The sequence below is a fragment of the Hydra vulgaris genome, chromosome 03 (genome assembly GCF_038396675.1).
Source record: "Hydra vulgaris chromosome 03, alternate assembly HydraT2T_AEP".
In the NCBI taxonomy this organism is placed as follows: domain Eukaryota; kingdom Metazoa; phylum Cnidaria; class Hydrozoa; order Anthoathecata; family Hydridae; genus Hydra; species Hydra vulgaris.
Window position 1 is genome coordinate 43,207,261 of NC_088922.1, and position 72,089 is coordinate 43,279,349.

A 72,089-nucleotide genomic window follows, 5' to 3' on the forward strand; every position below is an offset into this window, starting at 1 on the left:
TCTAAAGCCTTTGATAAAGTTTGGCATGCTGGTCTTTTTCATATCAGGTAATATCTTTAAAAATATTGAATCCTCCTAACCAATTGCGGTATAAAAGCTGTCCTCAATGGATTGCATTCTTCTTCATTTCCTGTAACTTCAGGGGTTTCTCAAGGTCCTACCCTTGGCTCTATACTTTTTACGATCTCCGAGAAATTCTTACATTTAAAGTGGCATTGTTCGCTGATGATACTACCACTTTTTCTTGTCTTGATAAGAAACCAACACTCTCTGATAGCTTGGAGGGGGCATTTGAGCTTGAAAAGGATGAGGCTCTCAGTGACTGGTGAACTTTAACTCAGATAAAACTCATTTTTTTTCAGCAAATCGTTTTTAAAAGCTTTAATTGTGGTAATAGTTTTTATGTCATTATTCAGGACAGATGTGAACTACGACAAGTAATTGAGTAGCAGATTTTTTAAGTGTTGCTGATGGAACGTAAAAATTATTAATAGAATGTCTTCTTAAGTATCTGTAATTATCTAAAGCTGAAAGTATGACGGAAGCATGTTATTGTGAAGTTTAAAAATAAACAAATGATTTTGATAAATATTTAGTTCGTATACATTTAAAGCATTAATTTCTTTTAGTAAAGGTTTGGTGTATGCATATCTGTTTGGATTAAAAATTAACCGAGTCGTTTGTTTTTGTTTGCTGTAAATTTTTTTAATGAAGACGACTGATTACTTGCCCAAGCTATATTACAGTAACTAATATAGCTATAAATAAATGAAAAATAAACTTTTTAGGCACATATTCTAAAAGTGTTTCGTTTTGAACTTGATCCCAAAAGTTGAAGAGATTTCATTTTCTAATAATTTAATATGATTTTTCCAAGTTAAATGTTCGTCAAAAAATATGCCTAATATTTTAATATTGTTAATAAATAAATCTGGAAGTTTATCGGGTAAGATTTAGAGGGTTTTGTGAACAAAATAGATTTCGTTTTATCATTATTTAAAGAAAGTTTATTAGCTTTAAACCAGCCATTGAGATTTACTAGTTCAGCGTTAACAGTAGAAAAAATGCACTTTATATCGTTACCAGAAAAGAAAAAAATTGGCATCATTCGCAAAGCAAATAAAATTTAGGAATTTGGAGGATAAATGGATATCATTTACATATATGAGAAATAGCAGAGGACCAAGTATTGAGCCTTGGGGGATACCATAATTAATAATTTCTAACTGTGTATTGGTCAAGTCATACGTTACACATTGTTTACGACTCAGAAGATAAGTCTGAATCCATTTTAAGTGATAATTCAAAATTACGAAGTTTTGCAATTTATAGAGAAAGATTTTATCATTGACAGTGTTGAATGCCTTCGATAGATCTACAAAAACTCCCACTGTATAGTTGTTGCCATTAAATCCTTTTAAATACTGTTAGTCAAATCAACTATTGCATGCTCAACACAATGATTTTTTCTAAAACAGGAAAGCATTTAGATAGGCCTATGGTTAGTTACTATATATTATAATGAACGGTAATGTACTCGATGAGTCATCTACCCTTCGTCTACTGGGATTAACTTTAACTTCCGGGTTTTCGTATCTTCTAACGATATCTTTTCTCTTGTAGACAAGATACAAAAAATTAAAGCTTTAAATTACTATATTTTACTTAAATTACTTATTTCTTAAATAAACACTTAACATTATCAACACCAAATACAATTTAATAAGATTAAGTTTCAAATTGGAAGAAAAATTAAGTGATTGATTTCTTTGAACCGGGATTTTTGAGTTTTTTGCCCGTATACCCACGATATAATAGTATGTATATTGCTTTAAGTTCCAGCTTCTAATTGTAAAAACAAAAAATAAAACCACGCACAGAACAGCCCAGTTATAAAAAAAAGTCACAGTTTTTGAGGACCATACTAAACATTAAAATATCAATACACGCCAAACGACGCATTTACTTATTTTCAGGAAATCGTATTATGTACAAATCGTTTAATTAGGCATAATATTAACAATTTGATTCCGTTTGAAGAGTGTAATTTAAGTTAAAAAATATAATTATATTTGTTTTGGAGAACAGTGTATATGATCACGGTAATCATAAAGGTCATGGTTTGAACGATTACGGACTGACGTAAATAAGATTTTATATAAATTTGTAAGTTTATATGAGAATCAGAGTGGTGTAAGTCAACGTTTTCTCAATTTGAGATTTTTAAGACTTAGCGTAGAGAAAACCCTACAAACTAAAAAAAACAAAAAAACAGTTGCCAGTTTCTTTACATAAACTTACACCGTACACCAGTCTCAAATGCTTTGTAATCATAATTATTGGCTTTACTCAATTTTTTTTTGACTCATACACCATGCTGATTCTCACTAGCCCATATAAAGAAATTAGACGTACTTTATAGGATAAAATCATAAATTATAGTAAAAAAAAAATTCAGTAAAAACAAACTAACAATTAAAAAAAAGCCAGTTATAAGTTTATCTTTAACAAATTATTTCGAATCTATTACATAAAGCTTAACGTATTGAAGCAATCTTTCTACAATATCAGCGACGATGTTTTCGTCTTTTTCTTCTATAGTATAAGTTAAAACCATTGGTTGAGACTAAAATATATCAAAACAATATTTTCAACACTTGTCAAAATAATATCAGAATAAAATTAACTGATCATATCATTAAAAGCGTTTACGATTTACTCAAGAAACTGCATCAACAAGTTTTCTTGAAGCAGTTAACAATCAAACGAATTTAAGCAAAAATAAAATCAAAAAAAATGCTCAACTTTAGATGAAAAGAATAACTATAATTATGCAAAAATGTATTAAAAAGACCCACATATAACTATGACGCACATATAAGACCTAATATTACTAAGAGATTATTAGACGAAATTTAAAGTCTGTTAATGTGTATGTAAATAGTTAAATTATTTATTATTTTTATAAAAATATTTTTGTTGCCAGGCTCCAATAGCTTGTTTGTGATAAAGTTACCTATGTGAACAAAAAAGTTTAAATATTCTAACAATATAAATTTTTTGTTTACTTTCATTATAGCACTGGAACATACACATATACTGTACTAGTGTTACATGCACATATACTATACTGTTATTGACATCAGATTTATCGTTTTTAACAATTATTTTCTTTTTATTATTATATTTTATTACATTTTTGTTGTTTTCATTATATTATTTAACAAATTATATTATCGTTTCGTCACTGCTCAATCCAACTTAGGAATGACACCATTCTTTTCAATCACTTTTTTAAAATTATAGTAAAGATTGCACACATTTTTAGTAACTTTTGAAAAAATGTCATTATTGTTCTTGTTTGTATTATCATAAAGCATTTAAAATATTAATAAAAGATATTACGAAATCACGAACAATTTTTCTCACCTTGCATTTCCAATGTACAAAATATATCAATTTCAGATTATTTAAATCAGATAATATTTTTCCATTACACGAGATTTGAATCTATAATTTATTTTAACAAATTTATAAGAATTTTATGTGAGCCACAACACCAAAAAAACAACGCAAAATAACTAGATTACCTTGTAGTCTTTGAGAGAAACGTCGTATAGTTTACTCAATAAATGGCGAATATGATGTATGTACGATCGGACTGAACAGCGCACGTATTTATGTTGGATTTCCTTCAGGAAAGGTAACAATTTAAAAATTGATAAAGGAATAGTTTAGAACATTCTAGTCTTTCATCTTCTTTAAATAATAATGTTGAAAATTCTCGACTAACTATGGTCAAATTCACCTCCAATTTCATCTCAGCAAAAAAATCCGAACAACTAAAATAAAAAAACAAAGCTAATAAACTAGACACTAAAATTTCGATTAAAAATAACGAAAATAACACACCTTTTCAAACACAAACACAAATTGATCTGTTCGTCGCTTAAATAACTATTCTTTGGTTCTACCAACTCAAGCTTTTGAAAATCATTTTTAGGTAAATCTAAGTGTAAAAAGAATCATCAAAACAATCGGAAACTTCAATAAAATTTATTAATAAATAAGTATAAAATGATAAACTAAAAACGTTCAAAACACCTGTAACAACTTGTTTGTTTAATTTACATTCAAAGTCTTGTGCACGACGACTTTCATCTAATACACAGAAAAAATAATTTAACACAAAATATTGAAAAAAGTCCGTTTATACATTTTTTTTTACATACATACGAAAAGTAAAAAAAAATCAACGGCTAATCTATTCTAAATAAAAACATTTAACCAATAAAAACCCATGGTATCAACTTTTGAATGATGTCTTGCATGGTTCGGTCGAGCCTACAATAGAGAATTTTTTCTATTACTTTAATTGAACTATTCAATTAAATTTATTATAATTTTTTAATTACTTTAGTTGTTTCATAGGTGTTTTGTTTTTTTATAATTTATTTGAAATTGTAATGAATCTAACTGCATTGCAAAATAACAAAACTCGTAATTTTTTTAGCATATAAACAAGTGTGGAGTTGATTTTTAAAGGACTCAATTACAACTAAAAACATAATTCGTCATTTATTTCATTAAAAAATATAAGCCTCTATTTAAAAAACAATATTGCTAATTTCAGTGCTGACTTATGTTTTGTACTAAAAAACATTGTGGTCTGAGAAATACTTACATAAGTTTAGACATGGGTTCAGTCTCATGAATTTGAATGTTACAAGTAGGACATCGCTTACTGGATTGAAGATGTCGAACTATGCAACTTTTACAAACTAAAAAAAACGAAATAAATTTTTTTTAAAATGCTTTAGAAAAATAAAATTTTTGCTGTACCCCAACAAGTATAAGTTGATTTATCAACTATGATTGACTATTGTCATTTCTAGTTATTTACTAAAGATGTTTTAAAAACGAACGAGCTTAAAGTAAAGATTGGATGAGAAATGATTAATTTAAACAGTAACAAAATATAAAATTAATACTTCTATTATAACTTAATTAAAAAAAAAAAACAGTTTTTAATTTTTAAAATTTTTTAATTTCATAAAAAAACAACAAGAAAATAATTTTAAAAATAGTTAATACTAATATAGTTAAATCAATATAGCTAATTATTTTTTAAACGAATAGCATAACTGAGTAAATAAAACATAAAAACAGATGAATTATTATTGTATTACAGTATTACAACAATATAATATAATAATAGTATTTGTGAGTCAAACTGAACACTTTTTTTTATTTTATTCATTTCTTTTTTATGTAACTTTTTTTTTTAAATTTCATACAGTTTAACTGATGCAAACTAATCACACCATTTTTCTATTACCGATGGTACATTTTTATTACCGATGGTACATTTTTTTTTCTATTACCGATGGTACATTTTTTTTTCTATTACCGATGGTACATTTTTTTTTCTATTACCGATGGTACATTTTTTTTCTATTACCGATGGTACATTTTTTTTTCTATTACCGATAGTACTTTTTTTTTCTAACAGATGGTACATTTTTCTATAACTGATCAAATAATAAAAAAAGGTAGGATAGGTATATAGTGACGAGCATCGCTTCATAAGCGAGAAGTTCCGCCATGTACCTGGTAGTACCACGCTAAACTTGTTTCTTCGCACAGCAGCCTTGTTATGATAATATGTTGAAATATTTTAGAGATATTATTTTAACTATTTATTTTTTCAAATATTTTAGATTTCAAATATTTTAGATTGTTTTTGTTATAGACTACCTGTGTTATTTTACATTATATTCATATTATAATTCTGGCGAGAAGATCAAATATGATCTTCTTCCAGATTCGAAGTTTATGTTTATTTTAAACATGTAAATAATGTAAACTAGACAAACAAACAAAAAAATAAAATTTTCTTTATTTCTTTACTTATAAATATTGTAATGAAATTTTAGACAGAAGCTCTGTTAAGCTTAATGGAGAGATACAGAGAATACAACTGCTGGCGTTTTAACAAAAGCTCTGTTAAGCTTAATGGAAAGATGTGAATACGACTTCTGGTGATTTAACAAACAATAATTTAAAATATGTAAGTTTTAACTTTTATTACTTTTGAAGTAGTAAATTAAAAAAAAAAAAACTTTTTATTAATTTTTGCAATATGATAAATAGACAGTTTCATTATAACAGTGTTCATGGTTTTTAATAAACTGAGAATTTGATGTCCAGAAATAATTTCCAAAGATTGGAGTTCACAGTCACTTAATTTGAGCCTTGCTTATACACACAAATAAAAGATTCCTACAATAATCTATGAAAACTTTTAAAACTTCTTAGGAAAAATGTAAAATCACAAAATGATAAAAAAAAGAAATAAAAAAAAAAAGATTAAAATTGTAAAAAAAAAAAGAAACGAAAAAAAAAAGGAAGTAAAAAAGACAACAGCTTGATTTTGTAATGGAAAGAAAACTGATAATAGTTGCATTACTTACATGTATGCAAGCATTCTATAATAGTTGTGGCATCAACAAAATATCCAGCACAAAGCATACAAACCAAATAAGGATTCAGATCTCGTAACTTGATGGAAACCTTAAGATAATGAGATGGTGAAATTTATGTCAAAAAACAACACTAACACAAATAAAAATAAAAAATAAACCTTAAGTGAGTTCTTTTCTTCCATATTTTGGGTAATAGTTACAAATATATTTATAACTTTACTAAATAAAAGATTTACTACATTAAAAGACATTAAAACTTACTAAATTAAAGACAACAAGATACTAACCTCAGAATACTATTAATTAATAGATAAGTTGTTTAAAACAAGCTTATCCAGTTTTAAACAACTTATCTATAATTTAATCATGTTTTATTTATTCATTAACCATTTATTATTAACTAAAATAATACAAAAAATATGATTAATTCATTAATCACCCAGCAAACATTTTGTAGCAGAATTTCAGTGAACTTATAAAGGCCTTTATAGCATTCCACTGTAGTTTTGTTCATTGGTTATTAAGTGGACCACTAGTGGTAGCCACCAAGTGGCTAGCCAATAACTAGGCACTATATGACATGTAGGAAAGTTATACACACACGGCTGGCCACCTATAGTGGATACCACTAATGGTCTACTAAGTAACCCATGAGCAAAACTATAATAAACCGCTCAGAATGCTTTTATAGGATCACTGCATATCCATTACAAAAACGTTTTCTGAGCATAATTTATATACTATTACTAACTCTTATCTACTCATTAAAAATGATTTATGACTACTGTAATATCTAAAATACTTTGCAAAACAATAAATTAAAACAATAAATAGTAATGTAATACCAATTAAATTATACAGCCTAATTTTTACTTTTACTTTGAAAACAATTTAAAAAAACTTCAGAAATAAAAATATTGTTACAGAATAATCCAAAAATAGGTAAAAAATACTCCCTAAAACTCCCCAAGAAATAGTACTTTTTTTTGAAATTTCACACTAGCTATCCATTTATTTATTAACATTACTTATTTAATAAAAAATTCGACAAAGAGCTCAAAAAGTTTTTACTGCTTATAAAAAATATTATATATTTTTTATTGTAATAGAATGCAGACATTTAAAGAATCGAAAACTATAATACCAAGTAATTAATATATAAAATATATAGTTTATTACATAAAATAAAAATTATTATGCAATAATTTAGAGTAATAATTTCATGTTTATCAGTTAAATAATTTTATATTTTATCAATTGGGTGTAATAATTAATATTTATCAGTTAGTCTAATCTAATTAAAAACATTTGCATCAGTACTCTTTTTTAACTATTATTATTAATTTTTTTTACAACCATACTTTTTAAAAAGTGTTGCAGTTTATTATCCAATTAACTTGTTGTTGTTTTTTATGAAAATAATATTGTATTTTTCATATATATACACACATTTATATACATACATAAATATATATAAATTCATACACACACACATATATGTATATATATATGTGTGTGTGTGTATATGTATAAAGAGAGAGAGAGAGAGAGAGAGAGAGAGATAAACTCAAGGCCTTAAATTTATTAATGTAACTGTGAAAAATGCTGAAATGCATTTTTTAGTTTTTAAAACAAATAAAATATTAATGGGGAGGAAAAAACTTTAGTTAATCCATTGGAAAACCATATATATTAAAAAGGCTGAACATTTTGCTATTCTATATTTATTTTAAAATTTCTTTTTTATCTTCTAACAACATTCCAGCCATCTTCACTAGAAGTTCCAGATCCTTTTGGACGATCTTCAGAATCATCACGATCTCTATCAGCTCCCACACGAGACATTTTGTAAGATCGACCTAGTAAAAACAGATATATTAAAGACAATCAAGAAAATTTGTTAAAAAATATATCTAAATCAAAAAAATATCTACTGCAAAATCTTTACTACTGCATTTTAAATATAATAAAATGCACTTTGAAAAAACTTATTCAAGTTAAAATACTGAATTAAATACAACCTTTTATAATTTATACTTATATATATATATATATATATATATATATATACGCAATAATATTAATTAATATTATTATTAAAAAAATAAAAATAAAAAAAGAAGCTATTGGAATATTACATATAAAATGTATATAAAGTGTCATAAAAATTATTAAACATAATAAACCAAAGCACACTAACTTTCTGGACGGTTTCCTTTATCACTGGATCTCCAGCTATCACCACCACCTTCCCCACGCCAGGTTTGTCGATTACCACTAAATCCACGATAAGAATCACTTTTTTCATCACTACGTCGCTCAGTATGATCATCACGACCATCTCGTCGATCGAGCGGATCATCTTTCCTATTAAAATTTCTAGAATCATCTCGCTTATCATAACCTCGAGGATCATCTCGTTTGTCAAAACCTCGTGGGTCATCTCGCTTGTCAAAACCTCGAGAATCATCTCGCTTTTCATAACCATGAGAATCGTCACGCCTATCATAACCTCGAGGGTCATCTCTTTTTTCATAACTTCGAAGATCATCTCTCTTATCGAAACCTCTAGCATCATCTCTCTTATCAAAACCTCTAGTGTCATCTCTCTTATCAAAACCTCTAGCATCATCTCTCCTGTCATAACCTCGAGATTCATCACGTTTGCCAAACCTTTGAGAATCATCTCGTGAGTCAGCAGAACGAATGGGTTGCTTTACTTCATCTAAAAAAACAGTATAAACCATTTAGGAAAATAGCTAATTTCCTCTTTACCACATTTTTATTCATGTTGCCACAAGAGTGGTATTAAAAGGATAGGAGTTCAAATATATATATATATATATATATATATATATATATATATATATATATATATATATATATATATATATATAATAAAGTATTAAATAAAATCATCTACTACCGCCAAAAGTAAAGTATTTACTTTTGACTGTAGTAGATAACTCTTAATCTTATAACTCTAACCCCAAACCTCATCAGACAAGGTTGCTGAGCAGAGAAACAAAATGAGGGTTATATTACCAGAGACATAGTAAGGGTTAAACTCAGTACTTCTCACTTACAAAACCAGCATGCTAGTACTATAGATTTGGTCAAGAAGGCGTGTGATTGCACACCATTATATGATAACGCAGTCAAAAAAATTTTCTGAAGATTTGATCATGGCTATTAAAATAACTTTTTTAGACAATCATTGTCTTTTTGATGAACTTTGTATAAGAATCATCTTAATTAATTGCTAGAGTTAACATTTAATGTCGTTTTGCTTTTATTTTTAAAGTAATTTTAATTAGTTAAAAGGCTTTTTTGAATCTGAAAGAACGCGTTCTTAAAATGCACGCGGTCATTGGAGAAAGATCTCTTAAGCAAGTTAAAACTTTTTACCTTTTGGAATTTAATTATTATTTATTAGTTTAGAAGTATTACATAAAGAATCAATTAAGATAAATAATTATCGTTAAGATCATATTATAATTGAAGTAAGTATAGAAAATAGTTATATATAACATTTTTATTAGATATAAAGTAGAAAGGATCACTCCTTTTAATTTTTTAAATTGTTTACATTTTGTTTGTTTTAGTTTTTATTTTAGCTTAATTTTTTTTTTTAGCAGTTTTGTTTTTATTGAGCTTATATTTTATTTTTTAGAAGGAAAATAGGGGTATGGATGAGACCTAATTATTTTTTAAGCAACAAAAAAGTTATTCTAATGCTATTTCCATAAAATTGGTTTTTACTACATTGAAATTTAGAAAAATAAATTAAAATTTTCCTGTAAGGGAAAAGCTGTTGTGATTTACCAGAGTAGTAGTTGTTAAATATTATTATTTCATGTTAGCTTTTAGAAAATAATTTATGCTGGTACATCATGATTCCAAATATTCATAGCAAAATCACGTAATAAACAGTGGTAAAGACAAAAAATCAAATAGAGATAAAACAAATTGTATTTATGACAAAATAATTTGTCTTGGCTTTTTGTCTCCCTTTTATCTATAAGGTACATTGATTTTCATTTTTTGTATGTAATGTTTTTCTTATTTACTTATTCGTTACATTTTTTATTTTAGATTTATCAGATGATGTATTTATGTGGTATAGAAGAACAAAATATTGTAAAGTTTTGTGAATTTAAAAAAAAAAAATTTTTAAGAAATAATATTGAAGTTTGCAAAAAAGGGTTTACAACATTTTTATATATATATATATATATATATATATATATATATATATATATATATATATATATATATATATAATTATATATATATATATATATATATATATATATATATATATATATAATTATATATATATATATATATATATATTTAAAGTCATAAGATTATTGTATAATTTATTTTGAATTACAGATTGTTATATATATAAATTACTTGTGTGTGCTATTTAGAGTAGAAAAAAATATATATAGGAAAGATCATAACCTTCGAAATTCGTTTAAGATTTTTTGTCACTACTTTCAATTAAAAGTGAAGTTTAAATGGATGATATTAGACTAGAAGCAGATACTAGTTTAGGAAATGGAAATGTTAGGCATATATTAGGCAGATATTAGTTTAGGAAATGTAAATGTTAGTTTAGGAAATGGAAATAATAAGCAAGTTAATTGTCGCAGAAATGAAAGAGATAATCAACAAAATGCTAGAAATGCTGCTCGGCAAGCAGTAAATAATTCGAACCTAAATAAACCTTTATTAAATTTGTTTTTAAGCACATTTATTTTTATTTTTTAAATCGAATTAATAGAATGTCCCAAATTGTTGACAATGAAGGTTTGTATTTATTTAGATGTGTATTATGTTATCGATTCGTATCATGTGACGTGGCTAGTTCTTAAATATATGTTTATTTTTAGTTGCTGAATTACTAAGAAGTAAGTTTTAATCCATTTTATTACAATTAAATGTTATAAACTGCAGTTCGTATATGTTTGTTGATTTAAATTAACTTTACAATAATAAAATGGTTTAGACAAAAAATTTTGTAAATTAATTCAATCCAGAAAGATTAAATATTTATTTTATTAGTGAAGTAATTAAAGTAGATTTAAGAAAGAATCAAACTAAATATTTGTTTGCTTTACTAATTAGATGACAACAGTATTATTAGATAAAGTTTGGTAAAAAGCATTTTTACTTTTTAAAAAGGAATAAAAATACTTTTTAATATATCTGTTTTCTTTGAAGTAGATTTAAAATTTTAGGTTTTTAAAATCTTGTATATTATAATCTTAAATATTACTTAAAAAATATATCTATGTTAAATTACACTGAGTTGTAGAAAGTAAATATAGTCAACTCGTTTCTCCGCGCAGCGGCCTTTTTCATCAAAGGTTTGTGTTTCGTAGTTATAGAGTTGAGAGAGGGTTATAACCACATATAAGTAGCCTTCTCGTCTGTAGTGGCCTTCTCGGCCTTGAGGAGGTGAATTAACTAAAAAAAAAAGATTAAAAAAAAAAGTTTATTGATAAGGTTGAAGACTGTTAGAGCAGATTAAATAGATCAAAGATCTATTTAATCTACTTAATAACCAACTACTTAATAACCTACTAAGTGAAAATTTACTATCAATTGTTTGTTTGCTTTTCTGTTTAGTTGACAACAATGAAGAGAAAACTAGTAAGTTTATAAGGACTTTTATTTTTTATAAAGTAACTAAAATGTTTTTTAAAATGTTGTTGTTGACTTAAAAGTAAAACAGTAGGTTTTTATAATTTTATACAATAAGCAACAACAAGAACTTAGGTCCTACTTAAAATTATATTGTCAATAATAATGAGAAAAAATTTAAAATTCTTAGTAAGACAGATTTTTTTATCAAGTAAGTTTAATTAAGATTTATTTTCTTTAATTGATAAAGAAAAAATAAAAAGTTAAATAAAAAAAGTGAAAAGTCATTTCTGAATAACAGACATTTTCCCTTTGAACATTGTGGGGACACCAGACCTTTTATATTGACCTAACTTTATTTCAAATTGTTGTAGGACAACAGTCTTTATACTTCCATAGATACTAAAAAAACTAAAAAGGTCTTATACATAACTCATTTTTACAAAAAACTGGACTATCGACTTTTGCCTTCTGAGGTACAGATATTAGGATTTAAAGTTTATTTTAGTTTATAGTTTTGGTTTAGTTTATCATTATTTTTAGTTTATTTTTAGTTAGTTTTAGCTTCAGTTATCCTTTCCCTTACTTTAGACAACTTTTTCTTACTTTAGACAACTTTTTCCTTATTTTAGACAAAGGAAATGGGGGGAATAGGTAAAAAAATTATAATTATATATTTATATAACCACTGGTGACAAAAATTTGGCACAATCTTTGATAAGCTAAAACTTATTGGATTTTTAGTTATCCAGTGTTAATTTTTTAGTTATTTTGTTTATAAAGTGTTACTTATCTTTTAATGAAAGTTTTGTTTACTTAAATTAATTAATAAAAAAGTTATCCAAAAATGAAGTCGACTATATTAATTGAACAAGTGTACAACTATTGTAATTTGCATCCTAACGCTAAAACAAAGAGCACCGTAGAGTATTTTGTTGCCTCTAATCACCCCGAAAGAACCATTAAACGTTATATGGCAAAGTGGAAGAACAATGAGCTAAAGTCTCGTAAGCCTGGATCAGGCAGAAAACCAAAAATTATGACTGCTGGGAATATCAATCGCCTGAATGGTCTTTTGAACAAACGGTCTGGAATTTCTACAAGAAAAATTGCAAATAAATTCAAGTGTGATCATTCCTACATTGTAAAAACAATAAAAAAAACAAAACAAACATTTGTTATTTTAAGAAAAAACAAATCCCTGATCACACTGAGAAACAGTTAAAGCATTTGCAACTGAAGTGTGGAAGAATTTGTCGCAAATTCAGAAACCGCGACTTTGTCATTGACGATGAGTCTTATTTTACATTTAAACATACAAATAAAAATTCGAATATTGGATTTTACTCAGATGACGCAAAAAATGCACCAAAAAATGTAAAATATAAGCGCAAAAGCAAATTTGAAAAAAAAAATTCTTGTGTGGATTACCATATCCCCTTGTGGAATCTTGAAACCATTTATTGTTCCTGCGAGACTGGCAATTAACCAAACAGTGTACAAAAATGATTGCATCATCAAACAATTGATTCCTTTTATCAACAAACATCACAGTGATGGTAATTATGCATTCTGGCCTGACTTGGCCTCTTCACATTATGCTAGAAGTGTGACTAATTACCTCGAGAAAAATATCCGTTATGTAACAAAATTTGATAATCCAGCATGTGTCTCAGAATTACGATCAATTGAAGATTTCTGGTCAATCCTTAAAGGCTACGTGTATGAAAGCAATTGGGAAGCTGAAAGTGAAGATCAGCTGCAAAAATAAATCCATTCTTGTTTAAAAAAACTTGATAAAAATCTTGTACAAGGCATGTGTGAACATGTATACAAAAAAGGTGATGCCGTACGTCGTAATGGCGAGAAATCATTATTGCAGTCCCGAAAATAAAAAACTAATATATTGTTTAATATTCCGTACAATATTTTTTGATCATTAAACTTTTAGTTGTACTATTACTGTCTTTGTTTATTTTGTGCCAAATTTTTGTCACCAGGGGTTATATGTAAATATTATTTTATTGATTATTCTGAGGTATATTTTTTGGTCTTTAGTGTCTGGTAGAAGCATAACTGGTAGGGCTGTGTTTTATATTTTATATATTTTGTATGGAGAAATATGTGCAATAGGTGAAAGAATTATTTAATAAATGACATTTTTTAACTGTTCGCCTTTTACTCATATTTTTATTAAAATAAAATTTTTCACATACTTAACCCTTTTTAATTTACTCTTTTTTTTTTAATCATTTTTAGCAGTCTTCTGTTACCTGTGAAAATGGTGGGGCTATGCTTTATATTTTGATTAAATAAAATTTCAAATATTTATAACTTTTATTTTATACTTCTATTTGTAATTTTAGAGCCATTAATATTTGAGAACTTTTGTGATTTTAGATTCGTTAACATTTGAGCACTACAAAAATTATTACTCCTAACACCCAGGGCCTCTCTCAGAGAGGTCTTTTAATAAGTGGTGTAGTAATGGCGGTATGGATGAGCCCTCCATTTGAAGGAGGGCTCATCCATACCGGGGTGTTGGGAGACACTGAAGAAAAAACAGCAACCAAAAGGTTGTAAATATCTTCTATCAGTGAAATATTTATAACTTTTTTGTTGCTGCTTTTTCTTTAGTGATTTTTTTTAACTTTAATTTTTTTTTAATTTTGTAATTTTTGTTTTTTTATTTTTATTTTAATAATATATTATGTTGTATATTTTATTTGTTTTGGTCTTTTTTAATTAAAATTTTATTTGTTTTTTCACCAATTAAACTAAAATATAGTTAAAATGATTCATTATCCAATTATCATAATATAATAATGCTACATTCTATTATTAAAAATAACTAATTGGTAGTTTAATTTATTGAACTTACTGCTTTCAAAATTTACTATAAGCGAAAACAATATATTTAGCTATATAAATGCAATTGTGATGTCTTTTAAATTAAACTAAATTTTACTAAAAGCCAACATGAAATAACGTCATTAAACAACACCGACAAGCTGCATCATGACAGCAACTGAAGTATGACAACAGGTTACTGAAAGCAGGTAGATTATCAGCTGTTTTTTTTTTCTTTTCTGTTATGTCTACTAATCTGTTACAATTTTTATTTTATGTTTGTCAAATGACACATTAATTCAATATAAAAAATCAAAGTTTACATACTTTTTTTAATTTCTTATACACGTGTTTGATTGTAAATTAATTTTTTTTTGTTTGAAATGTATTTGTACTCAATTGCTTTGTTATTTATAATAAACTTAATTATTTTTAATAAATTTATTTAATTGTGTGCATTTAACGTTTTTAAGATAACAATTTTCTTTTTTTAAAGAAAAATGAATCAAGGGAATATCAAAAAATTAATAACTTCTGTATAATATAAGTTAACTTCATATTAATCTTAATAATTAATTAAAGTTTATGTTATAAAAAATATTACAAGAATTTAGTTTTTCATCAATTTAAAGCATGATTTTATTATTTTGAGGCAGTAAATAAAAACGAATTGTGTTGAACTTAGGAATGTCGAGAAAAGTGGATCTGCCTTTCATTGAAATGGCCTATTTCAGTTGTAAATTACTCAAATAATGTTAAATAATTGGTAAATTATTTTACATCCTCATACTTTTTACGTTATTTTTACAGGTAGATTGATTTTTTTATTTTGAAGGCATTTTTCTAAAATGGTATTAGTTACGGTTTCGCAACTTTAAATTGTGGAAAACAGTCACTATAAATTAATTATGTAACAGACCGACCATAACCCGTATTATGGGTTGCTTTCTGCTAGTTTAAATTAATACACGTAATAAGATAAAAAAAAAATTGTTATATATATATATATATATATATATATATATATATATATATATATATATATATATATATATATATATATATATATATATATATATATATATATATATATGTATATACCAGGGGCAGATCCAGGATTTTTATAAAATTTTGCTTCTTTTGAGACCCAACATGATATACTTTTGAAAAACTTTTTTTTTTATAATATTAGGAACCTGTTTGATGTATAAGGGCCTTGTGGCACCCGTAAAAATATTTTTTATTCAAAAAATTTTTAAACCCAGTATTATTTTATTATATAAAACATATTTAGGGGTTGTCAGCTGACATTTTTAAAATAAGTTGTTTTCAGCACCACCCTAATATATATATATATATATATATATATATATATATATATATATATATATATATATATATATATATATATATATATATATATATAAGATATTTATTCTCCTTTTTAATCATACAATAATAATAATAAAAAAATTCATAATTCTATTGATTGTAGTAAGTAAAAATAATTGAATAATAAAAAAATATATATATGTGTATATAATAATAATAATATAAAATAAGTAAATTAATTATAAGTATTTAATAATAATAACTAATAAATTGATAAGGATGGTGTCACACAAACAGAATTCTGATCAAAGGAGTGACACCAGTTTTTACATATAATATGATTAATAATAAGCATACACACATAGAACATAAACTCAGTAAAAATTTGAAAATTATACTTTGATGATAATAGTAAAAAATAAACAAACAAGAAGTTAATGATAATAGTTGTAGTAATCATAATTAAAAAATAAAAGTATATTTTAAATATTAGGCGAAAATATATACAGGGTGTCCCCAAAAAATGTATTCAAATTTTAGCAGCTGATAACTAAGTTAAATCTTCTTTTGAACCGAGTGATGGCAGACAGACTTGAATTTTATTCTAAAATGCTCCTAGAAGTATGAAAATGCAGTAGAAGTGCAAAGACAATTTAAGAGGGAGTTTAACAAAGAACCACCTACACAAGTTACCAGCACTCGAATTAGAGATAAGTTAGAAGCTGATGGAACTGTTCAGGACGTCCATAAGAACTGTTCTGGAAGACCACATACATTGACAAGCCTCACGAAAGAAGAAAGATTACTGGAAATGTTTCTGAAATTTAACTAGAAAGTCTTTGCGGCAAGCTAGTCATGAGGTAGGCATTTCAAAATCATCTGTTCAGCGCATCATGAACCGTTGTCAGTGGAGAAGCTACAATCCAAGATTAGTCCATGCTCTTAATGACGATGATCCAGACCGAACAATACAGTATTGTGAGTGGTACTTGGAACAATGTAACAAAGATACACACTTTCCCACAAAGATTGTGTGGACTGATGAGGCCACATTCAAATTAAATGGTTCAATTAACAGACACAATTGCACTAACTGGGGACCTGAGAATCCACATGTTATGGTCGAGCACCATGTTAATTTACCAGGAATTACAGTGTGGTGCGACTTTCCTTCAAGAGGAATCATTGGACCTTTCTTTTTTGACGCTACTGTGACTTGTCCTGTTTACTTGAACTTGCTGCAACAGCCTGTCATACCAAGCATTAGAGAGGACTTTGAACAGGATGAGTTTTATTTCCAACAAGATGAGGCACTTGCACACTACTATCATATTGTTAGATCTTTTCTTGATGAAGTCTTGCCAAACAGGAGGATTGGACGGAGAGGTTTTGTTGAATACCCTCCATGTTCACCAGACCTCACACCACTAGACTTCTTTTAACGAGGATACCTAAAGACCAAAGTCTACGCACAGTAACCTGCAACAGTTGTTCAATTGAGGGCAACCATTGAACATGAATGCATGAATATCCCAAGAGAACTATTCCATCAAGTGTGCTATTCCATCACTTCACATAGTCAGCAGTGCCTGGAGCAGAACGGACATCAATTTGAGAACATGCGATAACAAGACAATAGAATGATTTGTAGAATCTTTTACATGTTGAAAATTATTCGAATTATAATAAACCCCAAATTTACAATTATTTAAAGCAAGGATGCGGAGTCCCAAAAGGACTCCGGCTTTATTTTGTTATGGTCTCTGGTGTCCAGAAGTTTTAAACATTTTGGTTGAATAATAATCTGTTTTAAAAACAAGAAGTTTCAAGTCATTAAAAATTTATATTTAATGACTTGGAACTTATTGTTTTTAAGCTTGGAGTCCTATAGTCCTTGCCGCCATAATATCTAAGGACTCCGGATTCAAAAATTTATTGTTCTTCTGACTTATAAATCATGATTTTTTCCTCATTAGTTGCCCATAAGCTTTTTATAATTTTATATTTTTAAAGCTCCTGGATAAGAAAAACTAGGGAAGAAGTGATCTTTTTGTGACTTTCAAATCCAGAGACCTTTTTGGGACTCCACATCCCTGATTTAAAGTGTGTATACATTTTTTTGGGACACTCTGTATGTATGTATGTATGTGTGTGTGTGTGTATATATTATATATATATATATATATATATATATATATATATATATATATATATATATATATATATATATATATGTATCTCGTGACATTAGAATAATAGAGTTCTATCTTCATTTTTTAACATTAAGAGAATATATATATATATATATATATATATATATATATATATATATAAATAAATACATATATATATATATATATATATATATATATATATATATATATATATATATATATATATATATATATATATGTATATACATATATATGTATATATAAATATATATATGTGTGTATATATATATATATATGTATGTATGTGTGTATGTATGTGTGTATATAAATAAATATATATATATATATATATATATACATATATATATATACATATATATATATATACACACACGCACACACATGTATATACATATATAGAGACTTGGTCAGGAGTGTGAGTGCGATCGCACTCGCACTCCTGACCAAGTCTCTAGCAAGTGTGATCGCACTCTATATCTGACCACGCATATAAAATTTAGTTGCGACACCATGGCCACAGCTTTTTAGATGTTTTAAGAAGACTTCATAAAACGCAAAGAAAAACTTAACTTGACGGGAGACAACTACTAAAAAAATTAACTAAAAAAAGAAAGGAATTCTTAATGAAGAAAAAAACTTAACTAAAACAAAATAATTTGCGTTTTGAAAAAATTATTTCTAAACAACTCATAATTTTTTTATAAAATTAAGAAACACTTTTATAAAAAGTAAGAACTTGCTATTAATGATCATTTAATAAAAAAACAAATGTTCTTCAATTTATCAAAGGGTATAATACAATTTTTTATTTAAGTATTTATGTTGTATTTCAACAAGATTCTAATAATACTAATGGTAGATGAATTATATAATAATTAAAAAAGTAATTAAAAAAATATTTTTATAATTTCATGCTTTGCGTAGTTCATAGAGTTTAAAATATTTTAAACAATTCTTCTTAAAATAAACAAAAGAAATAATTAAATCACTGCGTTACTATAAAAATATTATAATGAACTTTTCTTTTTGCAGTGTCTATTTTAAAATTTTTTCGCAATGAGCAAGACCATGAAACAGCGGTTTATAATTATCAGTTTCCAAATTGCACACTTAAGTCTTTCGGCTTATTATACAATATTATATATTATAAATTAATATATAAAAGACATATTACATTTTAAGTAAATTATGCTTTTATTTTGTCTTTTGCAAACTAGAAGCACATTTTTATTGGATCAAATTATTAGAAATTAAATTTTAATGGTTAAACTAAAAAGGTAAAATATATTTATGAAGAGGAAACTGCGTCACAATACCGCTGATGTATTTAGTGATTAGGCTTTTTAATATATTTGTATGCTTTTGTTCTGTATGGACCGCTGGCGCAGTGCTGGTTCAACATAAGTCACTTCAAATAAATGTTTTTATGTTTTGTTTGACCCTCTGGCACATTCCATGTGAAAACATCCAGGGCATGCAATCCTAAGCTTCAGATTTTGTTGATTTTTACACCACTCAAAGATTTTAATAAGTTATGGACATTTCCAAAATTTTATCATCTAATTCCAAACAGTTTCAAAGATATGACTCTTCAAACTTTGCCTTGAACCAACAAAAATCCGCCACTTTGAAAAATGGTTTTGGTCACTGTTTCTGTTCTGTATGCAATGGAAAGCTGAAAATGTGTACACTTGCATATTGTGGTAAAGAATCCAATAAAACAACTTAAAATGTTTTAAAATAAATATAACACCTGTAATCTTTTGCGTTAAGTTAAGGCCAATTATTAACAAAACTGTAGGTAACAACCAAATGTTGTTTAAATAAACCAAGGTTAGGCGCAGAATTCAACGAAGTCAATAAGAAAATGTACTTGTGATATATATCAAAGCTGAAAAACAAAATTACATAAAAATAAAGAATGAAAACTTTTAATTATTTAGTTTTATATGTTTTATTTTAAAGGCCAAGGCCATAACAATCTAGGCCAGGGGCAAAATTTTCAAGGCTAAGGCCTTTTTAAGCCTTAAGGCAAGGCTTTTTTTGAGGCTGAGCCCAAGGTTAAGGTGTCCATAAATTGTCACACAGTTTTTGACATTTTTTTGACCCCCTCGCAATGCATTGTAACACTTAATTGACCCTCCCCCCCCAATATTATGCAACAATTTTGTACTCCCTTTAATTTAAAATTTATTCAAGAAGGGTTGGGGGGGGGGGCTGGAAATTTTACAAAAGACAAAACGATTTTAAATATGTTTATAATTTAAATATAAAAATTAAATGTCTATAATTTTCCGAGCTTCTTTCAGTTTTTTAGCTTGTTTAATTTTTTTTTTTTCAACCTAATAGTTCCATGTAAAACTGTATAAATTAACATCACTATTCTAAACATGATACTAGTTTTAAAAAGCTATTCTTCCGATATAAAATACATGCAAATGAATATAATAAATTTTCTCACATAACAACATATTATAGATTCAAATAATATTAATTTTTGTATATAATTTTCTCACAACTTGTACTGTTAGGCGTGGTCGAATGGATTCTGCTTCAGGCTTGTATTCCAAGGGTTCCAGGTTCGCCTCTCAGTATCAATATTATTTTAATTTTTTTTAGTGCACAAATGTTGCTGTTTTTGTTGCTCCATACTTTTTTGCACCAACTAAATAAAGTTCTGCACTTGGACCATATAAAGTCAAAGCGCAGAAAGTGCACTGCACATAGATTTTTACAGCCGTAACAGCCTGTTAACAGGCTGTAACTACTCTGTCAACGGAGTGTACACATAGACTAAGTAAGATTTAGGCTTAGTTGATTTTACAATCAACATGTAGATACATCAACTAAAGGTTTTGGTTTGGTCAGATACTCTTTTAATTAAAAGAAAGTCTTCTCTAGATTTAAAACTTAAAAAAAATATGTTGCGTCACAAAATCGAGACCCCCTCCCCCTCACAACAAATTGTCACAAAATCGCTTACCTCTCCCCTCCCTCCCCTAAAGTTTGACGTAATTTGCAGACGACCCCTAAGGACTACCAATTTTGGTCTTTTCTAAAACAGAAATAAAAAACATTGTCAAATGTATATCATTAGTAGATAAAATTAATGAGCAAATTTAGAATCATTATCTGACTTTTTTATTAATGTTTCTTAGAGTTTTATTAAATTTTTTGCTTTGTCTAGCACAACAGTACCGTTGCTTTAATTTTTATCAGAAAGTCATGGTAGTAAAGTTTGATTGGTTTATTTTAAATCACGGCTGCGAATATTATTGGTTGATTTTGAAAGTTATATTTGTACAAATTTTAAAAAAATTCCAACTTCATTTTGTATGTTGAGCACTGCAATATCTCATTGGTTCATCATCCAAGGTGATCCAGGATCAAGTCATACACTTAGTAAAATTTTTTAAAATGTTTTTTAACTGTTTTTTATTGAATATTATTATTATTGTTGTATATTCAAAGTTACATTGATTTTTATTATTTACATACATCTACTGATATAGGGATAAGTGAAGTGAGTGTACTTACATCCACTGATTTAGGGATAGACGCAATGAGTGTACATGCATCAACTGATTTAGGGATAGACACAGTGGAGCGCACATACTTCAATTAAAGGTTTTGGTTTGGGCATGTATCCTTTAAATGAAATAAAAAAATCAACCCATCAGAAATCACTACTGTGACTTCAAGAAAAAAAATTAAAGCGACGGCACCGTTGTGGTAGACAGTAAATTTTTATTACTAAACTAAACAAGTTTTACATACTAAATTATTTTGTGAAGAATAAAAATTTGCTTTTTTATTGACCAGTGGCCACATTTGGATGAGACAATTATTGGTAAAAAACATCAATATTTAATAAAATTGTTTACCGCCAATTTCTGCATTTTATTATTTTATCACTTTCTACATTATACAAGCCACAACATGTTTTATATGATGGAGCATTTATTATTATTTTTTTAATTTAGCATTTAATAGTTTATAAAATTGACCCTAGAATCTAATTCATAGTCAGAATGTAATAATCATTAGAATTTCATAACAAATATAAACAAATATCTCCCTTTAGGTTTTTTTACCTAAAAATATTTTAAAAAAAATAGTTCTCACAGCAATAAACAAGGGACTTGCTTATTGCAGACCATTTAGGCACTATTGCAGACCAGTTAGGCAACATACTGCAATAGTGCTAAGTGTTATTGGTAATTCAGGTAACTATTATAAAACATACTGATCACATAATGAACAAAATTTAGCCTAAAAAACTTGTTAAACTCTTTCAATCAATAGACAAATCAAGCTTTTGTTCACATGTAAAAAATGAGGGGAGATAGAAAAGGAAGGGGATTTAATAAATAGGAAGGTAGGAATTTTTACTTTTATTTCTATAAGTGAGTTTACATTTTCCAGTTTTTATGACCTGAATGGTCTCAGAAATTAGAAAATAAAAAATAAATATTCTTTTTTTGTTTTTAGTTTTGAGATACAGTTTTATTGTTCACAACAAGTAAAATCAGGAGTGCGGATTTCTAAAAGGACTTTGGCTTTCTATCTGGATCTCTATTTTTTACTGGTCTCTGGTGTCCAGAAGCTCTAAACATGTTGGTTGACTTACTATCTACAAAAAGATAAAAATTCATAAGATTTAATACCTTGCAGTTAATGTTTTTAGGCCTAGAGTCCTTGCTGCCAATATACCTCAAGACTGCAGGTTAAAAAACTAAAAGTTTTTTTCCCATTAGTAGTCCATAAGCTTTTTTATAATTTTAGAGCTCCTGGATACTAAAAACTAGAAAGTAACCTTTTAAATGTTACTTTTAAGTTTTTAGTATATTTGAAGAGTCATGTCTTGGAAACCGTTTGGAATTAGATGATAAAATTTTGGAAATGTTCACAATTTATTAAAATCTTTGAGTGGTGTAAAAATCAGCAAAATCTGAGACTTAGGGTTGCATTTTATAAAAAAATTGAATGCTTTTTCACGGAAACATACATAAACTTAAATATTTTCAAAACATCTAAAAAGCTGTGGCCAAGTTGTTGTAACTAAATACAACTTGCGTGGTCAGAAATAGAGTACGATCGCCCCTGCTTCCAGACCAAGATTGATATATATATATATCTTATACTGCTGATTTAGGTGAGGAATGTGATGTCATAATGAAATAGCCTGCTGGAGGGGGCTTCAGTACATACATTGACTGACAAATAGCCTGACTCGCAGTGGAGTGCTGCTGCTTCGACTGAGGGTTTGGGATGGGGCAGCAATCTTTTTATTTATTCTTTGTTTTCTCCTTTTTCTAAAAAATCTGTATTGATTTAGATAAGCAAGTAAAGTGAGCAAATGCTCACATAAATATGCTATAGTAGATATATATATATATATATATATATATATTAGCGTGTTTATACGGAAACTTTTGAAATGCATAATTCAATACTAAAGTAAAATCAATTACTATATGAATAAGAGACAACACAATCACAAAAACTTTGGCAGAGAACTCCTGTACATTGTAACTTTGTTGATGTACACTGTACATGTGCTGATGGGGACAGGAAAAACAAGATTAATAAAAGTTTTATGAGCAAAAAGAATTGCTTAAAACAATTAAGTGTCACACAAATAACAATAACGTTTGCTGAAAAAAGGTTTGAATTAAAACTCATTTGAACCTATAAGCATAAAGTAATTTTATTATCTTTCACAGATAATACATGAGAGTTGCATTCTAAAGTATTTAAAAAAAATTTACTCAATTCAATTGAAATTGAGTAATTTTTATTCTATATCAAAACCTCACATATATTTTGAAAATAGTTACAATCATTCAAGATCACAACCATTAAGATAACATCTGATAGAGATATAATACATTTGATATAATGCATATAACTGAGGAAGAATTAAAAAATTAAGAAAATTTTTATCAAAATTCATTTCTAAAATGCCATTTCTAATAATAATAAGTTTTAGGGCAGCATATAATTTGCTTCTATTTGTATTTTTAGAAAGTAATAGTGTTGCTTGAGAATCAAAAAAACTATAATTGAATCTCGGAGGGATTTAACCCTCCGCTAGGAATATGTGTAAAAACCCTAAGAGTTTACAGATTATTTTTTTTAATGCTAAAAGTTTTTGTGTTTTTTAAATATTACAGTCTATTTCAAAATAAAAATTAACAACTTTTGTAAAAACGATTTAGAGCAAAATATTAAAACCAAAATAAAAACAATATACCTCCTCCGACTCCTCTCCAATTATCAACCCCTGCTGTTGTTTCCATTCTTCGTCTTTGGCTTGGTGGAATATACTTACCAGCGACAACAGTCTCTAAAAGAGTCCAATGAAACAAAAATTAAGTTTGAATCTAAATAATCATTTTTTAGTTCATAAAGGTTCAAGATATTCAACGCAACTAAGAAATAAAGTATTGTAATTAGCCATTACTAATTAGATGAAAACAAATAATAGGTATATAATAAACTTGGTCAGACTTTTATTAATGTAATCTACACTATATCAAGTAGCACAGTATTTTCAAAATTAAAGTTCTTTTTGCTTAAAAGTAATTGTCACTATTTATATAGTGGCGACAAAATAAATAGCACAGATGGATGTTTAATATGTAATGATAAAATTTCCAGAGATCGGATTTTTTGAAAACGAAACTTATTTAGTCAGATAAAATATTAGTTTTAGAAGATAAAATTACTGAATAAGAAAAGAAAGTAACTTAGTAAAAGAATATAATAATATAAATGATCAATGGTACAGAATAGGGCAATTTAAATAGCACACTCTGTACAAAGTTATTATCTTATGCTTTTGCTACAAAAACCATTTTTTCAATTCTTAGTTTTTTGTAAGAAAATCCTTGAGTCATTAACTGTATGACAAAGACAACCCATTAATGAGATCAATATTTGATATCGTTCATGCATAATGGTGCCCCAAGCAGCCTTTATTTCAATCTAAAATTAGAATAAATTTGCTTTAGTCAATTGATTTATGTTTCTGTCAACTTCCTCCTACAAATTTTTTATCAGATTTAGGTCATGCTGCTGTGCGGGTCACTCCAAAACATCAATCTTGTTAGTGTTAAACCACGCCCTAACACTTTTAGCTGTGTGAGGTCATTGTCTTGTTTTAAATTCTGAAACTAAAGAAATATGGGGAAAAGGCAACATGATGTTTTGTATTTCTTTGTTGATATAATATATATTATATATATATATATAAGTATATATATATATAAGTATATATATATATATATATATATATATATATATATATATATATATATATATATGTATGTATATATATATATATATATATATATATATATATATATATATATATATATATATATATATATATATGTATATATATATATATATATATATATATATATATATATATATATATATATATATATATATATATATATATATATATATATAAGTATATGTGATGATATAATGTAAACTTATTTGTAAGCAAAAATTAAAAAAAAAATTTATTACAGCAATATCAATCTTTAACATTCCTTTGCATGAACAAATAGGCTTATATAAGAACAAAGTATAATATGCATGGTAATATAGTACTTTGTCCTTATATTATAGCCTATTTAATTACTTCTGCGAAAACTTTAGTACATTGAATTTCTTTTATTTAGATATTTTTGTTATGAACTCATATTAAACAAATATGTATTTTTTACATATTCTTAATTTTGCATTCTGACAATTTTAGTGATTTATGTCACCAGTTGTATGCTGTAGTAATGCCTAGATCAGTTGTATGCTGAAGTAATACCAAGATCAGTTGTATGCTGTAGTAATGCCAAGATCAGTTTTTGTGTACATATTGCAAATGTAAGCATTTGGTCATCATAAGCAGTGCTTATTAAGCACTATGCAATGAAACATTTTCATACTTTCAATCCAGAAAAGTAAATCTGATTAATCCAATTAGTAGCAATTAGATATTAAACCATTAGTTGTTGACATAAAATATAAATGGAATTAATTGTTTTAAAATCTAAGTGATAAGGAAGTAAATTATTGATTATAAAAATGAAGTTTTTTCTCCTATCCAAATGAAGAAATTGAAAAAAATTTACAACATTAAAAAAAACATAATATCATTTTTCCAATAAATTTTTTCTCCTATCGAGAATAAAAAATTGAAATAAATGCACAACAAGTAAAAAATATGTATCCTTTAGTATATCTAGAAATCTGTTCATGTCAAATAAAGTTATGGATATAATAGAGGAAATGAAAAAACTAACTTTCTTTAAAATTCACAGGAAAAAAAACTTTTATTGAGACAAGGTTTTTACTCTGAAATTTATGTAAATACAACCATTTAATCAATCGTTTACCTTCTACAAACTTTGTGTTATTAAATGAGAATATGAAAAATTATGCTAACAATAAACTTACTAACATAATAATAAGATTTAGTTTTCTTTTTTAACTACAACATGCAAATAAATCACTAACTATAAAAGGGAAAAGTTTTTTTAATCAAGAGTGATAAAAAAATTAAATTTCAATAAATTTTGCCATTTTTTCAGTAATATTAAAATTTGTTTTTAGTAAGCAATACTAACATTTATTAATAATAATTTAAATAAGTTATGTGTACTCAAAAAGCAATATTAACCTGAGTAAAACAATGTTTAGGTAATGAATTATTCAATTCTAAATAAATACCAAGAACACTTATGATTCCTTTATCCATAACAAAGGAAAGCATAAGCTATGATATGTTAAGATAATACAGTACAATTTCTCTAATTCGAATCTCCTTAATCTAATTCGTTATGTCACAGTCAAATGCGCTAAAAAAACTTTTAACTTTTTATAATTCAAAAACCTACCCAATTAGAATGAATTTTTCAGACCTGTCAGTAAGATTCTCTCTGTAAATTGAACTTTTTAAATATCTGGTGTGCAAAAAGTTTGTTAAACTACTAAACTCTTTTTTAATTTCAAATGTTTTGAAATTTTGAAAAATGATTAGCAAACGATTATCAAAAAATGATTAGCAAACAATTTTCTTCAGTTTAAAAAAAATCATGCCATTAAAGAGACTGCATTAAGAAAACTATTTAAAACAGAAATATGAAGCTGCACTGGAATCAGAAAAAGAAACAAAGAGGTTTCAAAAATCTTTAATATTCCACCAAACAATCTTACAACCTGGATAAAAAAAAAATCTTTGACGCTTTGTGTTAAGGAAACTTGGCTAAACAGGCGAAAGCTTACAGATATTATCAAGTCAACAAAGCTGTATATAAATGGTTCAAATGAGTGAAAGCTGTATTTAAATGGTTCAAATGAGTGAAAGCTGATATTGTCCCAATTAGTGGTTTCCTGGTAAAAGAAAAAACTTTATATGTAGCAAAAGAGTTTTTAAAATTTTCAAGCTTCGGATGGATTGCTAGAAAAAAGTAAATTTATTTCTCATTATATTTCATCCAACTTTATAGTAAAAGATTATTTTACAGCTTTTCTTTAATGGTTTTAAGAAAATAAAATAAATATTTTCCAGAATCAGACATTTGGACTGGAAATTTGCTGAGTTACATTCAAACATACTTACTAATTACATCTAAACAATTATAAATTATTTTTGGAAGTATGATATATATTACAAAACCATTTCTGGAAAGGCAAAGTTGGTTAATAAGCAAATGAGCTAATGGCTCAAAACCACACTGCCTGAAATTCTCTCGTAATACCCACTTGAGAATATTTATAACTCTGGTGAACTCAGCCTTATCTACCAATGTTTACCTAACAAAAGTTTACATTTAAAAAATGAAAAGTCCTCAGGAGGCAAGCATAGTAAAGTTTGCCTGACTGGGATAGCCGCAGGTAATTTTATAGGAGAAAGACTTTCAATGTTTTTAATTAGAAAATCAAAGTTTTTCTAGACAGGGCTTGAATTAAGCCCTGTCTAGAAATTTTACTACTTTATATTATTAATTTTACTACTTTAAGTATATTAAAATATATATTAAATTTGTTTTTCTTATAGTTAATGCTAGTAAAAACAAGTAACTTTTTTGCTTCAACGTTTTTCGCTTTAATGACCCTGATCTTTTTAAAGTTTTATTTACATTTATTAACTGAATTGATTAACTACATCACAGTAAATTTACTTATAAGCTAAACCAAAACAACCAGTTAAGTTACTACAGTAACTTACAGTTGCTCAAATATTAACTTATTAACTATACTAATTTACTTAATATACTCAAAGACTCGCAAAAGTTAGCCATACAAACATTTTTATTTATGTCTTATATGTTAACACATAATATAAGCTTTTAAAAGTATTTTAACAAAAAATGTCGAATAGAATATTAAAAACCCGATACCATACTTTTTAATTTAAATTTTATTTTAATCGATATCAAGATTAAACATTTTCTATAATTACTCAATCTTTTTTTAAGAGTTTTTTTATAAAGAAATCTATTTGAACAAAAAAAATTCTTTTTAAAAAAATTCTCTCATTCAAATATTTTTGCAAATAAAATTTGAAATTACAAAAAAAAAATTTAACATTCATAAATATAAGTTTAATTGCGGAGGCCTCCATAATACCCAGTGGCATAGTGAGGGTCATTCCTGAAAGTTAAACGTATATCTAGCTATAGTAACAATGTCAGAATTAGAACATAGTGCAAGAGAGGGAGAAAATTTTTTTTAAATTGTAAACATTTTGAATAGTAAATTTTTTTCTGTTTCTTGAAAATAGTTTTTTAAGTAGAAACATTCTAATGTTAAAATTAAACCAGTAATAATTGCAAACTTTAAACCAAAAATTAAATTATAAAAAATTTAAATTAAAAAAAAAAAAATTTATTTTAATTCTGTTCAAGGAAATTTTTTTCCAAATAAATAATTTTATTAAACCAAATATTTTCTCATTTTTTATTACAAAACAATTTGAACGAAAAAATTGAAAACATAAACTTAAAAACAGGGATTATTCTTTTCTGGATATTTATGGAATTCCGGATATTTTTTTCAACATTAAGTTTTTCCGGATATCCAAAACATTTTCTATACATACAAGTTTTATGTATAAATTTTTGTAATATATTTGTTTTTTAAGCTTTTTCACTCGTATCATTCGTAGAAAAAGTCATCACTTGTTGAAAAAAGAAAAGTTAGAAACAACTCAGGTAAAAGCAAAAATGAAAAAAGGGAAAACATATTCTGGATTTTTCTGTATTTTTAGAATATGACCTAGATGATCTATACTTAAAAACTATTTGAATGAAAAAATTGTTTATATCCAACCCTCGGAATTAGGAAAAATGAGGTCGGCAATAATATGCCGACCTCAATCTTTTTGAGGTCGGCATCAGATCAGCAAAAATTATTTGATACAAAGGTTTAACCATAAAACATAGAAACGAGGTCGGCAAATTTTTGCCGATCTCAAATACTTTCAGGTCGGCAGTTAGGTCGGCATTGCCGAATGCCAACCCTAATTCTGAGGGTTGTATATCTAAATCTATTATACTTAGATTTTTAATAGTAAATGCAATAAATTGTAAAAATGTGGTATCTAACGTTTTTTTGATTTGATCTTACTTGTTTGGTCTACAGATATGCATGCTTATGCATTTTTTAAAATTAAACACTATTTATTAAATTCATTTTATTTTAAATGTGTTTCATGTTATTAATGTTATATAAACTTAACTTTTTAAAACAGCAACACGAACAGTGTCACAAAGTGGTTTTATATTAACACAAGTTTTTATATTGTCAAAACTTTGTTTTATTGTTGTTTTATAGCTTTTAACAATAACAATTCAATACTCTTTAAAAATAACACGTGTTTTATCGTCAACATAAACGTATTAAATAGTTTTCTACAACTAATTAAAGTGGTTTAAATATTGCAATATTTTTGTTTTCACTTTCACTTTTTTGAGCTTGTTAAGTAAAAACAATTACTAAAAGTAATATCATAATAGTATTAAATACTTTACTTGGTCATTACGTCATAACATGCTCATTGGGTAACATGGGGTAAAATATTTTTAACGGGGTAAATTTTTTTTTTTTGCGGTTAGATTTTTTGCCTTAATTCGAGCCCTGCTAGATGTTTCAAAGATGTCAAAAATACCCTTGTTGCTATCGAGCCCATCTATAAAGTTGGATGTGGGTAGAATTATTTGAGGAGTTATCTCCTCAAATAATTCTACCCACATCCAACTTCCAACAAGTTCCACCTAATCATGTTTCTGCATGTTCTGCCTATCAGAACATGCAGAAACATGATTAGGTGGAACTTATCTTTCTTCCACTGAATACAACCTCAACCACCCAACCCGTGGATCAAGGAATTAACCAATCTCTTAAAGCAAAATATCGCTCAATTTTAGTGAAAAAGCAGATTGGTGTCTTGGAAAAGTTTTCTATCTTAATTGCTGTTTATGCTAACAAAAGCATGGAATTCCAGTTCAGACCAGACCTTTGTAAATTGTTCAGGAATATTATTAGAAGCAGTAGAAAAGCATATAAATGATAATAACTATCCTTTCTGTGGCTTAGATGTGGAGGAGGCTGTAATAGAAAATTTAAAAGATGATCTCCAATTGTTAAAAGCAAAATTTGATTCAGATTTTAACCTCACGGCTGACAAGTTAGTAAACATAGATTTCGATGTTTACATTGCCAACAAATCATTAGATGACATCATTGCAGAAGTTTCTGGACATGATGCTATTGAAACTGAACGGGAATCTGATGATGAGTTCGTTGGTGTTTCTGAAAATGTTACAAAACCAAGCTTGAACAAAGAAATGCATGCTATCACTGTACTCAAAAAATAGTCTTTATTCTAATTTTAGAGATGATTTGACAAAGGATTTTAAGGACATAAATCGTGTCAACATGAACTTACAGCTCATAAAAAACAACGAACAATTAGTGACTTTTTTTTGGAAAATGTAAAAGTTTAAAGCACATAATATATATTGCATTTAGGTCTAAGAATCATTATTTGCTTGTTTTATTTCTATTTGTTACTTTGATGAGAATATTCGAAAAAACGTCAACTTTCTATGATTCGAAAGTCTTGCTAATTTAAACTTTTATTTTTCCCGATAAAATTTGAATTAAAGAGATTGTACTGAATAAGATTTTACCTTTCTTTGGCTCTTCTTTTAATAAATTTCGCTCCTTTTCTAACTTTTCTTCAATTTCACGTTCTTTTTCTTTTTGTTTACGAGCAGATTCTTCAAGCGCTTTTAGTCTTGCTTCTTGTAAGACTCGCTTCTCTTCAGCTTCTTTTTGTTTTCGAATTTCTTCAGCTTCTTTTTCTAAATAATTAAAATATCATACTCACAATTTTGCACATGGTTAATTGGACAAAGAATGAATTAAACAAGGTCATAATCAACAAAACTGACAATGTGAATAATTTGCCAACATTAAACCTGATTGATTGAAAAAAACTTGTGAAAATCTTATCTATTTATTTGAGGATGTGCAGACTTAATTCAGCATGTTTTTTTTACATGCCTGTATTTTGAACAGTTGAACTATTCTCTGCAGTCAGCTACTCCATAGGACACTGAAAAATTTCATTTTAAGCCATGACTTTAGTAAAATGAGTTTAGTAAAATCTAGGCTAAAACTCGTTTTTTGTGACAAAGAAGAGTAAAAAAGAGTGTTAACAAACACAAACCTCAGGGTTGAAATTAAAATTTGTAGCCAGCTTTTTGAATGTCAGCATTTTAAAATTAGTGCAGAGGTTTGAAATTAAAATGATTAACTGTGGAACAAATTTGTGAAAAGTTTGAAGCTTAAAAAAGGTTCACTCACAAGTTTTTTTATTTTTAGATAATATCCATTTTTTTACAAATTTAATATTCTTCCTTTATATATACTAAACTTTGTAAAATAGTTACACATTTCTAAGAAAATGACATCAAAAAAAGAAAGTAACAGAGAATGAATTTACGAATTTTATTTAGGGAATTGGTCTTGAGGAAAAAAGATCACCTTGGATCACTTTATAATAGAAAATACTTCAAGATAAACCATCTCCAACATAATACAATGTGCTGAAAATGGCTCTGATTATAAAAAAGAGGTAAAGAAACGGGTAGTGTTGTTAGAAAAATGAATGAAAAAAAATCAAGCGCCTCAAAATCATATTTGATCACCATAATGGATTTTCTCAAACACAGGCTGTTCAAGAATTTGAACTTAGCACAGCACTGAATTATTACTTAAAAGGAAGTATATGCCAAAGATGTAATTGCTTGTATCAGAATTTATAAGAAAATCATGCACTATTGATGATGAATCTTATTTTACTTTGGCAGAACAATCTATGGTATTACTTTTTACTCAAGCAACATGGAACAAACTACTGCACAGGTAAAATATAAAAAAACTGCAAAATATACCAAAAAATGCTTGTCAGGTTGTCAGGGTTGAGGTCAAATACAATGGATCAAATACAAATTTGTTAATTCTAGATAACCAAATACTAATATTTGTAATTTAGGTTAGGAAAAAATACAAAGATTTTTGCAAGAATGATAAAATGGTCTACTACAGAAGAATGAAAACAAGTCCTCTAACAAATGTCCCTTAAAAACAAAATTTTAATTTATTTTAGTGTTAAAAATGAAAAAACACAACAATGAATCTCTTAGTATTTTCCAAAAAAAATACTGGTTAACCTAGTTTATATTACTAACCTAGTTTATGGAACTGCAAATATATTTCAATCATATACAAACACAAATAATTAAGAAATTTTTTTTATCAAATACAATATGAATACAAATATACCAAATAAGCTCATTTTTACTAAATATATATATGCATTTGACCCCAACCCTGCTGGTTGTGCATTTCTGATAAAAAAAAGTGTCAAAATTGTACTTTGTCCCCAAACAGTGATGTCATTCTTTAAAAAGAATTCCATAAACTATGCTTAAAGTTGATAACCTGCCAAGCATACCTGAATACCATCCAATAGAGGATTTTTTAATTATTCTAAATAGAATGGTCTATGTAAAAATTGGCATGCAAAAAATCTGAAAACCTTTGTATCAAGATAAATTCTTGTGTAAAGAAAGTCTACAACCCAGCCGGCACAAACACGTGTTTTCAGAATCTAAAATGTTAACACCTTTTAGACGTCTAAATTCAAATAATTATAAGACATCTAATTGTTTTTATCTTTGAGACAACAAATAATAGCTGCCTTAAGCCATCTAAAAGAAGACTACTATAAGATGTCTTATATTTATCTGAATTTTGACCTCTAAAAGGTGTTAACATTTCAGATGCGAAAAAATACGTCTTAAAGACGTGTTTGAGCCGGCTAGGAAGAATCTTGTAAAAGACCTAGTCAAGTCAATTTGTCCGTTAATTGGAAAAATCAGAATAAGCTAATAGAAGAAGTTCAATATTGAAACTAATAAAGGAATAAATAATCTATATAAATATATTTCTATTCAATTTGTAGCTTAAAAACTTATAGAGCAACTTATAATTTTCACAAATTTGTATTGAACACAAATTTCTATTGAACATATTATCTTTATTTTGAAAATTATGTTTATTAAAATTATTTTATGCGCTAATCACAGATTTTTTATTCTAAGAATCATCAGATTTAACAGTAAACTAATAGAAATTTAATAAAATAAAATTGATAATTCAAGACTTAATTTAGAATAAACAAATACAGTTGCAGAAATTATCAAATTTTAGCTGCAATTTTACAAATTTCTAATTATAGGTTGTTCAAGATTTAATACCATAAGATTACAACAGCAGCTAAACTTTGCAAAAACTTTTAGAAAAAATCAGATTAATTCCTGATTTTGTATGCACAAGTTGCACAAATGCACCAGAATATTTTTGATTAAATATTTTTGTCAATAAAATGCAGAATATGGGCAATAATAAAAATAACCAAAACTGCAGAATATGGGCAATGGAAAATACCAAAAATAAAAAAGAAGGGAATTGAATTTTAATTAAAAATTATTTAAATCAAACAACTTTTATTAAAATGTTTTAAAACTTTTTTATTGAAAGAATTAAAATTAAACTTTATTTCCAAATTGTTGTTTTAATTTATTAACCTTTGAATTGTTCCTACAATAATTCAATAGAACATATGTTTGTTTTTCTATAAAAAATATATTTGCACAAAGCAAAAAGCAAATCAATACTTTGTTTTTATAACATCAGCAAAGAAAGAAGAAATTATTATTTAGTTAACTTATTACTAATCGTTTATTACTATTAACCTCTGCGTAATTGTTCTGCCTTTTCTTTGCGCTTTTCTTCTCTACGAGCAAGTATAAATTCTTGCCTACGCTGGGCCATTCGCTGTTTCTTATTTGCTTCTAACCTTTCATTGCGAACTTGTTTAAGATTCATTTCAAACTCTCTTAAACGTACCTATAAAAAAAGTTATGAACATATTTAAAATATGAAAATTTTTTGACAAAATATAAAAAAAACTAAGCGATCCTGTGGATAATAAATTAAAGTGTTTAAATAAAAGTATTAGAATATAAAATTGAAAAACCTCGTGCTGCTTGTGTCTATGTCCAAATATTGTATCTAAAAAGGCTTGTTTGTCAGCTGACATTCTTTCTAACCTGCTTTTTGTTTGAAGTGCTAACTGGTGTTCTTTTGCAGCATTTTGAAGCTGAAAAAAAGTTAAACTTTTTATTATTACAATAAGCATTATCATAACTATCAATGTCATCAATATTAAATATCAAGTTATTAGTGTGTGTCTATTTACATATATATTTAACAGACAAATAAACATTTATTAGCAACATTTAATTTGTTTTCGATAAGGAGCAGCATCCTAAATCTATATCTATTTCGATAAGGAGCAGCATCCTAAATCTATATATAACTATCTTAATTGGTTAGTGTTTTAAAATTAGATAAATTAAAACTTTGATATTACATTTTTTGTTTCTTGTAAGGTGTTTGTTTATTCTTGTCTAGAGATTTCTCTACTCTTACCAAGCAAACAGTTAGTGCAAGAAAAATATGAGCAGCTTAAGAAGTAGATACAAAAACTAGGTGTATGCTAATATAAGTTAGTATATTTCTAGCTTTATCAGTGCTGGACTTTTTTTAAAATTTATACATCATATTTTTGTCATTTAGAAAGTCATAGATATATTTAGCTTTTAAAAGAAATTTTTTTTACAAAAGAAATATAAGTAAAAATGTCAGATTTCTAACCAACACTCAAGATAATGCACCAATTTTGCTTCTTGCTTCCAATGAAAACTATAAAATACTTTTCACAATAGTAGTAGCACTTTTACATCTATTTTTTACCATTTACCTGCTTAAGATCAATAAGGTTTATTATTATTAAAATAATGTTATAATAAAAAAAATGTCTTAGACAAGAACAATAGAATATTAAATAATAAATAGTATAATAAATTGGACTATAAGACTAACAATGCCAAAGACTAATGTATGCAAGATCGTAAAAAAAAAATTAACACATGCAAAGACAAAAAATAAAAACACTAATGTATTCAAGGATATACTATAAAAAGACTGTAAGACCTCCTGTAAAAGTAATGTAGGCATTTTAGGAATATCATACTAATATCTAAAACGTAATACTTCCGTAATACAAAATTTTAATACAATCTTAAATTTATTTTACAGGAAAGAAATAATTCCAAAAAATTATCTATAACAGTAACTCACTCTTTCCTCCTCATCTTTTTCCCATTCCTTTCTATCTTTAATTTTTTGCTCAGCGATATGTTTTTCCAAAATGGGTATTTCTTCAAGACGCATAGCTCTTACAAGGTGATCAATGCGCTTTTCTTGTGTCCGAAGTTTACTTTGTTGCTCACGTTTCTCACGATTAACTTGATCGTACTGACGCTGAAGGATATCAGCAGGATCCATTTCATCAATTTCCTTATAAAAATAACATATACTAATATTATTTAGTCCAAAATATTTTCATTTATTAAAAAGCTTGGTACATGGTGCTATAAAACTAATATATAAACTAATAATATAAAACTTTAAAACTAATATATGATGCTTTATTCTTTATACTGTCTAAAATTATGGAAATTCAAGAGATATCTACAGTTAATAGGCTTACCTGAGCTGACAGATTTTTAAAAGCTCTCTTTCCAACTTCTGTTCCTCGTAAAGATTCAACACGATCCCATACTTGTTGCTTTTGAATCTCTTTCATTTCTTGTGCGCGTCTTTCTCTTTCTCTCTTTTCACGCTCTATTTCAAGTCTCTGCTCTTCTGCTTGGCGTAATAATTCCTTTTGTAAATTGGCCTGTTCACGCTCATATTTTTCCTGTTAAATGAAAGTTATACAAATGCTGTTATAAATGAAATACATTTTTACGCAAGAAATATAATATAGACGCCATAATCTGCAAACAAGATAACTCCACTTTCAGTACTTCAATAACAGGTTTTCTTACTTCTATGATATCATTGTACAATGTGTCATTTTGTTTTTAGTAACAATTTTAAATGAATAAATGTTAAAAAATGATAGTAAAAATTCATCTAAGTGTATATATGAGCATATGAAATACATTTATTCTGCTCCTACACAGTTAAGTTTACTGGAAAATCGCTTTTGCAGATTTAGCAGTCGATATATAATACTTTGAAACGTTTATTATAATACTATTCGGTATAAAATTATAAATTTATCATAAACATGAATCCAATATAAGAAAGTCTATTGTCTAAAAAAAATTATCATAAACATGAATCCGATCTATTGTCTAAACATTTTAAAACTTGAATTTAATTAAGTTTTTCTTTATTATCACTTAAAACCAATGTATAAAAATTGCATAAATTTTGGCTAAAAAGAAGTTTAATTGATGCTTTTAATTAATGCATTTGTTAAATAAAAATGCTGATTAGATATTTGATTTGTTTTCTATTGATTTATTACTCCTAGAAAAAGATATATTCCTCCTTTAAAAAAATTATATAAAAAGTAAAAAGAAAACTATTCTTTTTATAAAAAGTTTCTTTTCTTTTATGGCTTTTAACTTTTTTGCTCCACAATTTTTAATCCTCAATTTTACTTTTTATTATCATTAATTTATTTTTAATTAAACACTTCTTATTAATGGTATTTTAGTAATAAAATATTGCACAACAATAAAATTAACCATTAATTAAACAGCACTTTTTTAATTTTATTATTAACTATTTTTTATTTTTTAACAACATCAATTTTTATTTTTCATTAACAAAACAAATACACATATTATGTTATATTAAAACAATTTGAAACGTTTGAATAACTTAAAAACCTGGAGCGCTGTGAATAGTGATAGCTATGCACGATAGCAAAGTATCCAACTATTAAATTTTGCTTCTGCTTTTTACTGCTCTTCATCAAGTAAAATTGAAAATTCTAATATTAGCACTCATTCAGTATTATTTGGTAAGTGCAACTTATGATTAGTGAAAAGATTCACAGAAAAGTAAGTGTGGGTGGGTAATACACTATGGGAATGTAAATATGCGGTAGTGGTGTAGTGGTAAAGCGCTCGCTTCATAAGCGAGAGGTTCCGAGTTAGATCCCCACCACGTCCCTGGTAGTACCGCGCTCAACTTGTTTCTCCGCGCAGCGGCCATGTTTGTCAAGGTTCGTGTTTCGGAGTTATAGAGTTGAGAGAGGGTTATAACCACTATTAAGTAGCCTCCTCATCTGTAGTGGCCTTCTCGGCCTTGGGTAGATGAATTATAAAAAAATAAAATAAATAAAAAGGTATCCCAATACAGTGTTAAGAAAAAAACAATGTTTTCAAAATTCACTGGTATCTGTTTTTTAGTATAATCTACTATTGCAGATTCAAGTCACAGGCCTTATTGCGAGATTTTGTTTCACAATGGAAAAGCTCAATGTATGTAAATGTAACTCTTTCGCAAAAGTTAGCACTTTAAAATTTTAAGGTTTTTAATTTTGAGTAACAATGTGTTACTTTAGAATTTTAATGGATCGCATTGTAACTAAAGGGATCCCCAAGTGCCCCGACAAACTGTGTTTTTCATAGATAAATATTAGAAAATAAGTTCCAAGTTAATTAAACTTTCCAAAACAAATTATTGAATGAGATATTAATAAAAAAACTTCCTAATTTTTAACACCATTTTGTTTCTTGCAAAGGAAAGTTCCGGCTCTTTGACTATTTTTATTTTTCAAATCTGGTCTGATTAATGCGCTTCGACGTCAATAAAAAAAGTTTCTTTCATAAAACTTAAATCAAGGTTTCCCCTTTGGCAGTTAAACGAAAATATAAGATTCATAAGAAAATATAAGATATCAATTTTACATATATTTGAAAAATATATATTAATCATTTTAAAAGTGGTTTCTTGAATTAGAAATATAAATTATATTTAATTATAATTAAAAATATAAGATCATTTTTAATTTTTGCGGTGAGCAAAAATGTTTATTATTGAAACTAGATGTTTTTTTAACCATGCAGATTCGAGAGCGTAAAGTTAGGCTCTCAACTGGAAGTATAATGGGAAAACAACAAATGCTTTTGTTAATATCTCATTCAATAATTTGTTTTGAAAAACTTTTAACTTATTTTCTAATGTTTATCTATGATATGATGATATGACACAACTTATCTCGGCACTTGGGAATTCCTTAAAATTTAATCTTAAACCGTATTTAAATCTTTCAAATGATATAACTATAACAAATATTACTTATGAAATCAAAATTAGGTATTTGAAAAAGATTTATTTTCTTATTATTTATTTCTCAAAACTAGTCTAGTAAAATGGAATGAATAAATCTTACCTGAGCATTTCTTTCATTTTCAATTCTTTCTTTACGTTGCTCAATAATTGCTTTTCTATAAAGCAGTTGAACATGTTCTTTTCGTTCTTGTCTTAAGTATTGTGCAACAAGTTGTTCACGCTGAAGATCATGTTCTTTTTGAATAGCTTCAGGGTTAACAAGACATATAGATTTTTTTAAACCTTCTGAAAGTACAAATAATTGACTTCTTAATATTTCAGAAGGCATTCCCTAAAAGAAACATTGGTTATTTTTACACATTTTCTAAATATATATTTTAAAGTAATTTGAGTACACTTAATCATATTCCAAATATACATTATTATCTATATTTTTTTGTTACCTGAATGTGAGGACCATTAGGCACTTCTTCTCTTAAAGCAACCATTAATGCAGAACCAAACGAAATAGAATCTTTTTGATGATTAATGTAGATCTGCATGTCATTTTCTTTAACACAATTTACTATCCTATGCTCAAGCTGATGACGGTCTGCAAATGGCACCATTTTTAACAGCTGCTTGAATGATATTTTCTCATAAACTTGTGAAATCTGTAGATAAAATTAAACCTAATAGCAAGTACTAAGTAGTTGTTATAAACACACATTGTAACATATTTTTGTTGTCTTAAACAGGCTAAACAGTTTATTATTACAAACACAAAATGCTTCAAAGCAAACTATTAGATCACAATCTTTTGCAAAGTTCACTGTATTTATAAACACTTATGTTGACAGTAATAGGTATAAAACTTGTTACTTTAGATGTAATTAATATGTTTCACCAGGATTCAAAATAAAAAATATTTTTGTTCCGGACCATTTGTTAGAAAAAAAACTTAAGTTTGACAAACATGTCCAACAAATAATAATTTTTTTTGACAACTTAAACATTTCAAAAATGTGCTCAAAAAAAAAAACACTAAAAGTTAACTTATCTAAAAAAAAAATCTTAAAGAAAGAGAAAATAAAAAAAAACTAAACTTATAAAACTAAAATTCAAAAAAGAAGTTCTTTTATATTATGTTTTTTAAAATGTAATATAAAAAGTATTTATAAAGTTTTTTAAAATTTTTTAAAAAAAACTTTTTATTATATGCTTTGTAAAGTATGTAAACTTATTACTTTATTAAATAAAGTAACCAATTTATTTTTTACCGGACAAGTGCTGCACAATGTCTGATGTCCGACAGTTATTTCGAGCCCTGTGTTACACAAACTATACATAAAACACATAATACTTATGTACTTTATTTAAACAAAGGCTAAAACTTTTAAACACAATATTTAATGTATACAATATTATCAACTATATCACAATATGAAACTTGTAATACAAATAACTTACCTGGCTTAAAAGTCTAGTAATTGCAATTTCTTTAATAGACTCAGAGTATTGAAGAAGATTTTCGTCCTTGTTTATTATCTGTAGAGTTTCATTAACTTTTTTACAAATTTTAAGAGGTTCAAACTTCAACTCCAATGTTACAAATAACTCTTTAAGTGGTGCAGACACATGTGGAAAAATTGTTGCTTCCTAAAAGTCATTGTTTTATTTTATATAATTAAATATAACAACTTTTGAATATGAAACATTACTAACTATTAATTCTCACTCTTAAATACAAAACAAAATTTTAGTGATCACATACAACATCTTCTATAAGACTTTTTCTTGTAGGAACTGATAATAAGCTTAACAAAGTTGCTAGTCTACGATCTTTCTCATAAGCTTGAGTATCATAACTTAAGTATTCTTCCATGCTACTTTTACCAGGCGGAATTGGTATAGAAAGGGTTGCTAGGAGAACTTGGCTTCCAATCCTAAAAGTAGTCTTGTTACAATTATACCTTATATTTAAGTCTTAAAACAATAATATTGTGATTATGATAAGAACAAATTAGAATATATATAGATATATATAGATATATATAGATATATAAATGTATATATATATAAAACTTGTTTCTCTGCACAGCAGACTTTTTCATCAAGGTTCGTGTTTCGGAGTTAAAGAGTTAAGAGAGGGCTGTAACCACAACTAAAGTAGCGTCCTCGACTGTAGTGGCCTTTTTGTTTCTTTCAGTGAAAGTAGTTATGTATTATATTCACGCTGTACACTCAAGAGGTAACATTGAAAAAGGTTTAACAAAACAATGACTTCCTTAATATTTGGTAATAAAATTGTGTCTAAAAGCTAGCTATCTTTTGATAATTACTTTATTTATTAATGTTATTTTATTATGATTTATTTAAAACAGTATTTTATTATGACTTTTTGTAACAGTTTTACAATAGCATTATTTATCTCTGATAGTGATCAATTCTATTCAGATCTAAATACAACAAAAAGCTATAGAAGCTATTTGAAGACTGTTATTTATGTTTTATATGGAATGACTTCTTAAGAAATTTAAATCAGGTTTTTTTGATTTCTTAATTTCCCATACAAAAATTTTGAGTTACCTGAAGAAATTTGCTGAAAGATGAAAAAATGGTTCAACTTAACAAAGTTTGAATTATCCAAAGTTCGATCTAACTGGAGAATTTTAAAAGTAATCAGTTAGATAATTTTAAGGAACCAAATCAAATACTTCTAGATAACAAAAGTTCAAGTTCGACTGGTGTTTGACTTACCGGGAATTAGCTGTATGATTTTATTACCCTAATAAAGATTAACCTGCTTAATGTTGTATTTATGTATATATGTAGAAATGTTATACTTATATATAAATGTTGTATTTATGTATATATCCTTGACTGTATATATATAATAGTATATATAATACTCTTAATCTAATTTATTTGAATCTTTTGTTAAGTGAACAAAACCTTTCAAATTATGTACTCAAGTTTTTAATCATAAAACTCATCAATAAGATAAAATCAATGACATACTTTTCAAGTTCTTCAGGTGTCACAGTTTTTTTTTGCTCTTTCACTAAGGTAAATAAACGGAAGAGAGAAGCTGAATGAAAGAGATAGTTATCAGCTTTTAAAAACACAAGAGCGACTTTCTGGTAATAATTAGCCATCATATGAGGCTTAGGCGGTTTCTTAGACATCAACATCAAATAATGAATGCCCTCTATTGCACGAAATGCTTCCTAAAAAAATAAGAAAAATTACAAAACTATAATCAAATCCCAAAAAACAACTAATATCACTAAACATTAAAATAAAAGATAAAAAATAAATTATAAGATAAAAAAACATCTTCAAGAACTCAACACACATTTTCTATATTAATCCAGGGTGATGAAACTTATAAACAATAAACCCTCATTTTTAATATAAACAAATTTTTCTGAAACTATAAGCATGTATTAGGGGCTATTCTAGAAAAATAATTTGAGTGGCAGTAGTCTTCTGCCACACTACTGACTCCCTAATTTAATGTTTAGGAACAGGTGGTGCTGGTTAGTGAGACCCATAGTTCTTATTTATGTCTTGTGCAAAATTTAGATTTTCTTTTTAGTTGTGCCTTAAATTAACAAAATAATACTGTAATATCATCTAAACATGCAATAATGGATAAAGTGTGAAGTGGTAATTTAAGTTAGAGGTTTAAAGCTATTGAAGGGTTTTAACATTCTTTTGCTCTAATTTTACAGTAAGATAGAAATGCCTACTAATTTTATTTTCCTAATACCATTGCATAACAAAATTTAAAAATAAAACATTTTATAAAAACAAAATACTGAATAGTCGCTCATATTTCATATAGATATGAAAATGAAAATAAAAAAACAAACAAGGGAATATCCTACTTGAACAAAACCTTTAAAATAATGACAAATTCATAGAATATAAACAAAGGAATAAATAATGTAACAACTAAGGAAGTAGACATGCAAAAGTTACATGTGTAAATATTGAAACCAATATTATAAAAAATACTTATCACTTAGCTGTTTTTGTTTTTTTTTAATTTTCAGCCTTAGGCTATAAAGATTTGCTGATTTCTTGACAGTTATTATACAAGCTCTAGATAAGTTTTTACCATGGCTGACAAAAGAGGGCCAGTTAGGCAACATGGTAACATTTTTTGGGTTGTAATACTTTTTAAAAACTTTGCACATTTGCACAACTCCATTATAAAAAAAATTCAAAATGACTTAACAATGACAGATTGACTTTTTTTTTGTCTTATTAATGTTTATAAACAGGTTTATAAACATAAGTTTTATGAGGATCACCAAAAAATTTCTTTTACTAGAAACTTTTTTTTTACATTTTTAATTTATAACAAATGCACAAATGTGTAGATTTGTACAAAGCATGAATCTTAGTCACAGAAAAAAATTCTTCTGGAAAAAGACATTTTCAATTTGTTTTAAGTAAAACTTATGAAAGATCAATCCCTAATAAGAAATAATTTTACTAAGACATTCAGCCCTAGACATAAATAAAAATAAGGTTGGCAATAAACTGTAGACCTTAAACTATTTTTGGTTGGCATCAGGTCAACACAAAATTTTCAACACAAAGGTTTTGCCATAACAATGAGGTTGGGAAAAAAATCTCCACCTTAGACACTTTTAGACTGGCAGTTAGGTCAGCATTGCCAAATGCCAACCTAATTATGAGGGCTGAACATTTGTTGACTAATTTCATATTTCAATAAAAAAGCTTAGTTTCAAATTACAGTTTGAAATTATAACTTGTTAAATTTAATAGTTTATTGAAATAATTTATATTTTTATAATTATGTTTAAAAACATTTTGTTTTACTATTTATATTTATATTTTATTATTGTAAAATATTAGATTTAATAACTTAAAATATTGTTTTAAAACTATTAATAATTTAAATATTGTAAGAACTCAAGGCTAAAAGAATTTTTAACTGATCATAGTGGTTACATAAGTTTATAGTTAGACTAAGTCATAAGCCTTTTTTATTATACTCAATCCTTTTTTTCCTTTGTACTCATTAATTCAAAGCTGAGACTAAAAATCATTTTACAAATAACAGGCTCAATGAAAATCCCTTTTTTCAGTTGAGCTTCTGATAAATAAAGATAATTTCTACGCAAATATTTAAAACAGTCATTATCTTTAGGAAAAATCTTTACTAAAAGCTTTATTAGGCACAACTTCATGTGTATAGGTGCTCAAATACAAATTTTACAATATCCATAACTTTTTTTTTTCATTTTGAAGTTTAAAAAACTACAACTCAGGAAAAAAAATTTATTTGATTTTTAATCACTTCACTTTTAATTTATTTTTTTGAGTTAATAGGTTAATAGTTGTTGCAAATTAAATTTTAGCATAATTTTCATTATTTATATCTCTGATTTTACACTTAGATTCTAGAAAATTTTATTTTTTCTTTGACAGCACTATTTTAAATAATTTCTTTATATTTTTTATAAACAAAACTCTCATTCTTGATAGAGTTTTTATGTTAAGTATTTTTTAATTTGCTCTGCTCTTTCTACAACTCTTTACTCAATTGTTTGCACACAAAAAAAAGCATAAAAATAAACAAAAATCTGTTTTCATTATCATTTAAAAATGATTACAAATCGAATTAACTTGTAAAATATTTACCTGCCATAACTCCATTGTAATAGCATTTTCCAACTGCACCAGCCTGGTTTCTAGATGCATTTGTAAGCTTTCTGGGCTGTTTAGATTAATTGCAGTTGGTTGTCCTTGATACTTCAGTACTTGATCCAAATGATTCTTTATTAACAAGCATAACTTACGGAATTCAGCACGACGCATATATTTCAAACAAAACTTAAATGCTAAAATTATAAATATAAAAACTTCAAAAATTTGGATCATAAAAAATGTCAATAAAAAAAACTGTCTACAATCTAAAGCCATGAAAAATATCTAAAAATAACAGTTTTATTAATAACTATCTATTTATCCTTACAAAACATTTACCATTTTGTGCTGTTTCATGATAGAGTTTTTCAACACGATTATTATTACGCAATAGTTCAAGCACATTACGATATGCTTCCCACAAAAATTTTACCCAAGGTGTTAACAAAACACGATCTGATCTATCTTGTGCATCTTCTGAACTTACAGATGAAAGCAAAATTCTACAAAAAACAATTTTTTTCAAATAAAACAAACTTGCTTAACAAAAAATATTTTTGACAGTTAAACAATGCTACCCTTCAGGTGTTTGCAGTTGATCAAGATCTTCAACAGTCACAAGTTCAATAGATTGATTTTTAGCTTCATCTGCATGCTTTTCAGCTATATTTAGGAAGAATGTGATTGTCTCTTCTAGAGACAATATGTTCATTTGCTGACATATCAACTTGTATTGATATAAACCTTCTTTAGCATTAACTGATCGCTTTAAATTTACACATAGTTTAAGATACATTTGCAAGATAGGTTCATGAATCTTTTGCCAATTTCTGTGCTTTTTGCTTTTAATAACTTCATAGAGAACATCTAAAGCTGCTTCTGGCTTACCAATATCAATGAACTCTAAATATAAAAATTATATAATGTTTAGAAATTTAGTAGACATGAAATTTTAATAAATGCAACCTTATGAAATAAGGTTAATTTTCTAACTTTGTAGGGTGAATAATGCTTTTACAAATAAAATAAAAAACTTTGGAAATTAGAAGTTGAATATATATTTTAAAACAATTATTGTCAATCAGATGATACAACTTGAAACATTCAGCAAAATCTTTAAAACATGTTCTAGTAAAATGACAGAAATAAAATTTAATTTTTTAACTTTATTTTTGTAATATAAAGAAAGCTACAACTTTAAGCAATTCACAACTAACTATACAGAAAAATAAAAAAATATCTGTCCTTAGGCATAAACAATATGCCTAAGGACAGATATTTTTTTATTTTTCTGTATAGTTAGTTTTGAATTGCTTAAAATTGTAGCTTTCTTTATAGCAAGCTTAATGCAGTGCTAAGTAGTTTTTTTTGTTTAACAGTCAATTTTTTAAATAAAATAAATAGGCTATGAAATAAAATAAAAAAAGTGAAAAAATGTAACTTTTTAAAACTGCTGTATATATAAATGTAACAGATGAATTTAACTTTTTGAAAATCCTAGAAATTTTAGTTACAGAAAAATTAAAATTTTTTGGTGACTAAATTAGCGGAGAGAAGTGGATAAAATCAGGGATGTGGATATTGGTGAAATAAAGTAACAAACGTGTAATGAATAATTAAGGCTATTCCTTATATATATCTTTACCAAGTTCATTTTATTCTTATTATGGATAGCAATATTCTTTTTTTAAATACAAGTTCGTTTCGCTTAAACACTTTTTTAAACTTTTTGCATTACTAACTCTGGTGGATAGCATATAATTCAATAAAATTATTCATATATAAAATAAAAAAAGCATGACTTCAAGTTACTATTTTTTTGTATGCAACAATTGTTAACAAGTTTGCAACAAATCTAAATAAAATTGGAAATATTTTGATTAACTGCGAATATATTTTCCCAATTTCCAAAAAAATTATTAAGATTACAAAAAAATGCCTAAAGTATCAAAATAACAGGGTTTTCAAAAAATTAGTAAAACGGTTTGGGAATTCAGCATTGAGTGCACAAAAAAAATTTGGCAGTTTTCTTTGCTTACTTTTTTAGCTTAAAATCATAAAAAAAGCAATTCAGTGTTATTCCTGTACATAAAAATATCATTAAAAAAGATTATCAGTGGCTTTTATTTGAGTTTTACAGTTTTCTAAATAGATGAACACATTCTTGTCTTATCTACACATTCTTGTCTAGAGTAATGGGGAAATGATATACTCTTAAAAAAAACCAGCTAGTTATTTGATATATATTTATCTTTAATTATTTTTTTGTTTACAATTTTATTTTAAAATGCTACATAAATTTTTTGAATTAAGCTCAGGTAAAGTTTTTCTATCATTCATTCATGCTCTCACATAACTGTCTCTCTTTTTAAAACCACAAATGGAAACAAATGCTTCAGTAACCGCTTTTACAGCTCTTTCACAGGATTACATATAAACAGAGCTTCAAAACAAGTAACCGGATACTTATCAAGATCATATGTAAGTATTTGACATGTAAACACTGGTTCTAATATTATTCATTTTTTCCAATCTATTAACTCTTTGATAGATAAAGCTTCCGTATTGAGCAAAAACTTATTTTGAGACTTAAAAGACATACTTGAGCTAGCCATTTAACGATTAAAAGAAACTTTCAAAGAATGCTACCAGTAAACATTTAATCACTTATTTTAAATCACCATCTTTTAAATTTGTTGAACCATCCAGTTGATAGCAAACCTCCAGATTTGATTTCTGAACCTGTTATGAAGTTTATAGAATCCCCTCCTAGAGCTTCCAAGGATTCATAGATTTCCTTTCAAACCATCCAATTGTAGAGAGCATATGCTGCTTCTTTGGCTGGTTTGCCTGGTGGTATGGCTTTAGCAGGTGTGTAATAAGTAAGGTATCTTCCAATAGGCCCATAGGTCAGTTATGTTTTTCCTTAATAGTCCTCATGTAAAATTCATTTGTTAGAGGGTTCTGATCTAAAACTAAATTTGAGTCCTTTCTTTTATCAATAAACAGACCTTTAAAAGGTTCTTCGTCAAGTAACCACAGCTGATGTTGCTGCAGGTGAAATATTATATCTTATTGAAAAGCCTGCAATATGCATAGATCATCCAGGTCATATTTTAAAAATCTGGAAAATTGTTTGGGTTAAATATCCAGAAAAAATCTGGAATATATTTTCCCTTATTTCCCTCTTAAATTTTCTCTCAGCTGAATTGTTACCAATTTTTATTTAAACTTTTCCTATTTTTTATACGAGCGATGAGTGAAAAAGCTTAAAAAACAAATATATTACAAAAATATATACCTAAACTTATATGTATGGAAAACGCTTTGGATATCCGGAAAAACTAAAAGTTAAGAAAAATATCAGAAATTCTAGAAATATCTGGAAAAAGATAATCCCTGAATATGATTAATTGACATATAGTTTTTTTTTCCATTTATGTTTTTAAGTGGTTTTTCCAAAATCTTTTCCTCATTGAAATCTGAATAATCTTCAAAGAAACATTCAATAGCATTGTCATTTTCTATCTTTTTTTTTTTCATTTTTAATTTCTTTTTTTCTCTAGACTTACTCTTTACTTATTTTTTTTTTTTTTCCTTTAGTGAAATCTGCCTGGGAAGAGCTGGAACAGCCAAGAAAGTTCAAACTTGGGAATTTTTCTCTCTTTGAAACAAGTACATTCAATATGTAATTTGATCACTGCAAAAAAAATTTCAACTCCCCAAAAAGTGTGATTCCGCATAAAGTAAAAAATTTTTCTTCCTAAGCTATTATTCACATATAATGGCACCATAAAAATGATTTGCTGAATTGAAAATCTAAAATGTCAAAGCATAAAAAAAATTATTTCAGTTAAGAGAAAAAGTCAAGTCAAGGCCATATAGGCTTAAACATCTAAATCAAACAATTGCTTGCAAAGACAAAACAATTAGAATAAATTAAATGAACCAACTTTTAATATACAGCTGAAAAGTCTTCAAAATAAGAATCTTCGAATGAAAAGGCAACTACGATTGTTGAAGACAGAACATGCTTATCAAGTGTTTGTAATGTTCCTACACACAGTGTGCCTCCACTGCTGCATAAAATTGAAGAATTTACTGGCTATCAGTTTACTGAGATTTCGCATCATACAACTGTGGAGCAGATGATGCAGGAGCTTGGTGTTATTTCAGATCTACAGAATGCTGAAATAGCTGTCGCAACAAAAAATTTGACATTGTGCTTTGATGCTACTACTTAAGAGGGTGACCATGTAAATGTTGTGCACTTGACAACAAAAACAAGTTGCATGGTTGTAACTGTTGACCAACTTGCTGGTGGTACAGCTAATGATTATCAGAGTCATATCACACAGTCTGTAGATCACCTTGTCAAGTTGTATAGTAACTTTTAAGAGCAACAATATATTGAAGTAAAGAGTACCATTATTGCTAATATAAGTAATACAATGAGTGACAGAGTGGCAGCAAACCATACAACTAAGTTAAACACTTTGTGGCAGAAATCGTTAAACGAACTAAATTGTCACCTTCACCCATTGGATACAATTACCTCTGCTTGCAAGTCTTCACTTAAAGCATTAGAAACTTTAAAAAGGAATCTGTTTGGCAGGGATTGTATTGCAGCAAACAATGTTATACAGCCTAACAAACTATGCTACAAGGACGGCAAAAAGTAACAAATATCTAACAAAGTAACAGAAGTCATAATTTAACCTTTTTTTCTTCTTTATATTATAACTTAATTTTCTTAATTAAAGGTGACCCAAAGGGTTTTGTTATCTTCTTGGACAGACACAAGTTGCCAAGGGGACTATTACCACACTACAGGGGAAATAGATTACACATCCTATTTCACACATGTAGAATTTTAATCCACAAACTACACCATACTAATGAAATTTCTGTTTTCTGGTGTGACATTATGGGGTGGTCTGAGAAATAGTCTGTATCAAGACTTTACCTCAGAAGCAGGTTAGGTTTTATATGTAGTTGATAAATAAATTATTAATAGAAATTTTATTTGGTTTATTTATATAATAGCATATTTATTTATAGGTATCCTTGAATTGTGTGCCTTAGGGTTAATTGGTAAACTATTAACCGGCCCCTGGATGACTAAATTTTATGTTGCGCTAGGTCAGGGACTTGACTACATGTCTGGCATCCAAGTGGTAAAAAATGTTTGCAACCATCTTGTTGAGAGTATCGAGAACCCACTTTCTCTAATTCAAAAAAAGTCAGACTTTTTTGGAAATGATCTTAAAGATCCAGTCTTTAATTCTATTGTTGGCTTTTGTCCACACTGATAAAATGAGAGAAGCATTTTGTTGTTGTCTGAATGCTGTCATTAGTGTCACTGACAGACAGTACCAGCGACAGTTCAACATGACATCAACTGATCTACTTGAAGACCAGATTCTTTCAGCATGGCTTCACAATATTGATTCTGAAGAACTCATGGGTATGTTTAGTGCTGCAAAACATAAACCTCCAAATGCCACATTTTGTTTTATATCATCAAAGCTGCATGCATGTAATAACAAAACAACTGATTTCCTCCGCAATAAACCTATTGATATTTTAAATAAGTTGATATTATGGGACATCTACACAGCCAGAAAAAACGCTTTTCTTACACAAAACAACATGAGCAAATTAAGGTGGAACTAATTAAACGCATGGAGATCAAATTTCAGCAAAAAGATAACAAAGAAAGAAGAAAAGTTAAAAAAACTTTGAAAAATTGCTTGCCTGACCAAATAAAACAACTATTCCTTGATCTGGAAAATGACGAAGCTGCAGATGTTGAAGACATTTTTATTGGTAATGTTGTCAGGCAAAATAAATGCCACATGTGGTATGATATTGACACTAATAACCAGGAGGTATATTTAGGCAGAGTCATTGGAATAAAAAAGAAGAACATTGCTATGTATATAGTTGCTTACTGGAAGCAAACTGAGAATGAGGATGACAATGCAGTTAATTATAATATGAATAAGTATCAACTATCTGAAAATGCTATCACTGGTGACCTACATATGATGTGATCTATACCTGTTATACCATATATTATTTGTAGCTGGTTTGTTTTTGAGTATTAACTAATAAATTGTTTTTGCAACTATTTTACTGAATTAGTAACAATGGCACAAATATTTTGCATTTTAATAATTTTATTTAGTTGCACTTTATTCAATGCTGGAGCATCAGTAAGTCATTGTATGTTTGTTTGTGTTCTGTTGGACCTCTGGCGCAGTTTTGACGCACTTTTAAGTCATTATATGTTTGTTTGTGTTCTGTTGGACCTCTGGCGCAGTGTTGACGCACTCGTAAGTAATTATATGTTTGTTTGTGTCATTATCATTGTGATGTTGTTGTTGTGATGTTTTGTGTTGATAGATAACTTGGCTTACATTCTCGATGGTGTCTATTGTTAATAATGGCTATTAGGTGGTTTTATTATTGAAACTCACTGTCTTATAATCATTCACTAAAAGCCAAGAAATAAGTTATAAATAAAAATATAATTTTTTATGTTATTATCGTTTTTTATATTAAACGTTTTTAACTGTTCACATCTCAACAATCTCAGAAAGTTAGTTTCTTATTTATTATACATACTTTTTTTTTAGCATTTAGAGCATTTAAAGGCACCATCAAATTTAAAGTTTCAAGATTTGGAAGGAGCATACCCTACTACTTTTTATACTGCAAATTTTATTATTAAACTTTTTTTTAATTAATTTTAATTAATGATAAAAATACGTAGAAGAATGAAGCGATTTTGATACTAGGGTGTGTACCACCGCCACCATATCCCCCTATTTCATAAAATATACATTTAATATTTGCTTGGAAACTGGAATAAAAATATAACAACTTTGTTTGTAAAAAATTACTAGTTTTATATTTAAAAAAACAATCTTTAATGGAAGAAATGTGGATTTTTCGATGACAAAGATGGTTCTTTTGTTCCCCTCTAGCCCCCTGAATAGGCACAGGTGTTTAAAACTAATGAAGCTTGTAGCCTAATGTTACACCTATCTTTTTATACCAAGATATATGCATTTAGATAAGAATTGAAAATGTTGAGGCGGTTTAAGTTACAAAACCATTAATAAATTGGTCACAGTTTTGTTAAGGAATCCTTTTAATCAAATTTCGTCACTAAAACGCTCACAACTTTTGTAGAATTATCCGATTTTAATAAAATTTTCAGCTTTAGAATATTTTTTTTGAAATTCTTTCCAATGATATATAACAATCTAATATTTAAACAATTTGAAAGTTTTACACACATACCTATTTAAAGACTTTTAATTGAATTTAATTTGTTAAGCATTCTCTAGAAGTTGTCTTCTAAGAGTTCTTTAATTCTGGAAGATTTTAGAATTATTTTCCATCTCATTTAAATGTAAAAATAGGAACTATATTTAATTTTACAAACTTTTTACTATATTAGACTTTTTTTAAATTTATTCCTTTTCACATACAAAATTTATATAACTAATATAAAAAAATAAATGCTTTTCAACAAGTTTATTAGACATGTAATTTAGTTTTACTTTTTATGTCAAATTTATTTATTGATCTTACTAGTAACTTATTATTTAGTTTAAGGAAAGTAACACAACTGATAATTTTAAGGCGACATCAAAAGTTGCTGTTTATGTTTAATCAATTTATGGTTAACCAAATTATGTTTAACCGATTTATGATTATAAATTTCGCAATTTTTAAAAGTTTTTACTTAAAAAAAAAAATCAATGACTAATACTTACCTTGAGCTCTTTTAAGAGCATTTTCTGGTTTTTGGAAATACTGCACCATGATGTTTATATTTTATAACAACTCTTTAGAACATGTCGTCGACATTATGTGATGGAAAAAGAACTAAAGCGCTCAGAGTTGGCAAGTAATATAAAGATTTTTGTATTAAACTTTTCGGGCCTTTGAGTATTATTTTTATGATGTCCAACGCAACCACAAAAAATAGTTTCATTAAATAAACAGCACGTTTATAAAACAATTTACAGACCCGATGATTGATTTTTTCTTGATTATCAATATTTAAATATCAATGTTATTTGCTCTTACTTCAATCAAGCTATCAATAAATAAACTTTTAGTAAAGTTTATTTATTGATAGCTTCTAAAAGCAATGTAAAATTTTGATTTTTTTTTCCGTTTTATTTTATTTATTTTAGTTTAAGTTAAAGTAATGTAATAAATAGAAAAGAAAATAACACCCAACGACTGGCTTACAACATTGTGCTCGGCACGGCCGGATTTAGGGGAGGGCTACTAAGGCTACAGCCTCAGGGTCTTCACAAAACAGAGGCCCCACAATAGAGACTTTGATAAAAAATTCAAATTCAGATTAGTTCACTCCATTGTTGCCTCGAGGCCTCCACTTCTCTAAATCTGACACTGGTGCTAGGTGTTTCTCATGTAATGAAAATTTAAAAAACAAATTTTACCTTTATATCATTGTTACCGGTTATATACAATGAGGTCTTATTGGCAATTTATCTATTGCAAAAAAAATTGAAAATTTATTATAACTGTAAAACAAAATTCCATTCCATTTTTTTCATAAATGCTTAAGTTTAATCTTTAGTGAAAACTCTTCTTTAGGGTGATATTAAGGAGAGAAAAAAGTGAAGTTTAATATTGTATGGGAATACTTATGTTATTCTGTAGTGTTAGGTAATTTAGCAATATTTGATCATCAAAGAATAAATGTAAAATATTTGAAGGAGCTCTAACCACTGAAGTTGTGGCGCAGAGGTTAGGAAGGAGGCGTGAACTTTCTAGTTAAATGGTCTTTTGCGATGCTCTGTGATAAGACCGTTAGAACTTCTGGAAACACCTGGATTAAAAAATTGCTTTTGTTAAAAAGCCAATGGAATACACGGAAAATTATTGAATTTTATTAATGCAGAGGCAGTTTTAACAATACTTCTTTCCACACAAACTCATTTGGAGGCGCAACTCGAAACCATCGCATCTTAAAATTTTTAAGCAAGTTATTATCGCAAAGATCTTAGTAAGAAAAGTTCTTAATATTTGTTTCTACGTATTTATTTAACACAACAGGTAAAGTATGTTGAGAACGGTTTTTTATATCATTTAATCTTCTCTCCCTTTTTATGTTTCTAAAAAACAATGTATTTATTTATCATTTATTAGTTTTTCTCCACTGATGGATTTTCCATTTCATATTTATGACCTTTAAAACAATCTTGCAACGCATGCAGTCTAGAACATCTATAATTAGGTTTAATAAAAGATGCTTATAAAAAATTGCTTATGTTTAGAACGAGTTTTTTTAATAGTATTAAACAACTCGGGTAATCAAATTTTGTAATTGTAGTATTTTTGGATATTAGTTTGTTGTAAAGATAAGGGCCACGACATAAAATAGAGAAACAAGAACGTTTATTATTATATATGGTAAAATTTATGTAAAATTTTTTCATTTCTTAAGTGTCATACCTATTTCTATTGCATTTAAAAAACTTTTTTAAAAAATATGACAGCCCTAGTTTGTATTTTAGGATAAAAGACAAATTTTGAAAGGTGTTAATTTTATAAAAGTTTAGTGCTTTATGAAGTTTTAACAAGGGTTCAGCATGAGTAAATTTATCTTTATTAAAGACTATTCTTGCGGGATATTTGTGATGTTGATAAAATGCAACAGGTTGGATCCAAGAATACTTGCTCATGCTATATTGTAATACGTATAATAGGTTTGTATGAACGAGAATAAAAGGCATCTTAAATTTTCTTGGGATAACATTGCCCTAGCTTTTTAAATTATACAAATGTTGTATCTTACTTTATTATTTAAAAAGTCTTTGTGCGCTTTTCATGAGAAATTCTCATGAATAAATATGCCAAGAAATTAAATTGCTTTGGTTCTTTAAATTATTTTATTTTCAATTTTTAGCAACGGTTATATTGGTACTTTTTTATTACAAACATTTTAGCATCGAGTTTTTTTAGGCCTTTGGAAGATCATTAATGTATATTAGAAGAATAAGGGAACTTTAATGGAATCTTGGGGAACGTCGCAAGCAATATGGATAACATAATTAGTAATAAGATGTAACAGTAATAATATGGTTTGTGGCAGTGCGAAAAATACTTCTCCAAGAATAATGTTGTTTTAATAATATCTTATACAGACTAAAAAAAAAAAGGTAAAAATTTCTACCTTAGGGGAGGATATGTGATATACCCTTAGTAAGGTATAATTTTCTACCTTTTAAGGTAGAAAATTATATTAAAAACAATTATTTTTCATAGAATTTTCTAACTTAAAGGTATAATTTTCTACCTTAACTAAAAATTTCTACCTTTAATTTTTAGTATGTAGGATATGTGATATACCCTTAGTAAGGTATAATTTTCTACCTTATAAGGTAGAAAATTATACTTTTAAGTTAGAAAATTGTATGACAAATAATTGTTTTTAATATAATTTTCTACCTTAAAAGGTAGAAAATTATACCTTACTAAGGGTATATCACATATCCTACCCTAAGGTAGAAATTTCTACCTTTTTTTTTAGTGTGTAGAAGTTTCAGCTGCACAAGAAAGAGAAATCTTGAGGTAGAGTGAGACTTAACTTGAAACTGATGAAAAGAAAAAGTTTCTATACCTTCTATGATTATGTAAAAGGCAAATTTTTTAGCGGAAAGACAATAAGCATAAGCCTTAGGGTCAATACGAATTTATTGCAAAACTTAAAGATTAGTACTTAGTGCTTTATGGATTACTTAGAAATTAGTATGGTATAACTGTGTGAAGTTATTTTACTTAAGTATATTCTATTTATAGTAAGATAATTTGAATATTCATTCGCTAAGTAATAGTTAATGCCTAAATGCATATACAGTTTATTTTAGTAAACATTACACGGGTAGTTCGGGGCAAACATGCAACCAAGATACAAATGAAGTACATTTATTAAACTTTTTCTCAAGACAGTTTTCATTATTTTTTATTATCATTTATTATCTTTAAATAATTAAAAGAATTTAGCTTACAGTTTTATTTACTAAATGACTGCTGTTTTCCGGAATGTTGTAATTGTTTGATAAAAAAATCAAGTATGCTATTGTGCAGCCATCATAAATTTTAAAGTATTTTATAGTAAAGACCTAATTTATCAAGTCTTTGTCTTTAAAGATCTATAAAGACCTGTTTTTTGCTTATAACTTAAAAATAAAATTTTCTTATTATTTATTTCTCGAAAATCAAAGTTAAATTTAGATTTTTAAGTTATGATGTTATGATTTTACTTAAAAGTAAAAAACATTAATGATATTAATTGTGATAGAATAGACCCGTACCGTGCGGGAGGAGGGTGTTGGGTGCGATCGACCCTCCTTTTTATGCAAAGTGCCTTTTTTAATTTGACGCCAAAAATTATTTCTAAACTCTTTTTGATGTTAAAAATATTTAATCAAAATTTTTATGATTTTTATGAATCATTCTCATGAAACAACTTTTACATTGTTTCACACACGTAAGGCGTCGTTAAAAGTCATTACATTGCGAAATCTTTTGTAAGCGAAAAATGAAAAATAGTCTCTCCAGAGTTTATACTGTAATTACAATTCTCTACTAATACTAGTTCACTTTTAAAAGCAAACGATAGAGTTAACATGCCTAACCAAATTAGGAAGCGAGCAGCTGATAGAAAAGAGCTTCAAAATGATGCAAAGAAATGCAAATCGTTAGCTGGATATTTTAAGTAAAAAAATTATTTTGATCTTCTTTTTATAATAATTAGTTTGATTAGTTTGATATTAACTAGATATAGATATTACCTAGATATAGATATTATCTATACGTTAATTTTTTTTAAGATAGTACTTTTGTTATTACTTGTTTTATATTGTAATGTTTACGCGAGTTTTTTTAATTTTGGTACAGTTTAAGATCTGAAAGTTTATTATTAATTACTTAAGTTTCAAGTGTTTTTTATTATCGACAGTTCTCAAAATGTAACCGATAAAACATTACCTGAAGTAGAAGAAAAAGAGGAATTCATTAAAGATGATAATAATGTTAACAAAAGCTTGTCATGCGAAGTAGATCAAACAAATTTAAAAGAATGTGATTTTAATGAAGAAGAAAAACGATATGATATTGACGAACTCTTGCGCGTCAATCAAGAATTATCACCACATGAAATTTACAAAATGTTTACGAATAACTTAAAACAGAAGATACATTTTCAATTTCCCAAAACATTAAAACATGGTTGCAAACGCGCTTGTAAAGAAGAATATTTACAAAATGGATTTGTCAACAGCAAAAGTGAAGACGCAGTCTACGGCATATACTGCACTTTATTTTTAAAGCAGGATTAAAAAAAATTTTGGGAGCTTTTGTTAACCGTAGATATAAGGAATGGCACAACGTTTTAGAGAAACAAAACCACATATAGGCAATAGATACCATAAAGAAGCTATCGAACAAGTTAATGGCATTTGTTGTCGTTTTGAAGATCCAAGACAAACCACTCCATTACAAAGCAATAGCACTTTAAAAAACCGTCAATAAATGTACCCGTACATTGTTGAAACATTAGGTAGAATAGTGCATTTGATGGGGAAATAAAGACTTGCATTTCGTGGAACTTATAACAAGTGTATGGAAAACTCAGACCAAAAAGGTAATCCTGGAAATTTTCTTGCAATTGTGCAAAAAATAACTTGCCATAACGCTGAAGTTAATGCACATATACAAACACCATTACGCAAAGATGTCAGCTACCTTGGCTCCAAGAGTCACAATGAATTAATTGATATAATTGGAAAGAAATGTATACAAGAGCGGCTAATTAATAAAATTAAAACTGCAAATTACCATTCAATTTCAGCAGACGAGGTAACAACTGGAAACAAACAAATTCTATCAGTATGTATGAGATACGTAAACGGAGAAAAAGAAATTAGAGAAGTAATTCTTGACTTTTTGAATCTTGACAGGATAACAGGCAAACATATTGGGGAAAGTTTGATGAAGTTTTATAGCGAAAGTGGAATTGATCTTAGTTCTTGAAGGGGCCAGCGTTACGATGGCGCACCAAACATGCAATCTGTAAAAAAAAGGTGTTGTCAGCTTTATTTTAAAAGGATCACTAAAAGCAATTGTAACACATTGTAGCTCACATAATTTGAATTTATCAATTGGTGCAACATCAAAAATACCAATCATTGATAACATTTTGGAGGTAAACAGAAATATATCCATTTATTTCAATACCTCTCCAAATAGAGAGCGCTTGCTCACAAGGACTCACAAGGAAAAAGAGAGGCCAACTCACTCATTAAGTTCGAATTCATAATTGACCTTTTCTCGACACCATCATTTCTGAAATCAAAATACGATTCCAAAAGACAAGTTGCATTGCTGCTAAGATTTTATGCTAGGTCCCTTCGATAATTTGCAGTGAGGAGATAACTGCTTTCCAGGAGTTAGTTGAAATGTATAAAAGTGATCTTCCAAACTTAGAAGATGTAGATCAAGAATTCATTCATAGGTCTAATACTCAAGCTAAAGCCATTAGAATCTGCAATGAAAATCAATATCCTAATCTCTTTGAGCTTCTAAAGATCGGATGTACACTACCCATAACGTCCGCAGAATGTGAACGCAGCTTTTTAGCAATGCAAAGATTAAGAACATGGTTGAGAGCTAGTATGACTGCAGATAGACTTGGTTCATTAGCTATCATGAATATCCACTACAATGAAATTGTTGATTATAAACAAGTCTCTAAATTATTTTTTACTTTACATCCTAGAAAATTGTATGAAAAAAATTTAGTTTTTGAATAAAAATTTAAACCATTTATCAAAGTATTATTAATCTTTGTAATGATACCCATTTTTAAACAAGGAGCTTGCTTATACGCCTATGCAGTATAAAAACAGAAAAAATATTCGTAGAACAATAAATTCGCTAATGTAAACATTGTTTACACAAATATAGCCATTATTCACGAAAATTTTATTAAGTAAATTTAGTAAGATATTTGTTTAGTGTTTTAAAACTGCCTTTTTTTAAAAATAAACGACCCACCCCCTAAAAAATTTCACGGTACGGCCCTGTAGAAACATTATTAAAACTTTTTTTATCATTATTTATGTTAGTAATTATGAATGGAAAACGAATAGAGAAAACTGGGTTGAAAGCAATACGAAGTTAGCTTTCAATAATAAAGTGCTGGCATTTTTTAAAGCTGCTAATGTAAATTCTGTTTTTAAAGATTTATTAGCAGAAGTGTGAACTCAAAAAAAAAGCAATGCGTATTTAAAAATTCGATATAAAGAAGAACTAGCACTGTGTGTTGTTCAAATCAAGTTGGCCTTCTATCAAAGAAGATACAAATATAGAAGAAAGAAGATATAAATGAAATCACTTTTTGAAGTTTATAGATTGATAACCTACTGAGTCTATAGTTTATTAGTTAATAATCTTTAAAGCGTGGTGAATGACCATGTTGTACGCAATAAGTTAAATAACCTATTTAATATGAAACTTGTGCATCAGACACCATATGATATATGCGAGTTGTCGCACTACAAAAAAGTATTTTTTTACTCCAAATTATAAATCTTGAACTTTTCTCAATTACGCTAACAATAATAGATTAGATCTTTTATCAGTACCATTGGCTACATCACATAATTTCTAACCATTTGGTTGAATTTGTTCAAATCTTTCAAAAATGCTTATAAATCAGTATGAAAAGCAAATGTGAAAAAACATTGATAAAGAAGAAATAATGTTTACAGACATCAGTACTAAAATAAAAAAATACTTTTCCTAAATTAGTTTAATTTTAGAATCCGTGTTAAAAAGATAACTGCAAAAATTTGATAATTAGATAATTTAATTTGAAAATTTGATAATTTAAGAGATACCGGATATCAATCATTCTATTCCTAAACAAACCACTTGTTACTAATTCTATAATTGGGACAAATCAAAACTCAAACGTTCAAACACTTATTGCTTGCTTTTTAGTTGAGAATGTAACTTCTTTATCATAGATCTCAAATAACTGAATCTTTTTTTTTATTTAATGATACAATATAAACTTTTACACAAGATTTCAACTAGCCTGTCAAGCGAGTTGAAATCTTAAACTACACGAGAAGTAGTCTAAGATTCCGGCTAGTCTGATTAACCCAAATTAGAATGCTCTATTTGAAATTATTATTAATTACACATTTCAAAGTTAAATACAATAAACGTGCACATTCTGACATCTAGTAAAGTCAATGTCAGTCGGCTTCCTCCATGTCTGTCGGCTTTTTCCATGCTGTCTTTCTATTCCTATTACATTTCTGACATTTTTATTTACTTTTGTTCTTCCTTAAATTCACTTTTGATCCGTCGAGGCGGTTTATGATGCTCTTTAAAGATCTGAGCTTGTCTTTGCGTACCTTTGATGTGGTCTCTATATAGCAATTAGCTGGAAGAGAATAAACCACAAAGCTCTATTTGAGGTGTTTGAAAAAGAAAACACGTAAAGTGCAAAATAAATAGACAAATTAAAAAAGGAAAGTCAATAAGTAAAAAATGGAAAACAAAAACAATATAAAAAACAAGTATAAGTTATGATACCATAAAGTTTATTTTTTTAAGTTAGGTACTAAAATTATATGTAAATTATGTGTGAATCATGATTATATTTGAATATTGAATGAACAAACGTTGAATGTCAACTTTGTATGAATAATAATTAGGTTCAAACTATGTGTAAACTATGAAAATTAATTTTTTAAGCTTAAGATTTGATTTTTTATGAACTACATATAAGTTTTATATAAAATATATCTGTCTTTAGTTTTTTATTTTTATTTTATTTGCTTAATGTATACTCTTTCGTTTTGCCGCCTCAAGGTAGAAAATATGAGACAAGTTAATGCTGTTTTTAAAACTCTCCTCTGTATAATTAAAAATGATTTTATTCGCATAATTAAAAAAAAAGTAATTTTAAGTATTAAAACTACATAAAGTAATTTTTTATATTATATAATTTCAGGTCTGTAAAACAAATTTTAAATCTTTAAGCATCTTATATATTATATATATTATTATTATATAAGTATCTTATATCAGTATTACTCTACTGATAGAATCTCTTTTCGAACTACTATTTTGACATTGGCGTCATTCAAGTCTGCAAACTGAGGTTTTAAGGAGACAAACTGCATTTACAGGGATAAAAGCATCGTAGTGTTTGTACACTGGCTAATTTATTTAGCCATGACGCAGTGAGTATACATGCATTGACTATGGGTTTTTGTTTCAGGCAGTCTCGTAATAAAAAAATTATTTTCCTTTTTTTACAAAGGACACGTTCGAAACTGAAAATTAATAAAATAGCCGTTACTGCTATTTGAAAATAACATTATTTGACAAAAGTAACATTTAATTTATCAAAGCTCACTTGGTTTTATGAGATTTTAACCCGCGACAATATACGTTTAATAAGTTATATACTTTATAAAGTGTAAAAAGACCATACAGTAGTCCTTTAAAATCCCAAAGAAGTAAAAAAATATTGCGGAAAATTTTGTCGCTTTTTTGTTGTTTAGTTCAACCTAATACCGCAATTACAACTATTTTTTGACTATATTTCGTACAACATTCCAAGTCAAAAGCTTTGAATGTTGTCAAGCAATGTTATTTTAAAAAAACTTTTTGTTTCTCTTTTTTTCTTTACAATCTTCGAAATTTCAATTTGTATTTTCTTCTAATACCTACTAATTTATCTTTTCAGTATTAGACTAGCTTATAAATATGACGTCAGACTAGCTTATAAATATGATCTTATTCTCTTATGAAGTTTAATACTATTTGTCAATTGCTATTTTACATTATTTACCTAAGTTTAATATTAGGCTATAGATTGAAAATATTTTAGCATTCCTGAATAATAATAAAGTTACTTGACTTTTATAATCTTGAATTCTTATTAAAAAATTTTAGGTTGCGCTAAGTCTTATTTTACCTTTTTAATTCGCTGATTTTAGGTTTAAAAAAACGGTAAAAAGAGCACTCTTGTGCAGAATAAGTTGTTTTTGACTATTTTAAAAAATGAAGAAGTATATAGATTGTCTTATTTTTCTTGGGTTTTTTCCTTAATCTTAGCGTTTGGGTAATGTTTTACAAACGTTAATAAATCTGTGTTTTATAAAAAGGCGGATTTTCTCAAGAGGTTTTGCACAAATACGCCCTTTTAAAAAAAAAAACTGATTCAATTGTAATTACGTGTGTTTACATTAAATTTAACGCCAAAAAACGATAAACCATCCGTCGGTTCATCTTCCATGGATAATTATTACCCAGTCCAAAATACTAAATTTTGGTGGACCACAGCTTTAATGAATCAATATTTTTTTTTTACGTTTAAAAATCTTTGGAAAAAAGTTGATGCCACATTGCTTGACGTAAACAAAATCACGCGTCATAACATTGCTCGACGTAAACAAAATTAAAAAATATTCGTTTATAATATTAGTGCTTCCTTTCTGGAGCAAAAACTAAATATTTTATAACTGCAACGCATACATTAATTTGCTCAAATCTATTCACGGTCGCAAATCTATTCAATGTCGCATAACTTTAATGAGTTACTGCTGAACTATATTGATGTCTAAAAACTATTTATTTTCTTATAAAGTATGGCTTTTTTTGCTCACCAAAATGTTGTATTTGCTGATAAAATTGTAGAGTAATTAATATTCTTTGTACCAATGACTAAAGTTTTGTTAATCTGTCTACAAATAGTCACTCTATAGAGTTGTTTGACCAAGAATTCTTTAACTCATGTTTTTTACTATATTAATATTGTTTTTAACTTATTTTTACCTTATTATTTTTATACCTATTTCTTATAACTGCTTCATGAGTTATGCAAAACCAAAATCCAACATTGATTGTATATCATCTACAATATAAATTGTTTACCAAGTTTTTAAATTCTGTTTTAACAAAACAAAAAAAAAATTTAAGAAAATTTTTTAAAGCATAAGCAGAAGTAGTTGTTTAAAAACAAAAATTTCATTTATTTCATTTAGTAAGTAATAAATCGTCTAAGATAAGATTTTTGTAAAAAATTTCTATTTTTATAAAAATATCATTTTCGAAAAAGGTCAACTAATTCGCCTTAACTACTTTGAGTATGTCGATTTTTATTTAACATCTAAAATAAACATTAACAATTATATTGGCTTTCCAAGTCGTACATGATATATTAATTCCAACACTTGATTTAAATTCAAGTTGTCATGCATTGACAATAACATAGTCACCAACTAACTGTGCGCTTTGTACTAACTTAAATTAAATTAATAAAAGATAATTTCTTGTTTTGTAAAACACTAATTTATTTAACGATATATTTAAGTTAAGTAAATAATATTAATTTAAATGTATTAAGGTTATTTACAAGTCTCTATTTCAAATCAACAGGTTCTCAAACTTAAATCAATTAAAGAAGTCCTTTAACTCTTTTCTCAGAAACGCTTTCAGTGTATTCACATGCGTTTGCATGCAGAAACGTAAGTTTTTTGAAAAAATGTGGCTTTAATGAAGATCTCATTCTCAAAATAAATAAATAAAATATAAAGTTAAAATAAAGTAGAAAAACTCAAAATAAACGTTGAACGTCCCTAGGATTGTCGCTTTTGTATAACAAAGTATAAATTCAAATACATCTGGGCGTATACGTATACGCTCACAGTTATAACATTGCTGTAGTTATATATTTACATAAATATTTTATTGAAAAATATTATAAGAATCTTGACTCAAGAAATTAAATGTGCGAAAGAAGTTATGTCCATACGACGCCTTTATACAAAATACTTTTATTGTTAGAATCAACCAAACATGGCCAAACGTACATTTTGATTTTATTACTTTTTTCCGAGGAAGAGTGAAAACGGGCGTGCATTTCAGGAACGAATTTTTCTTGACTGTGTTCTAACTCCATTGGCGGAAATTGATTAACCATTGCCCATGCAATACGACAACAGTCAGCCGTATACAAAGCAATGCCCGGAAGCTTTGATAAACTAGGAAATTCTGGTAAAAGCTGCGCTAGTTGCTCCTGGACGTCCTAGTTAAATAAATAATAAATATGTTGCTAGCAAGAACATCAGGTTTAACCAAATTACAAAAACGTCTTTAAATAGAACGTCAAATAAGTCGATGACGATTGAAACAATTAAAAAGCATTAAAATCTAATTTTACCTCGACAATCGGCTCCACGTTAAAAGTCTGCGTAGTTGATTGAAAATAAGTATTTAAAAAATTAACAACCTCGCCGTATGAATCTTTCTCGTTACCTGTATACTTTTCAGGAATTCCAAGCAACCGGCGAATATTTAGTTTAAGTTGATTGAGATAGTCGTAAGCAACTTTGTATGAAGCCTAAAATCCCATTTTGTAAAATTATTTTTGTTCTAGGAATATTTGTATACGATTATTTATAAATAAAATTATTTCATATAAATTCATTTAAAAGTGTAAAAAAGTAAGGTAAATTTAAAAACAATATTCATTGAACATAAATGCAATTTACCACCATGATACCGTACAAGACCTTTTGCTTCATTTCTTGATGTTTACCGTATTTTGAAAGTCCAGCTATCTTATCTAAATCGTCAATTGCATCAATTCGACCTTGGGTATAAAGAATATCGTATTTTTCTACAATTTGTGAAGGTCGCGTAGCACCTTGACATAAATTCTCAAATCGGCCATTTGATTCAATTTGTTTCTGAAGATCTTGAGCTTTTCTAATAAAGCGGAAATAAAGTAAAGAACAATAAAATAAGTTTTCACATTATAAAATCTTTGGTACATTATTTGTTAAATAAATACAATATCAACAGTAAGCAATATTTTTATTTTATATTGAACTTTACTGCTTAGATAAAAATGAGAATAGTTTAATTAACTATAATAATTAATTATGATTAAATTGTAATTAACCCTAATTCTGACATTTCTAACCTTGTGACTTTGAAATTTAAAAATTTATTAAATATTTGGCTGCAAAGATATTTAAACCGTATCCGTCTTTGAATTGGAGTTGTTTAAATGTTACTTTGACGTAAAACATCAGTTTGTCCATAATTTTAGATAAATTTTAGTAATTAGAATGCAAAAGCTAAAAATAAACTTTGTTTGAATTCGAATGATTGTTCTTTTCAAAACTTTTTTAAAATCAAACCAAAACAAAGATTAACTCGAGGTTACTCGAAAACCGACGTACTAATTATGCTATTTGATAAGATAGGAGATGAGTAAAATAAATATGTTAAATACATTTAAAATCTCTCTGCGCATTCAAAGATTCTTAAAGAAAAACTTTAGCTATTTTAGCACTATTTTAATAAATACCTTGTAATATGTTGTGCTTAATTAAATAATAATTTTAAAGCATAAAAAAAAAAATGTTTTAATTTATTTATTGGCCATTTCTTTGACTGCCACCATATCTAATAAATTTGCTAAATACTAAATATTAATAACACCTTAGTTGCGTGCCTGTTGAATTTTTATTAGGAGAAACTAAAAATTTTTTTGATTAAGAACAGACAACGTTAATGTATTATTAAATAAATAGTATTATTTTAAGTTTATATAATATTATTATTATAAAAAAATAGCGGGACTTTGACAATTTTTTAATTTTTCGTTAACATAATTAACTAATGGTTATACTGAGTTACTTCTGAAGTTGTTGTTAATTTCACTATAAAGCTAGATTACCAAGTTAGAAAATATTTTGTATAGCTGTCTTGGCAAGTTCTAAGTTGACGACATAAATGATGCTAATTGTTGCCAAAGATAAGATAAAAAAAATTAATTTATTTCTAAATTATTAAAAGAGTGCATTGAAGCATAGATATTTTTATTAGTGTAAAAAACACAAACAGCAAAAATGAAAGTTTAGCCCCAAGGTGACCTGCACTAATTTCTTTGTGACTTTCGTTCACAAGTAACTTCGGCAGTCTACAATTACGTTTAGGGATCGTCCATAATGTACGCTCGGAGGGGAAGAGGGGGTCTGCAAATGGCGTATATGTGATGGGAGGGCAGTGGATTGATTTTAAAAGAAAGGAGACACTAAATTAAAAAAAAATATCATAAAATGTTGAATAAATAGGTTAAAAGTAGGTACTTTTAGGGAGGTGTAGGTACTTTTAGGGAGGTGTAGGTACTTTTAGGGAGGTGTAGGTACTTTTAGGGAGGTGGCGGGTACTCAAAGAAGCGTATTGCAAAATGCAGGGGGGGGGGGTGGACGAAAAAAAGGCGTACGTACTTTATGGACAACCCCTTACAAAATCATATTTAAAAATATTTTTTTTTATTAATGTAGTTAAAAAGAAATTTTTGATTAACGTTCCGTTAAGTTTAACGCCTAAGAATACCCTGTTTGGTGTCAAATTAATTAAAAAATATATATATAACGTTCTTTAATACTTAAACTTGACTGTCTCTTTGGTAACTTTAAATATAAACAAAATTAAGTAATGATTTTTATCGAATAAAAATTTTCAATGAAAAAATATTGTTTTACGTGCTTATAATTGAATAATATTGTTTAAGATTACATTTTTTGAACAAAAAGATATTTGACCGGACATGATCAATAGTCAAATAGTAAATATAAATTTTTTATAACCTACGATGCAATTAATGAATGATTAACCAATTAAATTAATCGAACAATTTAAAGTTTGATGCTTAATAAACCTAAAAAAGGTAAACGCTTATTATGGTTATACCCTAAATAAAACCTATATAAAAATAATAATAAAATGCTTTCGCCGGGTTGGAAAAACTGCCAATATTTCATAAAACTAGGAAAAGACGGTTTAAAAACAATATGAAGAACGTTTTAAAAATCCTTGGTTTATGCAAAACTGTCAGTCTTAAAAAAATAATGCTTTGTCAGTATGTTTGTTTTATGATAATAATTCATTGCCTGCATATGAGTTTGCAAGTAGAAAAAAATTTGTAATAAAAATCAATTCAATAAAGTTCATCTGGTCACGTGACCGGGGCAAGAGAAGGAAACTATTCATAGGCAATAACCGAAACAGCAGTATATTTTTCGAAACACAAAAAAGAAACATGCGCTTAAAATTATGTTAACAATATTTAAAAAAACTAATTGTTGTTTTAATATATAAGATGTAAACACAGTTTTGTTTCCACTAACTTAAGTGTTAAGAGTTAACTCATGTTGAGTTGTTATGTGAAAAGCCATTTTCCCCCGTTTTTCCTTATCGCTATAAAGAAAATTTGGTACGGGTAAACTTTTAATAAAAAAGTGTCTGTCAAAAAATTTATAAACTATATATTATTAATATAAATTATATAAAACTATTTTAGTAGCTATGGTGTAAAGTTTATACCTATCGTTTGCCTCCCTTTCCTTTAATCTCATTGCAGTTATGGTATCTTCTGCAAATGCTAGTTGCTCTTGCAGACTCATAATGGCTCTCTTCATTCTTTCCATCTCCATCAATATTTCGTTGCTTGCATTACCGTTCACCATGGACGACGGGCGTCGCGAACGCGACGGTACTAAAAGTTTGCATAACTAAGAAAATCACAAAGCTAAAGCTTTCTTTCGTTTAATTTAAATAAAACGATGTTAAATGGATTTTGCTTAAGTTACAACCTTAAGTTTATTTAGTCTTTAAAAATGTTTAGAAATGTTTATACATGTTTAGATAACATTTATATCATTTAAAATGTTTATAAATTTATATTGTTTACAAATTGTATCCTTAATTTAGTTTGTTTGTAAACTTAAATGTTTCAGTTTTATCGTCAAGAACTTTGCATGAATAAAATTTGAAAATCCTTGATAAGCTATTATTACATCACTAAGTTTTAAATTTCATATTAGATTTACAAACCTGAGTTTATCATTCCATCAATCATACTTTTATTTAATTTGCGCAAACATGATAACCTCCATAAGAATATTTTATTTATTATAGTTATTTAAAAGACAATTTTTAATCTTGTCATATACGTCAGTTTTTTAACATAGTTCAAATTTATTTAGCTTATTCTTTTAAAGCACAATAGAAATTGTTGATAATACAAATTTATCGTTCTTTTTAAACACAATAGAATTCTTTTTTAAAAATTTTGTAAATCCAAAAACATATGTAATCCTTGGATATAATAAATCTACTTACAAGCGGTTGTAGTCAGGCTTCCTCGGGCCTGTTGTTGCATCATAGTTTGTCTATCGATTGTATACTGTTGCGCCCTCATTAAAGAAGGGTCATTTAAATTAGCAACCGAACCACTTCGAGTTTGCGTAAAACGACCAGCTTGAGGTTGGGATCGGACGCGAAGTCGGCTGTCATCTGGATATTGCATTGTTCTAGACTTTTTTTCTATAATAAATAATAAAGTTACATTACTTAACGATTTAGTTGCATATAAATATTATCTTTTCAATTTTGTATCCTCTTAATATAAAGGTAAATTTTTAAGCGTGAGTATTTTTTGGGGCGCCGTAAAAATAGCTTGCCTGAATATCTGCGATATTCCGATACTGCATATAAATTTTTTTATGAGTAGTAGTTTATAAAATTTTATATAGCTGAAGTGCTAAGGATTGGGATTGTTATAATATTTTGTATTTTTTATACCCCGTAGAATAATTTTTTTATTTGGATTTTTATATAATTTTTTTTTTTCTTAATTTAAAAGTGTACACAGGTTTTTCTTTAATAAAAATGTAATAAAAAAACTGAAAACTTACACTTCAAATGATAATATAAGCAGAAAAGGACTCAAGGAAGATACGAATTTATCATTCGTATCTTCCTTGAGATTCGATCTTTTCATAGAGTTATTTTCATTTAGAAAATTATAATAAATATTCATTAAGATTTTATTTTATAAACTATAAAATATAATCGATTTAACGCTTTTAATAAAAATTTACCTTGATACACAAAATCTCCGACAAAAATTTAAAACAACGTGAAGGTAAGTTACTGTGTTTTATAATATTTACAAAAAAAAACTCGGCATAAACTGCATAATTATTTATTATTAACAAGAAAACTTAAAATGATTACGTAACAAGTGCTAGTGAATGTGCTCAGGAAAACATGTTGTATAGTTGTCCGCTACGTAAACAAATAAAATTTAATTAATATTACGAAGCGAACTAAACTTCCGTTAAGTAAATATAAAATTATAAGAAGGCGTTAGACGTTTTTTGAATAATAAAAATACCTAAAATACTAATAAAATAAAAATACTAAAAATATTTAAAGGTTTTTGCTCAATTTAAAACAAGTTGCGGAAAGTAGGCAAAGGTTTAGATGTTTTAAACAAGAATACTGAACTAATTTACAACTTTTGTTTTATTTATTTCTTGTTTAAAGTAAATTTCGTAAGTAAATTTAGGTCAACTTCTTATTTCTAAAACGTTATGCGAATTTTTAAATTTAATGTAATTTTACGAAATAGTTAATACTCGTAAATAATATTAGTGTCAATATTAGTTTACGTCACGGTCAACATTTTAATAAATCTCGAGTTGTGAGTTGTCGATTGGAAACTGTTTAATAAAAAATTAATTTTATTAAATTCGACGTACAGTAATAAATAATAGCGCATCATGCTAACTCCTTTTAAAACCTTAAAAACTTTTTGCAGATCATGCCTTGATAACTAAACTTGTTGCAAGTTTTATTAAAAATATGAAAAACTTATCTGGGAAAAGTGACAGTGCACCGAATGATTGTAAACTCTGACTAAACCTCAGCATTGTTAAAAACTGCTATTGTTAAAAAATATTCGGATATTTTGTGAAATAATTTCAAGTTTTTAAACAATTTTTCAATAGATTTACATTTTTTCCCTTAGTGTTCATTAGGGATGCAACGATACGAAATTCATTTATTACGATATTCAATACAAATACTTAGATACTTGGGGTTTGATAATTTTGCTGGTGTTTTTAAAAAAATGAGTCATTAGTGAGAGTATCAACACTCGACTTAGAGTCATCAACACTCAACTTAGAGTCATCAACACATCAACATTAGAGTCATCAACACTCGACTGGTACTTAAAAAGAACACTCGAGAAAGTACATAAGTTTAATACTAAATAACAAAAAAAAAAAAGAGTAAAAAAAAGTTCGATAACTGGCATACAATGGGAATAATATTTTACAAAGCATAAAACAACGCAATTTTTTATATTATTATTTACTTTTTATTAAGTCTGTCCGACTAAATTTTGGTAACTTTATGTATATTAAGATTGCAATTTAAAAATTTTAACAGATTGGCATGTTCTAATTTAATTAATGAATTCTCTGTATAAATTATATGTTCTGATAAGATAAAACCACATTCTGCTGGTACACTTGTAGCTGGAATTCCGTAAATTCGTTTTGTAGTTCTACTTAAAAATGGAAGCGTGACCTTTTTATTTGCCCAGTTAATTGAGACGAATTTCCTTTGTACCCAAGTACTACTCATACGCTGCTGGCGGGATTCGATACTACGACTCTGCTACGGACTTTATCGAAATCGCAACAAACTACTTATAGTTGTTAGTTTTTTTTTAATGAAAGACAAGGTAGAAATAAACTCGTGTTAATACCTAGGTGAAAGTCATATAACGACTAGGTAGCTTCATTGCAAATAATATAAAACCTTTTCTTCTTTTTTTTTGATTGCCAACAATAATTGTAACAAAAACATCAAACTATTACAAAAAACTTTCAATGATTTTTTTTAGCAAAATGCTATTTTTCATCCTTAGTATTAAAGTAAAAAATAATCGAATAATAATAATCGAATAATAATAATAATCGAACTTTGTAATATTAAAAGAAAAAATTAAACTTTGAATAATGCGTTGTTCTTGCAACATAACACAGATAGCTTTGAAGCTAAAATGTTGCAAAAATGCTAAATATAGCAGCATTTTGCAAACATATATTAGCTTCAAAGCTAATAACATCTTAACAAAATTCCTGTAAAATTTCGACTAGATATGTTAAATGCTGTCATTAGTTAGCCACTAGCCAGATTAAGCTCGCATTATTTGTGGCTGAATGGCAGTCATAAAGTCACTAACACATAAAAGTGATATTATGTAGCAAGCAACCAAACTGGTTTTTCACATCGATATTATAGGTATTTTTTTTTATTTATATAACGCTTTTATTCTTAAAGTTAACAAGGCTAGAAGTTTTTTATTTTATTCTTCAAGTTAACAAGGCTTGATTAAGTCTATACGAGTCTGATTTTAATTTTTGAACTAATGACATTTTATTAATTGTAAGCGGTTAATTGTAGCTCTAAACTACTTGGTAAAAAAATTTGCTTTTTTATTCTCTCCGAAATATGTTGGTATTATATTAACTTTAAAGGTTGTAAACTTTTAGCCTTGTACTATCAAAAACTAGAAACAAAATTTTGTAAAACTAACATTAGCTATAAAATGCTTTATCTTTTGCAGAGTAAATAAGTGAAGAAAAAAGCAACTACTTATAATAGCCATGCGTTAAAACTAGCTATATAACTTAAGTTGAAACAACTGGTATAGTATGTAAACTTATCCTTACAAATTTCTTTATATTAAATTACAATATTTCTAGGTGTTATATATACCCTCGTTATTCAAAGTAATATAAAAAAACCGTTAAAAAAACAAACAAATAATAAAACTTCAATGTAATGTGTTCTTGCGTCTTAAATAAGAAAAATAAAGATTTCTAAAGCACGTAAAACTGATTTTATATAGCTAGCTATATAAAATCAGTTTTACGTGCTTTAGATGCTTTCTTAACCTATTTTATTTGTGTAAAAACTTCATATGAAACCTGAAGCCAAGAGTTTTTCATTATGCCCTTCTGGTATGGAAAACATAAAAAAGAAGTTTAAACGCCAATGAGTGAAGGAAAGAACAATCTTAGATAGTATACATTTATAAGGGTTCCAACTCTATATTGTAGAATAAGGATTTAGG

General features: G+C 27.3%; 4 protein-coding genes across 7 annotated transcripts in view; 1 reads left to right on the top strand and 3 right to left on the bottom strand.

Moving 5' to 3' along the window:
- Nucleotides 1-2,475: 2,475 nt before the first annotated feature.
- On the bottom strand, nucleotides 2,476-6,795 carry LOC101241727 (polycomb group RING finger protein 1). Of its 2 annotated transcripts, none has more exons than XM_065793306.1 (10): nucleotides 6,644-6,795; nucleotides 6,474-6,573; nucleotides 4,685-4,781; nucleotides 4,289-4,344; nucleotides 4,105-4,161; nucleotides 3,913-4,009; nucleotides 3,809-3,842; nucleotides 3,591-3,692; nucleotides 3,430-3,510; nucleotides 2,476-2,626 (listed from the first exon to the last, which is right to left on the bottom strand). In XM_065793306.1, the coding sequence occupies exons 1-10, from the start codon at nucleotides 6,734-6,736 to the stop codon at nucleotides 2,513-2,515; spliced, it is 831 nt and encodes a 276-aa protein (XP_065649378.1). In that variant the 5' UTR covers nucleotides 6,737-6,795; the 3' UTR covers nucleotides 2,476-2,512. The 2 variants fall into 2 exon arrangements, with proteins under 2 accessions (XP_065649378.1, XP_065649377.1); XM_065793305.1 differs by having other exon boundaries at nucleotides 3,794-3,842.
- A 1,398-nt stretch (nucleotides 6,796-8,193) lies between these two features.
- On the bottom strand, nucleotides 8,194-53,024 carry LOC100200426 (eukaryotic translation initiation factor 3 subunit A). Its single transcript, XM_065793304.1, has 17 exons — nucleotides 52,786-53,024; nucleotides 45,574-45,898; nucleotides 45,335-45,498; nucleotides 44,990-45,189; nucleotides 42,329-42,537; nucleotides 41,082-41,253; nucleotides 40,778-40,966; nucleotides 39,772-39,981; nucleotides 39,429-39,659; nucleotides 36,723-36,932; nucleotides 36,311-36,529; nucleotides 35,145-35,267; nucleotides 34,861-35,014; nucleotides 31,726-31,899; nucleotides 24,774-24,866; nucleotides 8,686-9,210; nucleotides 8,194-8,344 (listed from the first exon to the last, which is right to left on the bottom strand). The coding sequence occupies exons 1-17, from the start codon at nucleotides 52,832-52,834 to the stop codon at nucleotides 8,229-8,231; spliced, it is 3,363 nt and encodes a 1,120-aa protein (XP_065649376.1). The 5' UTR covers nucleotides 52,835-53,024; the 3' UTR covers nucleotides 8,194-8,228.
- Nucleotides 53,025-58,509: 5,485 nt separating this feature from the next.
- Nucleotides 58,510-58,863, top strand: LOC136078699 (52 kDa repressor of the inhibitor of the protein kinase-like). Its single transcript, XM_065794486.1, has one exon. It carries the CDS (start codon nucleotides 58,510-58,512, stop codon nucleotides 58,861-58,863), a length of 354 nt encoding a protein of 117 aa, XP_065650558.1.
- Nucleotides 58,864-63,692: 4,829 nt separating this feature from the next.
- LOC101241551 (mitochondria-eating protein) overlaps nucleotides 63,693-72,089 on the bottom strand; it is an 8,982-nt gene continuing 585 nt past the window's right edge. The window contains exons 1-6 of one of the 3 annotated variants that reach the window (XM_065793311.1): nucleotides 69,037-69,175; nucleotides 68,276-68,479; nucleotides 67,478-67,649; nucleotides 64,630-64,846; nucleotides 64,299-64,478; nucleotides 63,693-64,163 (exon numbers count right to left, since the gene is read on the bottom strand). In XM_065793311.1, the coding sequence (XP_065649383.1) occupies nucleotides 63,879-64,163; nucleotides 64,299-64,478; nucleotides 64,630-64,846; nucleotides 67,478-67,649; nucleotides 68,276-68,462 (1,041 nt within the window). In that variant the 5' untranslated portion in view covers nucleotides 68,463-68,479; nucleotides 69,037-69,175 and the 3' untranslated portion in view covers nucleotides 63,693-63,878. Of the gene's footprint in view, nucleotides 64,164-64,298; nucleotides 64,479-64,629; nucleotides 64,847-67,477; nucleotides 67,650-67,987; nucleotides 68,126-68,275; nucleotides 68,480-69,036; nucleotides 69,176-72,089 lie in introns of those variants that run through there. The other 2 variants (XM_065793313.1, XM_065793312.1) reach the window with 2 other exon arrangements.

Excerpts from the sequence above, each read along its gene's own strand:
- LOC101241727 (XM_065793305.1), bottom strand. The coding sequence starts at position 6,736 with ATGTCTTTTAATGTAGTAAATCTTTTATTTAGTAAAGTTATAAATATA. Across the intron at positions 4,345-4,684 it reads GAACCCATGTCTAAACTTAT|GCTCGACCGAACCATGCAAG; the intron begins GTAAGTATTTCT and ends TCTCTATTGTAG. Across the intron at positions 3,511-3,590 it reads TTTCTCTCAAAGACTACAAG|ATTCAAATCTCGTGTAATGG; the intron begins GTAATCTAGTTA and ends AATAAATTATAG.
- LOC100200426 (XM_065793304.1), bottom strand. The coding sequence starts at position 52,834 with ATGGTGCAGTATTTCCAAAAACCAGAAAATGCTCTTAAAAGAGCTCAA. Across the intron at positions 42,538-44,989 it reads TTACAATGGAGTTATGGCAG|GAAGCATTTCGTGCAATAGA; the intron begins GTAAATATTTTA and ends TTATTTTTTTAG. Across the intron at positions 40,967-41,081 it reads AAAGTCTTATAGAAGATGTT|GAAGCAACAATTTTTCCACA; the intron begins GTATGTGATCAC and ends AATGACTTTTAG.
- LOC136078699 (XM_065794486.1), top strand. The coding sequence starts at position 58,510 with ATGTATAAAAGTGATCTTCCAAACTTAGAAGATGTAGATCAAGAATTC.